Genomic DNA, 72,089 nt, shown 5'->3' with positions numbered 1-72,089 from the left:
CTCAGGAGCATTTAAACAGACTCAACACTCTACACGCTAGTAACTGTTCATAATTGTGTTTTGTCCTTTGAAGAGGAAATCCCGCAAGAGGATGTGTATTCTGGCTCTTGTTCTGTCGCTTGTGGTGACCATCTTTGCTTTAATTATCTGGCAAGCAATCAGATAAGATGAAGAAAGAAGAATCTGACTGATGTACTGGATATTCAGTGTTAAGTGAACAATGACAGATTGCGTGCGTGTGTGTGTGTGTGTGTGTGTGTGTGTGTGTGTATATGTGTGTGTGTGTGTGTGTGTGTGTGTGTGTTTACACATGTAGCTATGAAAAAAATGACTTCTGCATGAATGGCTCCTAAAATATTATTTCAATTTGATACTGATGTCAGAAAAAAATATAGTCTTACAAGAGAAAACACACCATTTTACATTGTTGCTTACCTCCTCATACTGAGATGGATGGACCTACCTTGTGTCTTTACACTACTGTAATTAACTGTTGGTTCACCCCAATTCTGAAAATATTTTCTAATAGAAATTTTGATTCCGTTTTCAGTTAAAGTAGTAGCTCAAACAAAGAATATTAAGTACTTGGCCATTGACGCACACTCCCAATGAAATTCAATGATATGATCTTAAGTAGATCATCCCAAACATATGCACAAACTGGAACAGTCTAAAATAGCTCCTATATTCAGCTACAAACCAAGTGTTTGATTAACAAATTGCTTATAAAGCATGTTATTAAATATATGGGTCAGATTCACTTAACAGTTAAAAATTTCAAAAACCTATGTCTTATTTACTGTCCACCCACAATCTATTTTAGCAGGCGATATCAGTGCTGAAATTGCGCCGCATTTAGTATTTAAATTAAGTCAACAGCCACTTTCGCACATACAGCCTTTTCCTACACACTCTCACGGTGAAATCATCAGGATTCAGATGACTTTTCAAAATGTAACTAATTCGGATGTTATCCTGTGAGGGCACAGCTGGACATCGGTTCCATCTATTACGTGACAGTTACTTGCTTCAGTCTCACACAACAGCTTCCTGTCATGTTTACACACTCTACTGATTGGATACGTTTAGATAAGGGGTTTGGGTAAGAGCATAATATTAATAAGCATGTCCTTAATGACTCGTGCGCGAAACTCACACTTCATTATACATCCGGGAATTTGGACATTAATTCATGTGAAATCATACGAAATAGCCAACCCCTAAAATATGTAAGGATTTTTATGAGACTAGGTTGCCTTTTTAAATTAAAATTTTGCTCTGGCAATTTCACTTAATGTTAAGCTGTATAATTACCTATAAATGTCCATATTGATGGTATGTTTGAACAACAGATTTGCCAGTAAATGCAACACAATGATGTTCCTGTAATTTTCCTGGTTGCATGTGTGAATGGAGCTATTGTCATTCCTGTCTGCACAAACATGCCTCCTTTCTGTGCTAATTAGGCTTATTAAGTTGGCTTGTGAGAGCCAACTTACTGAAATCCTATTTAAACTTATTATTATTAAGTTGGCTTGTGAAAGCCAACTTACTGAAATCCTATCTAAACTTATTAAGTTGGCTTGTGAGAGCCAACTTACTGAAATCCTACTTAAACTTATTATTATACCGATTCTTCTTATTCTTCTTAGCGGTGAAATTTCGGTATCTAACTCCTCCTAGAGCTTTTAAGCTACAGGCACCAAACTCGGCACAGACCTTCAGACTAATAGTGTCTGAAGGTCTGGGTTGACCTGGGTTGACCTGAATAGTGTGCTATATCTTTTCTAACTGATCGGACTTACGGTTTTCCTAAAAATGACGATCAAACTCGGAAAAAACTCCCATTGACTTAATATTGCGGAATGTTCAGAAATTCAAATTCCAACTGACATTTTCACACACACAGACAAAAAGGGCCTGTCAGCCCTGCATCTCTCCCTCTCTCTCTCCCTCAGAGGATTTCTTTTATCAAGCAGCCAAAAAGTAATGACCTAAAATCTTCCTAGCCACACGCTAAAACATGCTAAAAACGTGCTAGCATCTATCTGAGGGTCAATATCTATCTATCTATCTATCTATCTATCTATCTATCTGAGGGTAAATATCTATCTCTCTCTCTCTATCTATCTATCTATCTATCTGAGGATAAATATCTATCTATCTATATCTATCTCTCTATATATCTAAGGGTAAATATCTATCTATCTATCTATCTATCTATCTATCTATCTAGCAACTAAGTTAAACTTTTTTTAACACTACACTGTAGAACCGGCTCATTAGAGTCATTCATTTGGGAATCAGACTACACTGGTCACACTGTATGTTTCACACTGTAGATTCAAAAGAACTGGCTCATTAGAGTCATTCATTTGGGAATCAGACTACACTGGTCACACTGTATGTTTCACATTGTAGATTCAAAAGAACTGGCTCATTACAGTCATTCATTTGGGAATCAGACTACACTGGTCACACTGTATGTTTCACACTGTAGATTCAAAAGAACCAGCTCATTAGAGTCATTAATTTGGGAATCAGACTACACTGGTCACACTGTATGTTTCACATTTTAGATTCAAAAGAACCGGCTCATTAGAGTCATTAATTTGGGAATCAGATTACACTGGTCACACTGTATGTTTCACACTGTAGATTCAAAAGAACCGGCTCATTAGAGTCATTAATTTGGGAATCAGACTACACTGGTCACACTGTATGTTTCACACTGTAGATTCAAAAGAACCGGCTCATTAGAGTCATTAATTTGGGAATCAGACTACACTGGTCACACTGTATGTTTCACACTGTAGATTCAAAAGAACCGGCTCATTAGAGTCATTAATTTGGGAATCAGACTACACTGGTCACACTGTATGTTTCACATTTTAGATTCAAAAGAACTGGCTCATTAGAGTCATTAATTTGGGAATCAGACTACACTGGTCACACTGTATGTTTCACACTGTAGATTCAAAAGAACCGGCTCATTAGAGTCATTAATGTTGTAATCAGATTACACTGGTCACACTGTATGTTTCACACTGTAGATTCAAAAGAACCGGCTCATTAGAGTCATTAATTTGGGAATCAGACTACACTGGTCACACTGTATGTTTCACACTGTAGATTCAAAAGAACCGGCTCATTAGAGTCATTCATTTGGGAATCAGACTACACTGGTCACACTGTATGTTTCACACTGTAGATTCAAAAGAACCGGCTCATTAGAGTCATTAATTTGGGAATCAGACTACACTGGTCACACTGTATGTTTCACACTGTAGATTCAAAAGAACCGGCTCATTAGAGTCATTAATTTGGGAATCAGACTACACTGGTCACACTGTATGTTTCACATTGTAGATTCAAAAGAACCGGCTCATTAGAGTCATTCATTTGGGAATCAGACTACACTGGTCACACTGTATGTTTCACATTTTAGATTCAAAAGAACCGGCTCATTAGAGTCATTAATTTGGGAATCAGACTACACTGGTCACACTGTATGTTTCACATTGTAGATTCAAAAGAACCGGCTCATTAGAGTCATTAATTTGGGAATCAGACTAAACTGGTCACACTGTATGTTTCACATTTTAGATTCAAAAGAACCGGCTCATTAGAGTCATTAATTTGGGAATCAGACTACACTGGTCACACTGTATGTTTCACACTGTGGATTCAAAAGAACCGGCTCATTAGAGTCATTAATGTTGTAATCAGATTACACTGGTCACACTGTATGTTTCACACTGTAGATTCAAAAGAACTGGCTGATTAGAGTCATTTGTTTGGGAATCAGTCTACACTGGTAACACATGCTAGCATCGCCTAGCGAAGTGCTAAAACATGCTAAAAAAGTGCTAGCATCATGCTAACACATGCTAGCATCGCCTAGCGAAGTGCTAAAACATGCTAAAAACGTGCTAGCATCATGCTAACACATGCTAGCATCGCCTAGCGAAGTGCTAAAACATGCTAAAAACGTGCTAGCATCATGCTAACACATGTTAGCATCGCCTAGCGAAGTGCTAAAACATGCTAAAAACGTGCTAGCATCATGCTAACACATGTTAGCATCGCCTAGCGAAGTGTTAAAACATGCTAAAAACGTGTTAGCATCATGCTAACACATGCTAGCATCGCCTAGCGAAGTGCTAAAAATGCTAAAAACGTGCTAGCATCATGCTAACACATGCTAGCATCGCCTAGCGAAGTGCTAAAAAATGCTAAAAACGTGCTAGCATCATGCTAACACATGCTAGCATCGCCTAGCGAAGTGCTAAAACATGCTAAAAAGTGCTAGCATCATGCTAACACATGCTAGCATCGCCTAGCGAAGTGCTAAAAAATGCTAAAAACGTCTATCTATCTATATCTATCTATCTATCTATCTGAGGGTAAATATCTATCTATCTATCTCTCTATCTAACTATCTATCTGAGTGTCTATCTATCTATCTATCTAGCAACTAAGTTAAACTACTTTAAATTACAAACTACTTTAAACTTTAAACTAATTTAAACTACAAACTAATTTAATCTTTAAACTCGTTTAAACTATAAACTACTTTAAACTTCAAACTACTTTAAACTATAAACGACTTTAAACTAATTTAAACTAATTTAAACTAATTTAAACTTCAAACTACTTTAAACTTCTTCAAACTTTCTGGTCCAATCTTTCACAAGCCAACTTAAAGTTTGTCTCGACGAACTTTTTCTAGTTAAGTTGGCTTGTAAGAGCCAACATACTAATATCCTATTTAAACTTATCATTATTATTCTGTCAAAAATTTACAACTCGAACTCCTCCTAGAGCTTTAACTCCACATACTCCAATCTCGGCTCAGACACTCAAACTGTTCTGACTCGGTATGCAATATCTTTTCTAACTGATCGGACTTATGGTTTTCCTAAAAATGACGATCAAACCGGAAAAAACTCCCATTGACTTAACATTGCGGAATGTTCAGATTTTCAAACTCCTCAACTGCCAAAAATTCAAATCTAAATCCCTTGAAACCAGAGACTAAATCAAACTGCCATTCTATATACTATATGAGCCATTGAGACTCATTTAAACTAATAAACTCATCTATCTATGACATCTATCTATCTATCTATCTATCTATCTATCTATCTATCTACTTTAAACTAAATTCAAACTTCAAACTAATTTAAACTTCAAACTAATTTTGTTAAAATCCTCTTGTTTCTAAACTCAAACTTGTACACTAATAAACTCATAAATTCATACACTTATGAACTCTTAAACTCAAATGAACAAACTTATAAACTAAACTCACACACTGAGTGTGTAAGTTAGTGTGTGTGTGTGTGAGCGTGTGTGAGTGAGTTAGTGAGCATGTATGTGTGTGTGAGTGTGTGAGCGAGTGTGTGAGCTAGTTAGTGTGTGTGTGTGTGTGTGTGTGAGCGAGTGTGTGAGCTAGTTAGTGTGTGTGTGTGTGTGTGTGTGTGTGTGTGACAGTTAGTGAGCATGTATGTGTGTGTGAGTGTGTAAGTGTGTGAGCGAGTTAGTGTGTGTGTGTGTGTTTATGTGCATTAGTGTGTGTGTGTGTGTGTGTGTAGTGTGCATGTGTGTGTGTGTGACAGTTAGTGAGCATGTATGTGTGTGTGAGTGTGTAGGTGTAGTGTGTGTGTGTGTGTGTGTGTGTGTGTGTGTGTGTGTGCACATAGCAACCACTCAGAACACCCTAGCAACTGACAAACAACCACCCAGAACACCCTAGCAACCACCCAAAATACCTTAGAACATCCTAGCAACACCATAGCAACCACCCAAAATACTCATCTATGACACTTAAACTATTAAACTCATAATAATTTATTTTTAAATTAAAATTAAAGTAAAATAAAATTTACTTTACACTTCAAACTAATTTAAACTAATTTAAACTTTAAACTAATTTTAACTTCAAACTACTAAATGTACTTCATTTAAACATAAACTTTCATTAAACTCATGAATTGATACACTTACAAACTCTTAAATTAATAAACTCTGAACTTTTAGACTTATATTTAAACTTATAAACTCAAACTTATAAACTTGTATACTTATAAACTCATGAATTCATACACTTATAAACTCTAAACTCAAAAACTCTGTGTGAGTGTACGTGCGTGAGTGTGTGTGTGTGTGTGTGTGTGTGTGGATCAAGAAAGACAAAGTCAAGTAATTATGCTTAAATTATTTTATTTAGTTAATACCCATTTGGATCGCACTTAGTCTGGAACCTCACCCTTAAGCAAACTGGAGTAAAAAACTCTAGAATGATTCACTCTTGGGATCACTGGAACACAAGCCTTTCCACCACGTCAAGGTGGCGATCCTTGGAAAGGACATTCACTCTCCATTCATTCCTTATCTAACACATTCACACACACACACACACACACACACACACACACACACACACACACACACACACACACACACACACACACACACACACACTATATCAAACACATTCTCACACACATACACACAAAGTAGACAACATGGGAACAGTTTAGTGGTATACATTTATTTGTATTAACATTATTTTTTCTTTAAATAAAGATGTTATCTTACAGCAGTGTTGAATGTGTGATGCAGATTTTTATATATTTGATGCATCTATTCTAAAACACAATACACCGGATCATGATAGCTGTAATACGTCTGTAGAACTCCTGCTCTGACGTTTGAGTATGCGCCGCTTATGAACACAGGATCTAGAAGAGTGTTTTTTTCTGTTGTCCCGGTGCTGATTAGCTGTGTGTATCCTTTATCTTCAAACAAATTGAGAATAGGTTTGTTGCACTGAGAAAGCTGATCTTCATTGAAGTCGCCACAAACGATTAGAGGCCTCAAATCGATGATCTCCAGAGATGTCAAGAGTGCGTTCAGATGTGCCAAAAACTCTGCCAAATTATAACTTGGTGGTCTGTAGATAACTGCAAGAAGTGCTTGTTTGGGGGCTTCTATCTTCAAAACCAAATATTCCAAGTCAGTAACATTCTGTATATACATCAGAGGACAAACTTGAAAGCTTGTTCTTCACATAAATGGCCACTCCACCACCATTCTTGTTTGCCAAATGTGCATAGTTTGTGTAGGATGCATGCCTGTTGCGTTTGTACATGGTGTATCCATCCAGATGTAGATGTGCAGGAATATCTGAGCCTGACAGGTGTGTTTCAGTGAGGCACAAAACATCAGCCAAGAGAAGCTCATGGTGGCATTTGAAATCATCCATATGGCACTCCAGTCCCTCTGTGTTATGGTGAATGATTTTAAGAGCTGAATTCCGGTTGGAATCCTGTACAATATGTAGGATGGGCTGGATACTGTGAAAATCTGCTTTTGGCATGTTCTCCAAGGAGGCACTTATTTCTGGATCACAGAAGATTTTCTTTTCTTCGAAGTCATTAATGTGCAGGCCACTGAGTGATGTTGTTCTACTGAGTGCAACGTATGCCATGCCTGATTCGAATATGTGCTTCAGAGATACAACAGTGCGATCAGTCGTCATTCCTTGCACTTTATGGATGGTACATGCGAAAGCAAGCTTCATGGGAAATTGTCTCCGAATTGTTCCTTTTCTTTTCAGTGGTTCCTCTGACCTCTCAATATAGACAATGTTGTCATCTCCATCAGGTGCTTTGTTGCGATGTTTTTATCCAGCAGTCACATTATCTAAATGAAGACCAATTAATTGAACCAATCCATCTCGGGTATGAGTTATTTTTGCCACCTTGCCAAAAGTGCCATTAACCAGTCCATCTTCCACATCAATATTTCTGGTTAGCATCACTCGTGCACCAATAGCAATCTGCAGTGTGTCAATAAGGTCACGATTGTCTCCTTTAAATGGTGCCGCTTGTCTTTTCATTTCTCCTGTTCGGGGATCTTTTTTGTAATCATGTGCATTTATGGTACTGATATTTGAAAAGCGGGAGGATATGGCTTCAGTGTTGTGATTGTCTACCTCTTTATTGGTTGCATAGATGTGTAACGCATCAGTGGGACACTCTTCAGGGGAGGATCTTGTGACAGCTCCTAACATGCACCTGTCTGCATCAGTCAGCTTCTCGTGCTTCTTTTTTACTCCCAGTCTGTTGAGCAGCTCAGCATACGCAAGATCATCTCTCTGTCTCATGATCTGTGTCATAGTTATCATTTGAAAATGATCGGTCCAGAAGTCCAGCACATGGTCCTCATACACACAGAGTGGTTTTGCTCTTCCCACAGGTGGTAATTGATAATAATCTCCTACAGCTAATAAAGATAAGCCACCAAAAGGTTTCTGGTTTCCTTTAATCTGTTGCAGTCTCCAGTTCACATAGGCAAACAACTGTTTTGACACCATTGATATTTCGTCGATAATTAAAATGTGTGCATTAGATAGGTCTGCCCTGATTTCATCCAAGCTGTTTCCCAGGCCTTGGTATGGAGGCTTCAAGCTTCTTGGGAGTTTCAGAAGACAGTGCAGTGTTTTTCCATTGATTCCAAAGGCTGCAGTTCCCGTGAATGCGGATAAAAGAACGGTTGGCTTGGAAATGTCAGTATGCTCTTGTATGCATGGAAGTCTGCGCAAAATCTTGGTTGCTTCTGCATAAATAGATTTGATAACGTGTGATTTACCAACTCCTGCTCCTCCATTCAAAAAATACAGAAATTGTTGTGGGTTTTCACCAGAGACACATCTTTTGCACCAGTCTCGGACTGCATAAAATATGGAAGCTTGTGTTTGATTCAAGCTCTGGTACATTTTGCGAATCTGTGCATGATTTTGTTGGGCAGCTTCCACGAGTGGCATAGCTGTGTTACTGACAGAGGTAGATGCTGTGTATTCAGGAACATCATCCTGCTCGTTCACATCATTAGGATCAGTGGGTTCACGTTCTGATATGCTCTCCAAACGGATCAGTTCATTTGCTGGAGCCAATGTAGACCATGCATCTTCAACTGGACCATTCTGTTCAAAATCCTCAATTGCCTTTTCTATATTTTTCAATATTCAATTGCCTCGTTATGTTTTTCATATTTCTCACGGTTTTCATTTACAATATTGTACACACGCTGCAGTTCATCAGTTCCTGGTAGTTTTACTGAAGCAAATGCAAAAAATTATTCATATGTCGGAAATCTTGTGGACTTCAGCTGCTCATCTGAGCGATATGGCAAGTAAAGCTTTAGAAAAGTTCCATAGAATTTTTCTGGGTTTTTCTGCTGTGAGAAACGGGCAAATCTGATGACAGCAGGTGTATGTGTCCCATATTATTTTGGAGTGGCAAAACATTTTTACCTTTTTTCTTACCTGCATAAACAATGCGGTATTCACTTGCAAATTCAGCCATGCACATGTTCTCAAATTCAGGTCTGTTTGGTCTGGCCTTGTACTTGTCTGGCAATCCAGTCATCCACACAGTCTCTATGTCATCATCCATGGTCTGCAGGCAGCTCATTGGTAAACTCATCTTTACAGCATTGTCATCAGTAGGTATGAATATGACAGCACGTGATGATGATTTTAATTTCAGACTGCATGTGTGTGCGACTGCCTCCTGAGCACTGACTTCTCTGTTCTTTGAGTAGGCATTCATGACCTGCTTCATGCACTCACGTTCAGACAGGTTATCATGGCTTGAGTCTTTTATCACTTTTTTAAGGTAATCGCTCATCTCATGTTCAGCTTTTGAAATGTACGAGACAATATACATGATACAGCTGTAGGGGTTCAGAATGAACTGTATGTCCATGTTTGCATCCCAGGCTCTTAACAGAATTGGATTATAGCCGTTCACCCAGCAGTCCTGTGGTCGTCTCTCCATGTATATTGAACTTGATGTAGAAATAGTATTAATATGTTTCTCGTACTCTTCATAAGTCATGTTTACTTTATCAAGTAGCTGTGTAATGCTATCAAAACTCTGAGTTGAGTCATTCAGTAGATCCCACACATTCTGTAGCTGTTCTTTTGCAAAACTGGCGTAATCTCTTTCCTCTGATTCATTCCCTTCATCAGACTGATCTGCAGGAGGAGGCCTGGGCCGGGATATCATGGTTCTGCTAATGGGTGGTTTAGGAAATCCAAACCGGCAGTGCTTCTTGTTCTTTCTACAGGATTTTGAGTGGTTACGACTATGCATCTGCACTTCACTTACAATTTTATGTAGTTCTGGGTCTTTGTTTGGGTCTGGTAATTTGCATGATATGTATTTATCAATGAAATCACACACATCCTGATCTTGATCTTTTTCAAACTCTGGAGCATCTTTCACCCAAAATAAGCAGTGAATGTGCGGAGAGCCACGTAGCTGGAATTCCACTCTGTAGAAAAAGTCAATTACCTCACCGATAGGTCGAGCAGGGGAATTGATCAAATCTCTCATCAAGGCTTCAACTCGTTTTTCAAACATCCGCATGGCTGTGACGGGGTTGCTTCTGAGGATTTCACATTTTTCAGACCAGTCTAACTCAGCAAAGTTCACAGTTTCACCTTGTTGTGCTTTAATAGCAGTAATCACATCAGGCCATCTCATCTCAGCAGCACTAAATGTACAGAAAAATGTGGGAGTGCCCAGCTGTCTCAGCATAGCAAACAGATCACGGAGAGATTTCTCCCAGTAAGCTGGAGTCCCTCTTAATGGTTGCATGAATCGTGTAGCTTCCTTATTTATAACAAGCTTTTCTAACTCATGCTTGTCCTGCAGCAGTGAACAGTTTATTCTGCGTCCATCACGGGTCATGGGTTTTGCTTTCCTCATCTGGATAGACATACTAGATGTGGCCATGTTCATTTCAGTCACAAACTGCGCAAAGAAGATATAGTTGGTATCCTTCGCACAACGATTGTCAATGGAGAACAGTCTAGAGTTAAAGTATCTGCTGGGGGAAACATGTTTTGCTCTACCAGGCTCATCAAAGGTGTTCTTGCCATCGGCAAACTGCACTGGAAATGCCATCGACTCAAGTTTAGGAATTTTGAAAGTGTTTACAGGAGTGTTTCTCTCTGCTGGGGCAATGCAAAATATTCCATCATCATATGACAATAGCTGATGGCCGAGATCTGGGGCCGGAAGACATGTGTCCAAGGCAAGGCCTCTCGATTGCTCTTCTGCATTAGTGTCATTGTTTGCATCATTGTGTTCATTCTCATTGCTCTGTTCTTCAGTGTTCTCAATTTGTCTGCTTGCAATATCCATTTCCTCATCAGGAGCACTGATGTCATTTGCACACTGTTCATGCTCATTAAACATTTCTTCTTCAGAGAGTTCTGCATTAATGAAGATATCTTTATATTCTGAATGGACATCTTTTAGCTTTCTTAAAGCAGACAAAACCTTTTGCATGTTCAAAGTCTGAAACTGATAGTGACCTTGACAGACGTCTCTTCAGTTTCACTGTAAGCAGTTGTGATTCACTTCTTGGTCTGGGTAAACAGTTCACTGTTGTTTCTACTTCAGATGCAACAGAAATCACGGCACCTTTTATAGCTCTTTGCTGGCCTTTCGGTAGTGTAACAATCTTAGCAAAAGGAATGTACTTTGCAATAACGTGTCTTTCAAGAACATTCAAATCACACAGTTCTGGAGGGATGGGAGCGAACTGAAGTTGATTGGCTAAAGCAATGTCTGGCATCAGACCTGTCAATAGTGTATTATGGCAGCAGTGACAGATCCACTCTGTTTTCCTGTGATCCAGGGCACATTGATCAGGGCAGTCGGTGCAGACGTGAACATAGTTTCCAGTCAAGCAAACTGAAGCAACTGTCGGATTCTTCTGATAGCGCTCACGATCACATGATTTGACTTGATTTGAGAAGAGTGCTCTGGCACAGCGTGCAGACATAAGTTGGCCCCTGTTTTATAACATCTCTGAAAATATTTAAGGCTCTTAAAACAGTTGGATCTTGTACTGCGTCAGGTTGGTTATTTTGCAACGTGTCTCTTTGCTGGCGCATCAGATTCATTTTTTTGTATTTGTGCTGTATGTCTTGTGCACAGCGTACTGTGTGAAGTACCTTGAGTGCAGATATTTTGTTTTTAGATTTGAATAAATTATATTCTTTCTGACGACCCCTAAAATGTACATCACAGCGATAACGTTGTTTAAAAATGTTCTTCCTTTTTTTCATAGAAGTTAGGATCATTTTTGCATCAGTTTGTATAATGGTCTATTTGCCTTTGCCTAAAAATTGGATCCTTTAAATATCGATCAACAAGGTATTGCCTATGCTGTTCCTTATATTTAACATTGTTCCTGTAATTTCTCAATATGTAGTCCCTTTGTTTCTCCCTGAAATGTTTATCATTCCTGTATTTTTGAATTATATAATTCTTTTGTTTCTCCCTGAATTGTTCATTATTTCTGTACTTGCTAATTACATAAGCCTTTTTTCTCTCTCTGTATTCATTACTATTCCAATACTTGTTCTTCATGGCTTGTTTAAGTCTTTCCCTGGATTCACTACTTGTTTTAGAATCATAGAATTTACGTACAGTCTGTTTGTCGTCATAAACACCTTGCTTCTGAACCATTTCTTTGTGCCATTTTTTATAATAAGCCTTTCGCTTTTGAGTCTTCTTCAGTTTTTCTGTCTGCTGTCTGATTGGCGATTGTGAATATTGGTGATTTGGAGCCGACAATGGCAATTGATCCTGTGACAGCATGCCATGAGAAAATTCACTAAATGTCACATTTTTATTAATGTCTTCATTCTGAGTGACGGTTAGAATGTTAGAACGTCCATTTTAGTCAAATGGGCTTGATCATTAGTAGATGTGGCTCCATTAACGGTAGTCTCAGATGGTTGTTGAACTGGATCTTGGACACACTGTTGTGAGACATCAGCAGACCTGCATTGTTCATTGTTTGACAGAGCTTTGTTCTCAAAAGAGGTGGATGGTTGTACATCACGTTCAAGCTCACAGCAGTTCAGAGAGACTTCAGGACGTACACGGCTTTCATTTATCTGGTTAATGAACGATACAGGCAGCAGATCAAATTGTTGCTGGTCTCTCAAATCGAAACACCATTGAAACAATAGCATTAGCCTCTCGATCAGGGCTTCTAAATGGAAGAAGGTCAACATCACGGCCGTACCAGTGCTTTCATTTTCATCAGGCATTCCATATGCTGTTCTGCAGTGAGGATCAAAATAACCAAACCTCCCTGAGTGATCTCTGAATACAGCGATACACGTGCATCCACACAGCAGCAACGCGTCACTCACATCATCTCTGAGACATTGCAGAGTATCCTCAAGGTTTTCATACTCGCCTAGCGCAGGTGAATCTTTTAGAAATCCAACTCTCCGAGGATGTTTCAGGATGTTGTAGCAGTTTGAGTTGGTCTTAATTGTGCTTGGCAGCTCATCAAAGTTGAACAAATTAGCCACAAATTGTCCTTTGCTCTGCAGTGTTCGTTTGACACTAGTGTAAACTGCATCGCCTTTCTGTAAAATGCGGTCTAAATCGAAACCGAGAAGCTCATTACGTTCATTATGGAAAGCTAGGAACATTAAGGCATTGCAAGTACACTGATGGCCTCTGGAGTAAATGTTGTACCTAGAATCGCCTTGACAGTGGGATGCTGTAACAGACAGAACATACGGGTTTGCATCGATCATAATTGATACAGAGTTGGTACTTGTGAAAGCCAACTTACTGAAATCCTATTTAAACTTATTATTATTATTAAGTTGGCTTGTGAGAGCCAACTTACTGAAATCCTATTTAAACTTATTAAGTTGGCTTGTGAGAGCCAACTTACTGAAATCCTATTTAAACGTATTATTATTAAGTTGGCTTGTGAAAGCCAACTTACTGAAATCCTACTTAAACTTATTATTATTAGTGGTGCTTGCAAAGCATCACTATTGTAATCTCACATACTTATTATTTTTTATTTTTATTTTTATTTTTATTAGTGGTGCTTGCAAAGCATCACTATTGTAATCTCACATACTTATTTTTATTTTTCTTCTTTTTATTATTATTCTATCTCCGTACAAAACTTCGGCACCTAACTCGTCCCGCACCGTTTGGCGTAGACCCACGAATGAGGTGTCAAATCGAACGGCCTATTGAGGACACGTGTGCTATGACTTTTATAAGCTGATCGGGGTACGGTAATTGCCCCAGGGGCAAAAAAGCGCCGAAAAATCCCATAGACTTAACATTGCGACAAACTTTGACGCGTCACAGCTCCGAGCGAGGATTTCGCAGAAACGTGTGATTTGCCACATTTGAAGAGGCTGGCAGGCTCTGTAAGAGCATACCTCAAAATGGGGTAAAAGTTGCACCCTGGGGGCAGGAGCTGCCCAAAAATGCCCCAATTGACTTACAATGGTGTAGGACGGCCCATGAAATGAAATGGCATTGGGATTTGTATTCAACATAGCTCTGGATCACAGTGTCATAGAGACAATGGGGCGGGCTCATTTTACTCAGACGACCAATCAGTATCTCAGGATCATTTTGAATCTATCAAGCCACGCCCTAGCAACAATTTAGAGCACCTTAGCAACAAGTCCCATAGACTTCTAATGAAAGACATCAAAGGGATATCTCCGGATAGAAGTGTCATAGAAACACAAGGGTGGTCTCGTTTCACTCGGGGCAGCAAACAGCCAATCATGAATCACCTCAACACTTCCTAGCCCCTCCCTAGCAACCATTGTCGAGCACCTTAGCAACCAAAATCCATAGAGGATATCTTCCATTCTGAATGTCACAGAGGCATGGGAGTTGGTTTATATCATTCATACTGACAAGCAGCCTTTGGAGATTAATGATTGGCAGCTGCCAAGCCACTCCCTAGCAACTAAACAGAGTACCCTAGCAACCCTTTAGCAGTAACTATATCTCTGCACCAGAAAATCAGAGAAACTTCTGGGTTGATTTATTTCAATCAGGATGGCAAGGACACTTCATTAGTATCACTAAGGTAACTGCCTAGCAACCAGATGGGGTTACCCTAGCAACCGCAGTAACAAATCACATATCTCTGCATCAGAAAAACGTAGAGACTTCCGGGTTGACTTATTTCAATCAGGATGGCAAGGACACTTGATTACTATCACTATGATTACTGCCTAGCAACCAGATGGGGTTACCCTAGCAACCGAAGTAACAAATCACATATCTCTGCACCAGAAAATAGTACTGACTTCGGGTTGATTTATTTCACTCAGGATGGCAAGGACACTTCATTACTATCACTATGGTAACTGCCTAGCAACCAGATGGGGTTACCCTAGCAACCGAAAGTAACAAATCACATATCTCTGCATCAGAAAAACGTACAGACTTCTGGGTTGACTTATTTCAATCAGGATGGCAAGGACACTTGATTACTATCACTATGGTAACTGCCTAGCAACCAGATGGGGTTACCCTAGCAACCGAGTAACAAATCACATATCTCTGCACCAGAAAATAGTACTGACTTCCGGGTTGATTTATTTCACTCAGGATCGCAAGGACACTTGATTACTATCACTATGGTAACTGCCTAGCAACCAGATGGGGTTACCCTAGCAACCGAGAAACAAATCACATATCTCGGCACCAGAAAAGAGTACAGACTTCCGGGTTGATTTATTTCAACCAGGATGGCAAGGACACTTCATTAGTATCAATATGGTAACTGCCTAGCAACCAGATGGGGTTACCCTAGCAACCGAGTAACAAATCACATATCTCTGCATCAGAAAAACGTAGAGACTTCTGGGTTGATTTATTTCACTCAGGATGGCAAGGACACTTGATTAGTATCACTATGGTAACTGCCTAGCAACCAGATGGGGTTACCCTAGCAACCAAATAACAAATCACATATCTCTGCATCAGAAAAACGTAGAGACTTCCGGGTTGACTTATTTCAATCAGGATGGCAAGGAGACTTGATTAGTATCACTATGGTAACTGCCTAGCAACCAGATGGGGTTACCCTAGCAACCGAGTAACAAATCACATATCTCTGCACCAGAAAATAGTACAGACTTCGGGTTGACTTATTTCAATCAGGATGGCAAGGAGACTTGATTACTATCACTATGGTAACTGCCTAGCAACCAGATGGGTTTACCCTAGCAACCGAGTAACAAATCACATATCTCTGCACCAGAAAAGCGTACAGACTTCTGGGTTGATTTATTTATGACCATAATTTTTGTTCTTTTCAGTTAAGCATGCTATTTCACCAGTTTTGCCACGGCAAGCACCACTCACATTTTCTTCAGGAAATGTACCTATCTAGTTCTTATTATTATATCTCTTAACAAAACTTCGGCACCTAACTCGTCCAGCACCGTTTGGCATAGACCCACGAATGAGGTGTCAAATCGAACAGCCTATTGAGGACACGTGTGCTATGACTTTTATAAGCGATCGAGTACGGTGTTTGCCCCAGGGGCAAAAAAGCGCCGAAAAATCCCATAGACTTAACATTGAGACAAACTTTGACGCGTCACAGCTCCAGCGAGGATTTCGAGAAACGTGTGATTTGCCACATTTGAAGAGGCTGGCAGGCTTGACATACTCAATATGGTAGTGCACTGGCACTAGTGCCCATGACACATGATGAGGATTGCCCATGAAATGGGATTTTTAATTGAACATAGCTCTGGATCACAGTGTCATAGAGACAAGGGGCTGGCTCATTTTACTCAGACGACCAATCAGTCTCTCGGATCATTGTGAAGCTATCAAGCCACGCCCTAGCAACCATTTAGAGCACCTTAGCAACAAGTCCCATAGACTTCTAATGAAAGACATCAAAGGGATATCTCCGGATAGAAGTGTCATAGATACACAAGGGTGGTCTCGTTTGACTCGGGGCAGCAAACAGCCAATCATGAATCACCTCAACACTTCCTAGCCCCTCCCTAGCAACCATTGTCGAGCACCTTAGCAACCAAAATCCATAGAGGGATATCTTCCATTCTGAATGTCACAGAGGCATGGGAGTTGGTTTATGTCATTCATACTGACAAGCAGCCTTTGAGATTTCATGATTGGCAGCTGCCAAGCCACTCCCTAGCAACTAAACAGAGTACCCTAGCAACCGAATAACAAATCACATATCTCTGCACCAGAAAATCAGTACAGACTTCTGGGTTGATTTATTTCAACTCAGGATGGCAAGGAGACTTGATTAGTATCACTATGGTAACTGCCTAGCAACCAGATGGGGTTACCCTAGCAACCGAGTAACAAATCACATATCTCTGCACCAGAAAACAGTACAGACTTCCGGGTTGACTTATTTCACTCAGGATGGAAAGGAGCCATGTCATTGCTATTACCTATGGTAACTGCATAGCAACCACATGGGCTTACCCTAGCAACCGAGTAACAAATCACATATTTCTGCACCAGAAAATCGTACAGACTTCTGGGTTGATTTATTTATGACCATAATTTTTGTTCTTTTCAAGTTACAACATGCTGTTTGATCGAGTTTTGCCACGGCAAGCACCACTCACATTTTCTTCAGGAAATGTACCTATCTAGTATTATACTTATTTTTATTCTTCTTTTTATTATTATTCTATCTCCGTACAAAACTTCAGCACCTAACTCGTCCCACGACCGCTTGGCGTAGACCCACGAATGAGGTGTCAAATCGAACGCCTATTGAGGACACGTGTGCTATGACTTTTATAGTTTATCGGGTACGGTAATTGCCCCAGGGGCAAAAAAGCGCCGAAAAATCCCATAGACTTAACATTGCGACAAACTTTGACGCGTCACAGCTCCGAGCGAGGATTTCGCAGAAACGTGTGATTTGCCATATTTGAAGAGGCTGGCAGGCTCTGTAAGAGCATACCTCAAAATGGGGTAAAAGTTGCACCCCTGGGGGCAGGAGCTGCCCAAAAATGCCCCAATTGACTTACAATGGTGTAGGACGGCCCATGAAATGAAATGGCATTGGGATTTGTATTCAACATAGCTCTGGATCACAGTGTCATAGAGACAATGGGGCGGGCTCATTTTACTCAGACGACCAATCAGTATCTCAGGATCATTTTGAATCTATCAAGCCACGCCCTAGCAACAATTTAGAGCACCTTAGCAACAAGTCCCATAGACTTCTAATGAAAGACATCAAAGGGATATCTCTGGATAGAAGTGTCATAGAAACACAAGGGTGGTCTCTGCTTTCACTCGGGCAGCAAACAGCCAATCATGAATCACCTCAACACTTCCTAGCCCCTCCCTAGCAACCATTGTCGAGCACCTTAGCAACCAAAATCCATAGAGGATATCTTCCATTCTGAATGTCACAGAGGCATGGGAGTTGGTTTATATCATTCATACTGACAAGCAGCCTTTGGAGATTAATGATTGGCAGCTGCCAAGCCACTCCCTAGCAACTAAACAGAGTACCCTAGCAACCCTTTAGCAGTAACTATATCTCTGCACCACAAAATCAGAGAAACTTCTGGGTTGATTTATTTCAATCAGGATGGCAAGGAGACTTCATTAGTATCACTAAGGTAACTGCCTAGCAACCAGATGGGGTTACCCTAGCAACCCAGTAACAAATCACATATCTCTGCACCAGAAAATCAGAGAAACTTCTGGGTTGATTTATTTCAATCAGGATGGCAAGGAGACTTCATTAGTATCACTAAGGTAACTGCCTAGCAACCAGATGGGGTTACCCTAGCAACCGAGTAACAAATCACATATCTCTGCATCAGAAAAACGTAGAGACTTCCGGGTTGACTTATTTCAATCAGGATGGCAAGGACACTTGATTACTATCACTATGATTACTGCCTAGCAACCAGATGGGGTTACCCTAGCAACCGAGTAACAAATCACATATCTCTGCACCAGAAAATAGTACTGACTTCCGGGTTGATTTATTTCACTCAGGATGGCAAGGACACTTCATTACTATCACTATCGTAACTGCCTAGCAACCAGATGGGGTTACCCTAGCAACCGAGAAACAAATCACATATCTCGGCACCAGAAAAGAGTACAGACTTCCAGGTTGATTTATTTCAACCAGGATGGCAAGGACACTTCATTAGTATCAATATGGTAACTGCCTAGCAACCACATGGGGTTACCCTAGCAACCGAGTAACAAATCACATATCTCTGCATCAGAAAACGTAGATACTTCTGGGTTGACTTATTTCAATCAGGATGGCAAGGACACTTGATTACTATCACTATGGTAACTGCCTAGCAACCAGATGGGGTTACCCTAGCAACCGAGTAACAAATCACATATCTCTGCACCAGAAAATAGTACTGACTTCCGGGTTGATTTATTTCACTCAGGATCGCAAGGACACTTGATTACTATCACTATGGTAACTGCCTAGCAACCAGATGGGGTTACCCTAGCAACCGAGAAACAAATCACATATCTCGGCACCAGAAAAGAGTACAGACTTCCGGGTTGATTTATTTCAACCAGGATGGCAAGGACACTTGATTACTATCACTATGGTAACTGCCTAGCAACCAGATGGGGTTACCCTAGCAACCGAGTAACAAATCACATATCTCTGCACCAGAAAATAGTACTGACTTCCGGTTGATTTATTTCACTCAGGATCGCAAGGACACTTGATTACTATCACTATGGTAACTGCCTAGCAACCAGATGGGGTTACCCTAGCAACCGAGAAACAAATCACATATCTCTGCACCAGAAAAGAGTACAGACTTCCGGTTGATTTATTTCAACCAGGATGGCAAGGACACTTCATTAGTATCACTATGGTAACTGCCTAGCAACCAGATGGGGTTACCCTAGCAACCGAGTAACAAATCACATATCTCTGCACCAGAAAACAGTAGTAACTTCTGGGTTGACTTATTTCACTCAGGATGGCAAGGAGACTTCATTAGTATCACTATGGTAACTGCCTAGCAACCATATGGGGTTACCCTAGCAACCAAGTAACAAATCACATATCTCTGCATCACAAAAACATAGAGACTTCCGGGTTGATTTATTTTAATCAGGATGGCCAGGAGACTTGATTAGTATCACTATGGTAACTGCCTAGCAACCAGATGGAGTTACCCTAGCAACCGAGTAACAAATCACATATCTCTGCACCAGAAAACACTACAGACTTCCGGGTTGACTTATTTCACTCAGGATGGAAAGGAGCCATGTATTGTATTACCTTGGTAACTGCATAGCAACCACATGGGCTTACCCTAGCAACCGAAGTAACAAATCACATATTTCTGCACCAGAAAATCGTACAGACTTCTGGGTTGATTTATTTATGACCATAATTTTTGTTCTTTTCCAGTTACAACATGCTGTTTGACCAGTTTTGCCACGGCAAGCACCACTCACATTTTCTTCAGGAAATGTACCTATCTAGTTTTTATTTTTATATCTCTTAACAAAACTTCGCACCTAACTCGTCCCAAGCACCGCTTGGCATAGACCCACGTAATGAGGTGTCAAATCGAACGCCTATTGAGGACACGTGTGCTATGACTTTTATAAGCTTATCGGGTACGGTATTTGCCCCAGGGGCAAAAAAGCGCCTAAAAATCCCATTGACTTAACATTGAGACAAACTTTGACGCCACAGCTCCGAGCTGAGGATTTCGCAGAAACGCAGTGATTTGCCACATTTGAAGAGGCTGGCAGGCTCTGTAAGAGCATACCTCAATATGGGGTAAAAGTTGCACCCCTGGGGGCAGGAGCTGCCCAAAGTTGCCCCCATTGACTTACAATGGTGTAGGACGGCCCATGAAATAGGGATTTTTAATTAAACATAGCTCTGGATCACAGTGTCATAGAGACAAGGGGCCTGCCTCATTTTACTAAGATCGACCAATCAGTCTCTCAGGATCATTGCAAAGCTATCAAGCCACGCCCTAGCAACCATTTAGAGGACCTTAGCAACAAGTCCCATAGACTTCTAATGAAAGAGATCAAAGGGATATCTCCGCTAGAAGTGTCATACCAACACAAGGGTGGTCTCGCTTGACTCGGGCAGCAAACAGCCAATCATGAATCACCTCAACACTTCCTAGCCCCTCCCTAGCAACTATTGTCGAGCACCTTAGCAACCAAAATCCATAGAGGGATATCTTCCATTCTGAATGTCACAGAGGCATGGGAGTTGATTTATGTCATTCATACTGACAAGCAGCCTTTGAATTTCATGATTGGCAGCTGCCAAACCACTCCCTAGCAACTACACATAGTACCCTAGCAACCGAGTAACAAATCACATATCTCTACACCAGAAAATAGTACAGACTTCTGGGTTGATTTATTTCACTCAGGATGGCAAGGAAACTTGATTACTATCACTATGGAAACTGCCTAGCAACCAGATGGGGTTACCCTAGCAACCGAGTAACAAATCACATATCTCTGCACCAGAAAATAGTACAGACTTCCGGGTTGACTTATTTCAATAAGGATGGCAAGGAGACTTCATTACTATCACTATGGTAACTGCCTAGCAACCAGATGGGTTTACCCTAGCAACCGAGTAACAAATCACATATCTCTGCATCAGAAAAACGTAGAGACTTCTGGGTTGATTTATTTATGACCATAATTTTTGTTCTTTTCAAGCATGCTATTTGACGAGTTTTGCCACGGCAAGCACCACTCACATTTTCTTCAGGAAATGTACCTATCTAGTTATTAGTGGTGCTTGCAAAGCATCACTATTGTAATCTCACATACTTATTATTTTTATTTTTATTAGTGGTGCTTGCAAAGCATCACTATTGTAATCTCACATACTTATTTTTATTTTTATACTTTTTATTATTCTATCTCCGTACAAAACTTCGCACCTAACTCGTCCCAAGCACCGCTTGGCATGAGACCCACCTAATGAGGTGTCAAATCGAACGGCCTATTGAGGACACGTGTGCTATGACTTTTATAGTTTATCGGGTACGGTAATTGCCCCAGGGGCAAAAAAGCGCCTAAAAATCCCATAGACTTAACATTGCGACAAACTTTGACGCGCCACAGCTCCGAGCGAGGATTTCGCGAGAAACGCAGTGATTTGCCACATTTGAAGAGGCTGGCAGGCTCTGTAAGAGCATACCTCAAAATGGGGTAAAAGTTGCACCTCTGGGGGCAGGAGCTGCCCAAAAATGCCCCAATTGACTTACAATGGTGTAGGACGGCCCATGAAATGAAATGGCATTGGGATTTGTATTCAACATAGCTCTGGATCACAGTGTCATAGAGACAATGGGGCGGGCTCATTTTACTCAGACGACCAATCAGTATCTCAGGATCATTTTGAATCTATCAAGCCACGCCCTAGCAACAATTTAGAGCACCTTAGCAACAAGTCCCATACACTTCTAATGAAAGACATCAAAGGGATATCTCCGGATAGAAGTTTCATAGAAACACAAGGGTGGTCTCTGCTTTCACTCGGGCAGCAAACAGCCAATCATGAATCACCTCAACACTTCCTAGCCCCTCCCTAGCAACCATTGTCGAGCACCTTAGCAACCAAAATCCATAGAGGATATCTTCCATTCTGAATGTCACAGAGGCATGGGAGTTGGTTTATATCATTCATACTGACAAGCAGCCGTTGGAGATTAATGATTGGCAGCTGCCAAGCCACTCCCTAGCAACTAAACAGAGTACCCTAGCAACCCTTTAGCAGTAACTATATCTCTGCACCAGAAAATCAGAGAAACTTCTGGGTTGATTTATTTCAATCAGGATGGCAAGGACACTTCATTAGTATCACTAAGGTAACTGCCTAGCAACCAGATGGGGTTACCCTAGCAACCGAGTAACAAATCACATATCTCTGCATCAGAAAACGTAGAGACTTCCGGGTTGACTTATTTCAATCAGGATGGCAAGGACACTTGATTACTATCACTATGATTACTGCCTAGCAACCAGATGGGGTTACCCTAGCAACCGAAGTAACAAATCACATATCTCTGCACCAGAAAATAGTACTGACTTCCGGGTTGATTTATTTCACTCAGGATGGCAAGGACACTTCATTACTATCACTATGGTAACTGCCTAGCAACCAGATGGGGTTACCCTAGCAACCGAGTAACAAATCACATATCTCTGCATCAGAAAAACGTAGAGACTTCCGGGTTGACTTATTTCAATCAGGATGGCAAGGACACTTGATTACTATCACTATGATTACTGCCTAGCAACCACATGGGGTTACCCTAGCAACCGAGTAACAAATCACATATCTCTGCACCAGAAAATAGTACTGACTTCCGGGTTGATTTATTTCACTCAGGATGGCAAGGACACTTGATTACTATCACTATGGTAACTGCCTAGCAACCAGATGGGGTTACCCTAGCAACCGAGAAACACATCACATATCTCGGCACCAGAAAAGAGTACAGACTTCCAGGTTGATTTATTTCAACCAGGATGGCAAGGACACTTCATTAGTATCAATATGGTAACTGCCTAGCAACCACATGGGGTTACCCTAGCAACCGAGTAACAAATCACATATCTCTGCATCAGAAAAACGTAGATACTTCTGGGTTGACTTATTTCAATCAGGATGGCAAGGACACTTGATTACTATCACTATGGTAACTGCCTAGCAACCAGATGGGGTTACCCTAGCAACCAAATAACAAATCACATATCTCTGCATCAGAAAAACGTAGAGACTTCCGGGTTGACTTATTTCAATCAGGATGGCAAGGACACTTGATTACTATCACTATGATTACTGCCTAGCAACCAGATGGGGTTACCCTAGCAACCGAGTAACAAATCACATATCTCTGCACCACAAAATAGTACTGACTTCCGGGTTGATTTATTTCACTCAGGATGGCAAGGACACTTGATTACTATCACTATGGTAACTGCCTAGCAACCAGATGGGGTTACCCTAGCAACCGAGAAACACATCACATATCTCGGCACCAGAAAAGAGTACAGACTTCCAGGTTGATTTATTTCAACCAGGATGGCAAGGACACTTCATTAGTATCAATATGGTAACTGCCTAGCAACCACATGGGGTTACCCTAGCAACCGAAGTAACAAATCACATATCTCTGCATCAGAAAACGTACATACTTCTGGGTTGACTTATTTCAATCAGGATGGCAAGGACACTTGATTACTATCACTATGGTAACTGCCTAGCAACCAGATGGGGTTACCCTAGCAACCGAGTAACAAATCACATATCTCTGCACCAGAAAATAGTACTGACTTCCGGGTTGATTTATTTCACTCAGGATCGCAAGGACACTTGATTACTATCACTATGGTAACTGCCTAGCAACCAGATGGGGTTACCCTAGCAACCGAGAAACAAATCACAGATCTCGGCACCAGAAAAGAGTACAGACTTCCGGGTTGATTTATTTCAACCAGGATGGCAAGGACACTTCATTAGTATCAATATGGTAACTGCCTAGCAACCAGATGGGGTTACCCTAGCAACCAATTAACAAATCACATATCTCTGCATCAGAAAAACGTAGAGACTTCTGGGTTGGTTTATTTCACTCAGGATGGCAAGGACACTTCATAAGTATCACTATGGTAACTTCCTAGCAACAAGGACGGGTTACCCTAGCAACCAAATAACAAATCACATATCTCTGGATCAGAACATCGTAGAGACTTCCTGGTTGACTGATTTTACTCTGGATAGCAAGGAGACTTGATAAGTATCACTATGGTAACTGCCTAGCAACCACATGGGGTTACCCTAGCAACCGAGTAACAAATCACATATCTCTGCACCAGAAAATAGTACAGACTTCCGGGTTGACTTATTTCAATAAGGATGGCAAGGAGACTTCATTACTATCACTATGGTAACTGCCTAGCAACCAGATGGGTTTACCCTAGCAACCGAGTAACAAATCACATATCTCTGCATCAGAAAAACGTAGAGACTTCTGGGTTGATTTATTTATGACCATAATTTTTGTTCTTTTCAAGCATGCTATTTCACCGAGTTTTGCCACGGCAAGCACCACTCACATTTTCTTCAGGAAATGTACCTATCTAGTTAGTGGTGCTTGCAAAGCATCACTATTGTAATCTCACATACTTATTTTATTTTTATTTTTATTATTCTATCTCCGTACAAAACTTCGGCACCTAACTCGTCCCAAGCACCGCTTGGCGTAGACCCACTAATGAGGTGTCAAATCGAACGGCCTATTGAGGACACGTGTGCTATGACTTTTATAAGTTTATCGGGTACGGTAATTGCCCCAGGGGCAAAAAAGCGGCCTAAAAATCCCATAGACTTAACATTGCGACAAACTTTGACGCGTCACAGCTCCGAGCGAGGATTTCGCAGAAACGTGTGATTTGCCATATTTGAAGAGGCTGGCAGGCTCTGTAAGAGCATACCTCAAAATGGGGTAAAAGTTGCACCCCTGGGGGCAGGAGCTGCCCAAAAATGCCCCAATTGACTTACAATGGTGTAGGACGGCCCATGAAATGAAATGGCATTGGGATTTGTATTCAACATAGCTCTGGATCACAGTGTCATAGAGACAATGGGGCGGGCTCATTTTACTCAGACGACCAATCAGTATCTCAGGATCATTTTGAATCTATCAAGCCACGCCCTAGCAACAATTTAGAGCACCTTAGCAACAAGTCCCATAGACTTCTAATGAAAGACATCAAAGGGATATCTCTGGATAGAAGTGTCATAGAAACACAAGGGTGGTCTCGCTTTCACTCGGGCAGCAAACAGCCAATCATGAATCACCTCAACACTTCCTAGCCCCTCCCTAGCAACCATTGTCGAGCACCTTAGCAACCAAAATCCATAGAGGATATCTTCCATTCTGAATGTCACAGAGGCATGGGAGTTGGTTTATATCATTCATACTGACAAGCAGCCTTTGGAGATTAATGATTGGCAGCTGCCAAGCCACTCCCTAGCAACTAAACAGAGTACCCTAGCAACCCTTTAGCAGTAACTATATCTCTGCACCACAAAATCAGAGAAACTTCTGGGTTGATTTATTTCAATCAGGATGGCAAGGAGACTTCATTAGTATCACTAAGGTAACTGCCTAGCAACCAGATGGGGTTACCCTAGCAACCCAGTAACAAATCACATATCTCTGCACCAGAAAATCAGAGAAACTTCTGGGTTGATTTATTTCAATCAGGATGGCAAGGAGACTTCATTAGTATCACTAAGGTAACTGCCTAGCAACCAGATGGGGTTACCCTAGCAACCGAGTAACAAATCACATATCTCTGCATCAGAAAAACGTAGAGACTTCCGGGTTGACTTATTTCAATCAGGATGGCAAGGACACTTGATTACTATCACTATGATTACTGCCTAGCAACCAGATGGGGTTACCCTAGCAACCGAGTAACAAATCACATATCTCTGCACCAGAAAATAGTACTGACTTCCGGGTTGATTTATTTCACTCAGGATGGCAAGGACACTTCATTACTATCACTATCGTAACTGCCTAGCAACCAGATGGGGTTACCCTAGCAACCGAGAAACAAATCACATATCTCGGCACCAGAAAAGAGTACAGACTTCCAGGTTGATTTATTTCAACCAGGATGGCAAGGACACTTCATTAGTATCAATATGGTAACTGCCTAGCAACCACATGGGGTTACCCTAGCAACCGAGTAACAAATCACATATCTCTGCATCAGAAAAACGTAGATACTTCTGGGTTGACTTATTTCAATCAGGATGGCAAGGACACTTGATTACTATCACTATGGTAACTGCCTAGCAACCAGATGGGGTTACCCTAGCAACCGAGTAACAAATCACATATCTCTGCACCAGAAAATAGTACTGACTTCCGGGTTGATTTATTTCACTCAGGATCGCAAGGACACTTGATTACTATCACTATGGTAACTGCCTAGCAACCAGAAGAGAAGACTTCACCAGAGTGAATACAGAGGGTTCACCACAAGATGTAAACCATTGGTGAGCCTCAAAAACAGGAAGGCCAGATTAGAGTTTGCCAAACAACATCTAAAAAGCCTTCACAGTTCTGGAACAACATCCTATGGACAGATGAGACAAAAAGAAAGTCTTATATAAAGTCTTTAGAAAGTCTTATATAAAAATTGCCCTACACACAATTCTATTTCAGTTTGTCCAGTAACTTTGAGGTCCAAACAAAGAGTTTACTCCGGATTATCCGCATCTTTTGCCATGTGTTCTGTCTCGGACCTTCCTCTCCAAACAATGGGAATGAAATGGGCTACAATGGCAATAAGACGCCCCGCAACCAGGTGTTTAAGGTCCGTGGAGATTTCTAACAATTCATGTAATCTGTTTCTAGTGGACACGAAGACTGTTTTTGGGTTTTGTTCACCCAAAATTTTTAATTATCCTCTTTCGTCTGCAGAACACAAACAAAGATTTTTTGAAGAATGTTTAATGTCTGTAGGTCCATACAATGCAAGGGAACGGTGAACATAAAGCACATAAAGGCAGCATAAAAGTAATCAATACAACTCCAGTGGGTTAATCCATGTGTTCAGAAGCGACATAACTATAGATTCTTCACCCTGCCTAGTAGGTGGCGATATGCACGAAGATAGCAAATCGAACAAAAGAAAAAGAATGTGAAAGTGGATATTTATAGTAAAAAAGGACTTAAATATCTATCTGTTTCTCACCTATCATATCACTTCTGAACACATGGATTACACCAATGGAGTCTTATGGATTACTTTTATGCTGCCTTTGTGCTTTTTGTAGCTTCAAAATTTAGGTCACCATTCACTTGTATTGTGAGGACCTACAGAACTGAAATATTCTTATAAAATGTTTTATTTTTGTTCAGCAGATGAATGAAAGTCAAACACATTTGGTATGGCATGAGGGTGAGTAAATGATGAGATATTTTGTTTTTATTTTTGAGTGAACTATTCCTTTAACACTAAAAGACTTGTGCAGCTTCATTCATTATGATGGGAGCAATCTATAAGGTCACTTTTAGATTACATAACAAAATACTGGAACTTAACTAGCCAGCTAAACTCTCTCTAAAGCATGTCTTTACTAGGGGTGTAATGATTTTCACACACAAAACAAAAGATGTAGATGGACACACTCCGCCTGTGTTTCATGGGGGTCAACTCTCTAAAGAGAGAAGCTGTCCGATTAACTGTAAGTAGGTTAAATCAGTTGAAGACATCACAGTTCTTTCTGCACACATTAGTGTGTAGTTGAAAATGGCAAGTGGAGAAAACAAGCTGCAAGATAGAAGCCCCCTGCGTCATTCAAGTCTCCTGTCTGGGAACTTTTTCTTTTTGCTGTCAATCATATGGAGATGGAAAAAAACATTTACAAAATGGGCACTGTTTGCAGACATCGCTCGACACGAGTGCTGTACTGGTAATATGTCGATGTTTGATTAGTTATTTACGCTGACATCACCTGGGAATATATAGCATGCGATGTGCACAGAGCCGCAGGTGAGCCCGAGTCTGTACACAGACACAATCCTTATCGTCTTTAAACAGGCACTCGATGCTAGTTCAGACAGACATGAAACAAGAACTAAAGCACTTGGGGTGTTCATTGCCAAAGTTATGTTGCCCTTACTTACTAGTTATGTTGATGAAGATGTGGGATTTCCTCGTATGATTAAATCACTCATGTTGCATTACGCCATCCATTTTAACAGCAAGGATATTCCTTCTATATTGATTTACAACTTCTGAATACTGAATATGTGTCGAGTTGAGTGTGAAATGCACATTATGTTGATGCATATAGCATAAAGTCCTTATCCCGATAAGGCAAGTTTGACAGTTCAGTTAGCTAGCCTAAAACGCTCTCACACTGACCCGGTGTAACTGCCAGTAGACCATCCTTATTGTTGAACCCAGAAAATCATATAGAATATATTATAAATATTAAATATAATCGCCCTGTCATAGTGGTAAGTACTATACAGTATACAACATTAACTGGAATCCAGAGCTTTAGGTTGATGTGTTGATTTTGATGTTGTTCAGCCTCTAGAGATGTTATGGCACTCGCTGGAGGAGTGGCTGGTGCTTATCTCCACTGAACTGGATAAAGAGTGCAGAGGCTTGCGTGTCGTCCTCAGGAAATGACATCGCCTCACTTCTCCTGAAGAAGCAGGAGTCTGACCCCTCTGTGTCCAGTGAAACCCCTCAACTGCTGCTGAACACCAAAGCCGTGATAGCGACACCAGAGGGATACTTCAATCGCCTGAGTGCTGTGATACAGGCCTTCTACATGTGCTGCTCCTGTCAGATGCCACATGGGTAAGACTGGTCTTGTGTAGGAAAACCAGGACAGGTGTTTATGGTCATCTGCTCTTTCAAATCATAAACATCTCCACATGAAAGCTGCTGCAGTGTGAGCTCAAAATGTCTCACAAGCTGCTGCTGTTGTTCTCTAATGAAAATGTAATTGGATCATTAAATTACCTCTTAATTTAAGTGTTATTTATATACTCTCATCTGCAAACCTAATGCACTGCATACTCATGTTTTTTCTCTGTTATCTAGCATGACATCCCCTCGATTCATTGAGTTTGTCTGTAAACATTAGGACATTACAACGTGAACGCCTGGGAATGCACTCAACTAACGCCTGGATTAGGAAGAAGTGCGGCCTGATCCGAACTGGAAAGTTATTTTAAGCTATCTTGCTCTTTTGTAGTGTATTTACATAACTTCGACTTGGACACGAAGACTTGAGAGTTTTGGGTTGACTTGTGAGAGACCTCTAAATGCTCACGATGGGACCAAAGAAAAACCAGCAGACTGATGAATTCGATGAGATCAATAAGCGCTCGACTTCCTAACAGAGGAAATTTCTGCCGTTAGGCTGCAGCAGAAAAGTATCCTGGATCTGGTCGAGGAGGTGAAGGCTTTGCGGACTCAGAATGCCGAGAAAGAAAAGAGAATCACATACCTTGAGAGCAGAGTGGCGGACTTGGAACAGTATTCCAGAATGAATGATGTGATTGTCACCGGGCTCCACTTAAAACCCCGGTCATACGCTGTGACCGCTGACAGCGGGGAGAACCCGGTGAGATGGAAGCTAATTCCACGGAACAACAGGTGGCTGCCTTCTTAAAGGCCAAAGGGATTCAGTTTGACTGTAACTCCATTGAGGCTTGCCACCCTCTAACAAGGAAAAACGCAAGTGATAAATCAGCGGTCATTATGAGGTTTGTTAACCGAAAAGATAAGATCGCATTGTTAAAACAGGGTAGAAAACTTAAATGCTCAAATGTCTTCATCAATGAGAACCTCACAAAATACAACGCCGACATAGCCAGAAAAGCACGCTATTTAAAGAAACAGAGGAAAATTCAAAATACTTGGACTACAAACTGCAAAATATTCATTAAACTAAATGGAATACCCGAGGAAGCCAAAGTACTTGTCATAAGGAGCATGGAGGAACTGGATAAGTATCAGTGATGAACAAGATCTGGACGTAAGGTAACAAAGAGCTACACACAATTATATGACACAAGCTGAAAGAACATATTCTTTTACATCTGAAGATGATAACCTAAGAACTGTGGTGAACAATGATCAAGACCAGCAGGAACTGAAAACATTTGAATACACTGACTACAACTTACAAAATTTGGAAAAAGATTTAGATCCTGACAATAATTTCTTCTACACCATCAACAATAACTGCAGCTACTACACTGATGATCAGTACAACAAAATGATTAAATCAAATGGCAAATTATCAATTATCCACTTCAATAGCAGAAGCCTGTATGCCAACTTTAATAACATTAAGGATTATTTACATAGATTTTCACAACCATTTAAAATTATAGCTATATCTGAAACATGGATTAACTCGGAAAAACGGATGGACTTTGAGATGGATGGTTATGAATTTACATATATCAATAGACAAAATAAGATTGGAGGAGGAGTAGCAATATATGTGGATAAGACTCTGAACTTTAAGGTGCTGGAAATATGACAGCTGTGGTTGATAATTTATTAGAATGTATTACAATAGAATTATATATGGAAAAATCAAAAAATGTCATCATAAGTTGTGTATACAGATCACCGGGTTCAAATATAGAACAATTTAAGGACTGGATGGAGTGTATGTTTACAAAAATAAGCTATAAAAACATTTTTATATGTGGGGATTTCAACATTGACCTGTTGAATCCTAATAAACATAAAATTACTGATGAATTTATTAATACAATGCATAGCATGAGTCTATTTCCGATAATAACCAGACCAAGTAGAATTACATCTTATTGTGCCACCCTAATTGACAATATTTTTACTAATAATATCGAGAACAACACAGTGAATGGTTTATTAATTATTGATATTAGTGACCATCTACCAGTTTTTACTGTATATGATTGCGAATATAGGATTAAAAAGCCCGATAAGCAAACAGAATTTAGAAGGGTGCGGTCAGAGGAATCTATTAACAATCTGAAAAAAGATCTGCTGGCACAGAACTGGGATATAATATATCAGGAAAAAGATATTAACAATGCATATGACATATTCTTAGAACTTTTTAAGAATGCATATGACAACAATTGTCCAATAAAAGAATATAGCAGAAAATTAAGGTATACTAATTGCCCACGGATCACTAAGGATACAGAACGCATGTAAAAAGAAAAATACACTGTATAGAGAATTCATAAGACGGGGAACCATAGAGACAGAAAACAAGTATAAAAAATATATAAATAAGTTAACACAAATTATAAGGGCCTGCAAGAAGGAGTATTATAAGAACAAAATAAATAATAATATAAACAATATTAAAGGAATATGGGATACATTGAATAGTATTATAAGAAATAGTCCTAGACAGATAGGTTATCCTAAGTACTTTATTGACAAGGATAAGGAAAATTATGATATGGAGAATGTGGCCAATAGTTTCAATCAGTTCTTTGTAAATGTGGGACCTGATCTAGCCGCAAAAATCCCTGATCCTGGGTCATCGGAAGGTCATTGTAATAAATTAATAGAGAGAAATCAAAGCTCAATGTTTCTCAGGCCAGTGGATGAGAATGAAATATTGGAAATTGTGAGCAATTGTAAGAACAAAAAGTCTACTGATTACAATGACATTGACATGACTATAGTGAGAAAAGTCATTGAGGAGATCTCAAAACCATCGACATATATTTGTAACTTATCATTTCAAACAGGTTCATTTCCAAACAAAATGAAAACAGCCAAAGTCATACCTCTGTATAAAAATGGGAGCAAATACCACTTCACAAACTATAGACCTGTCTCCTTCCACAATTTTCCAAAATTCTTGAAAAAATCTTTAACAACAGATTAGATACATTCTTGGATAAACATCAATTACTCACTGACGGTCAGTATGGATTTAGACTAAATAGATCTACATCAATGGCAATAATAGAATCAATGGAGGAAATCACAAGTGCCCTGGATCATAAAAATTATGTAATGGGGGTATTTGTTGACATTAAAAAAGCTTTTGATACAATCGACCATGACATACTAATAAAAAAACTGGAAAGGTATGGTATCAGGGGGATAGTATTAGACTGGGTGAGGAGTTATCTAAGTAAGAGACAGCAGTTTGTGAAGTTGGGAAGCTCCAGGTCAGTATGTTTGGACATTGCTTGTGGTATCCCCCAGGGGTCAGTGTTGGGACCAAAATTATTTATTTTGTATATTAATGACATATGTTCTGTATCTAAGTTGTTGAAGATGGTTTTATTTGCAGATCGATACCAATATATTTTGTTCAGGTGAAAACTTACAGCAACTGGTGAAGGATGTCACTAAAGAAATGAATAAATTAAAAATATGGTTTGATAGTAATAAATTATCATTAAATTTAAACAAAACTAAAATAATGTTATTTGGGAATTGTAATATGAATATTCAGGTGAACATACAAATAGACAGGGTTATAATTGATAGAGTTCATGAAAATAAGTTTCTTGGGGTAATTATAGATGACATAATCAGTTGGAAATCACACATTAATCATGTACAATCTAAACTATCAAGATCAATTGCAGTAATAAAATATAGCTGCAAGCAGCGATGGCGGGCCCAAGCCGGTGGCACCGCCACCCCCGTGCCTTTAGGGTTTCTGTGCACGATGGGCAATAACGTAACCTCGCTTTGACTGTCGAGAAGATGTGTGCTGTAGAGCTCCAACGAACATTCGCAACGACAGCTCTCGACCTAGTTAGAAGCATTTCTTGTTTGCATGACATGTGGACTTAATAAATCCTTATCTTGAGCCAAATAAACAAGCTGACATTCAGTACAACCTGTGTCTTTTGGTTAGAACACATACAAATGTTATTTATGTTTTTTAGTTTGTCAAGAGATTTAAAGCACCGCTTTTGAAGACTGCGCATGTGCTTAACGTGCTCTACTATGTAAGAACGAGCCGATTATTGAATCTGGAAATGGGTGGGGCCTGTAACACCTTTAGGAACCAAACGTGCAACACTCATAATTACCGGTTGTAAATCACATTCCCTCACTCGTCTTTGAGATGGCTTCACGTGTTTGGATCGTCGGCAGTTCCATCATCCGCACACTGCATACTCGCTTCTGTGAGCAGCGCCTGGACGGAAACCTCGGTCTTCAGTGTGAGATCACCTGGGACGGCAGAGGAGGCAGACTCTGGGAGCAGCTGTTTCCAGCTCTGCGCTCTCTCAGGGCCAAAGCTACAGCTCCAGATATTCTCATTATTCACCTGGGAGGGAACAGTTTGTGTCGGGTGGGCCGCAACCGCCTCAATTTTCTTCGGGAACTAAAGAGTGACCTGACCGAAGTCTTACAAATGTTTCCCAGAACCAGGATGGTGTTTTCTGGCATTTTACCCCATCTAAATTGGAGAGGACAGACTGGCAGGACTGGCTATGGCACTGAACGACGCCGGATCAACGGCGCCATGTCTGGCTTCTTGGCAAAGAGGCAGATGCGCTGCATTCACCACAGAAACATCGGCTTGTTCCATCTGTGCAGAGACGGAGTCCACCTGAGACCAGAGGGAAACCAGCTTCTGTCGAGCAACCTCTGAGAAGCTCTGCAGGTGGAACTCAGAAGATGAAGCAACAAATGTCCTTTTAAGGGCAGCAACAATGGCTCTTTTAAGAGCCACGTTCACTCATTCAAATAAAAAGCATTTTCCAAGTGTGTGAAATTCGTTGTTCCTCACCTTACTTGATGTCAGGTTTCAGATGACTTGTTTTTAAATAAAAATGTCGATCCCTCTTATCCATTCCTTTGTAAGCATTTCAATATAACTTTCAAACCATTCAAGAATCGTGCGCTGTTTTCTGTGCTGACCACAATCCAAAACGTGCCATAAAGCAGCGGTTCTCAAACTTTTTGGTTTTGGTTTATTTATATAAAGACACAGAGAATATTACTTGCCTTACCTGATTAGAACAATGAAAAAACAAAAAAAAAAAAATAACTAGGGAATCACTAAAACGAGAGAATTATTCTTATTTGATGGTACTCTCAAAACATTCCACAACAAAGCCTTGAAATTGAATGATATTCAGAACAGAACACAAATAAAAAAAACTCTCTCTTTAGAATCAAAATGTTTTTACATTTGCGATGTATTTGGATGCTAAACTATTCTTTATTATAGGCTTTGTACTTTACTCACGCTCCAATACCGACGTAGAAAATCATCCTCTTTACATGCGCAAAAATATGCTTGGAAACATCACAGTGGAGCGGTGCTTACTGTGAATGATACGAATTGTACTACTGACTATTTAAACTAGGGCTGGGCGATATGGCAAAATATATTATCACGATATTTTTTTCCATATTGATCGATATCGATATTTGTTACGATATATAATTTAATAATGCTGCCCGCTTGAAAAGTATATTGATAATGATGCCTGAAGAAACCAGAAGGTTCAATAGTTGAACTATATAGTTTATTAACATAAATAAATAACAATGCAAACATTTAACTGTGCAAACATGGATTGGTTGAGAATATATTTTGTTATAAAAGAATATTGATAAACTTTAAATCTAAATGTTAACATTTTACTTTTAGCAAACATGCTTTATCTGCCTTGACAAAACAATGCAAGTTAGCTTGCCTTGTAACTTATTATAAAATATAAAACTAAAAGCCGTGACTACAGTACTATCACATCAAATTTCTTTAGCAGGGCAGCAAACATTTCAAAATGTTTGCAGAGGTACAACCAAGACAACAAATGTAAACAAGTGAACCACAAAGTCCCTGGCAGATTTAAGTACTTAACTGTCAGATAAATAAAATATTAATTGTGTACTGGTTTTATATATCTCAAATGTTTTAGAGGTAGCAATCTGAGTAAAAAGTGCAAAATGTAAACATTGTAAACCTGTCACTATGCTACACCTTTTAGGTAGTGCTCATGTAACCCTAATTACCCTATTATAGGTTTTTTGCCAGAAAGACTAGTCTGCAAAACTTTTGGACGGAGTAACATTAACATGGGCCTGCATTTTCATACTCTCGGTGTGGTCGCTGGGATGGTACCTTTTCAGGTGACCGAAAAGTTTTTATTTGTTGTGTTTCCCGTCTTCACCGACCGACGGCATATTTCGCAGACCGTCTTTATTTGTGCGTCGTCGCTTTTCAGATATCCAAACCACTTCCATATAATTGACGTCTTGTTACCTTTTTTGTTAACAATTTCCTCAGCTTTGGAAAATAGTTCGAGTGCGTCGTTTCCACTCATTTTTTCTTTACATTCACTTTCTTCACTGCCGGTAGCTCAAACAGTGCTCTGCTAGCAAATGGGCGTGTACTTAGACGCACAAGCCAAAATCTGCATTCTGACTGGCTGTTGTCCGTTTATTTCTGCTTTGTAATAGGCTGTTAGGTCTATCCATATCGAGTAAACATGTCAAAAGTTTATCATCGTAGTCTAAATAAATATTATCGCGATGCCATATCGAGATCGTTTTATCGCCCAGCCCTAATTTAACCAGAGTAATTTATATATGTTAGGTTTACTATTTTATTATTATATATTATTGCGGCTATAATGAACAGGCTGCGATGTCAAGATTGCAATGATGGAGTGTGTGTGTGTGTGTGTGTGTTTGTGTATTTGTAACCTTAAGTAATCATGGTTTATTTATACATTTATTTATTCATTTGTTCATTTATTTATTATTTAACATGCATGTGTGCATTATTAAAAGTACCATTGAAGCAACGAGAACGGGTCTGAGCCAAATTATGTTAAAGATGTGTTCTGGTGACTGGCGTGTTTTTAAATCAATCAGATAAGTGTAAATCGAGAGTTAGCGATTAGCTCATCTGATTGGCTACATGAAGAAGGTGGACCCGCCCTCCACTTCTCGCTCCCGTTGGAACTACGTCATTTCAACAACAAAAGGTAGTTTTATCAGAAAACTAATCAGAAAGAAAAACAATCGCAAAGATCGCAAAACAATAATTATAAAAGCGGCTGTTTGCTGCCATTTTTGTTGTTTTCTTAAAAATGTAAAACACAAGCATCGATGTTTTATCACAGGTTTACAATAAAAATAAGAGTGTGATTTCAAAGCATTTTGAAATTTGATCATCATTCTCGGAAGTTTTGATACGTTCGGATCGATCAGCCCATCCCTACTTTCTTTAGACATATGTTTCATGTGTTGGTTTTAATAAAGACTCGGAGTACTCATAAAACTCACAGAACGAAATATGCGTCACACTTTACTGCGTTCTCAACAACATGTAAGTCTTCTTCATACGTTAAAACAACGAGAATACAGAAAATAAGCTTAGAACTCCACCTAGTGGTTATATTATAGAATTAAAGGAGAAATTACATATGAGACAGCTTTATAACTGAAATGGCTTTAACTGAAATAGACTAAAGTTTAATATAACTATTCTGATAAGTGTATATTTCCAACATCATGTTTGTGTTATCCGTTTCTGTAAGTTTTTGTGACGTGTTTCAGAAAGATAATCGCTTAGACAGAGCGATAGTTTATTTTCATCTTAACCGGACATCACAGTTGATCACTGCAATAATTCATAATTCAGTATATTGATACCCGATTTCTTTATCAACTGTTTGTTCAATTGAGACATAAGGGGGTGATTTCAAAGCATTTTGAAAGTGACACACTTCCTTCTGCCAGTTGGAGGCGCTATAACTTTGACTCACAGTAGTCACATCCATGTGACACACTGCTGAAGTTTCATCGAGATCAGTTAATGTATGCAAAAGTTATAACACACTTCCTTGCTTTTATGCTTCCTTTGTGTGCTTTTTGGAACTTCAAAGTTCATTTGCAATGTGTTCCACATTCAAACCAAAATATCTGACTTTCTTTTGGTCTGAGCTAATGACTGTAAATTAGAAAGTTGTCCGGCTCGATGAGAACAATATAATTCCTGAGTTTTGTGACTCTAGGTCGAAGTATAAAACCAATACCCCACTTTTGTCAACAGGTGGCGCTACTGAGCCCCTGCACCACGCATCAAAAAAGAATATTCAACTTTGAAGCGCTGCCACGACAACACTATTTAAGATATCAATAATCCTTTCACACGTCTACATCTGCCGTGCGTTTACATTATACACATAAAGTTTTAAGTAAATCGGGTAAAAATAAGAGTGTGATTTCAAAGCATTTTGAAAGTGACACACTTCCTTCTGCCAGTTGGTGGCGCTATAACTTTGACTCACAATAGTCACATCAATGCGATCGGCCTCTTCCAGCAAACACACAGCTGCGGTTTCATCGAGATCAATTAATGTATGCAGAAGTTATAACACATTTCCTGTTTCACGTTTCACGCCATAATTTCGTTTCCTCGCCACAGCCAAACCGTTCGAGATATCAAAAATCCGCTGTCAATTTTTCATCCTCAATGTCTTGACTTCATGCTGACCGAGTTTCGTGGCGATTGGTGGAATTCTCTAGGAGGAGTATTTCACATTCCATTGCATGTGTTTTCCAAAGAACCCTAAATAGATGATTTCCTGTTGGCCTGAGGTAAAAAGTAAAAGTATGAAGGATATATGAAACGATGAGATCTATATTTGTACCGAGTTTCATATTATTACATGCAAGCGTGTTTGATTTATGGACCAAGTTTTCGGACCCTGTTTCAGGGGGCGCTGTCGAGCCCCCCTGCCACGCCCGGGTACCAGCTTCAGCCCGGCCCTAATGGCCACGGGTTCTGACCCGTGTGCAAAGTTTCAAGAGTTTTTGAGCACATTAAGAGCCCCGAAAGTGCCCCAATAGTCGTAAAAAAAATAATAATAGATATAGCTGCGAGCAGCGATGGCGGGCCCAAGCCGGTGGCACCGCCACCCCCGTGACTTTAGGGTTGCTGTGCACGATGGGCAATAACGTAACCTCGCTTTGACCGTCGAGAAGATGTGTGCTGTAGAGCTCGCATCAGTGTGTGCTCTGCAAAAGTGCGCATCGAGGGCACATATCAACCACAAAGTATGCGTGAGCACCCTTCCGATACCTAAAATGAAAAATGAGACACCCTACGGTCTCATGGAGTTAATGGACACATGAAATAAGTACACAAGACTGAAAATTCATATGAAGTGTGCCATTTAGGACAGGGCCTATGACCGTGAACCACAATAGTCACATCTATGAGATAATTCAAATGTAGAATAATTTTTGATGTCATAGGATGTCATAGGTCAATATCTTTTGCAGCACTTAAATGTGTTAATCCAGAAGGCCAGTATTTATCTGGAGGTCTTTGTACAGGTTTATCAATGTAATTATAATTTACGCTTATGTGTTCCTATGATATGCAATGGAAGTACATTTTTATGTTTAACATGGGTGTATTCACAATACATAGCATACTGATATAATATCTTAAGATTATTTATCATTATGTTAAGTACATCACACAAATGTGACTGTATTCACCTGTAATGTCTCCAATAAGTACAGTATATTGGCCTGTATGGCCATGATATATTGCCTTAGCTAGACTTTAGCTAACCTATTACATTAGCTAGTAGCTCATGAGTCATGAATGTTAGCAAGACACAAGTTAACTATATTTGGTTTTGGCTAATTAGCTGTATAGTCGAGGCACTGTACACGATGCGGAGGGAGGGAGAGAGGGAGGGCGGGCATCGACAAAATCTCATCTACCGACCTGATGTTTTGATTTTTTATTTAATAAATATATTTGTTTGACAGGGAAGCTGTGCGCAAACAGGAATATATATATTAATTTATTTATTAAAAAAATAAAAATAAACACCCCAGAAAAAAGGGCACTTTCTCTCGAGGAAGAAAAAGGGCAGGTGCTCAAGCCCCCTTTGATGTCTATGTGTGCACGTGCACACGTGAGACATAACAGACTCCTCAATATATCATGTATTTTTACACTTTGTTGTATGAAATTGTCCGTTCAGACGCAAGCAGCAGCGAAAGTTAAATCTCATCGGCGTTCGAGCGAGCGTTAGACACGACGCGGCTCGATCGCTGTGTCACTCAATCTGCTCGCAAACATGTATTTGAGTTGTTTTCACATTTGTTGAGTTGAATAGTGTAAAATCGCTTGAACGTTCAAACAGGCAAACATTGTATACAACCGACAAACCTTCGTGAAGATGCGAGCAAAAATAATCTGTCAGACATAGAGCTGTCACGATAACTACTTTTTGTTGTGCGATATATTGCACATAAATTAATTGCGATAAACGATATTATTGTAATTTTCAGACCATTTTAGGCCACTGATTACATAATGACAATATAATAGCATAATAATGCAAATACACTGTATTCTTATTCTATTCAATATTTAGACATTGTGAAATGTGAAAAAATATATCCCAAATAAATAAAACAAGTAAATAAATACACTTTTGTTAACAAAAAAGTGCAAGGTATCAAGAACTAGATCAAAACAAAGTAGGCTAATATGTCAATTTAAACTTTTAAAGTGTCTCACACAAAGGCACAGATGCATCAACAGGACATTTCTGCTGCCAGATTAGTTTTTTAATTGTTAGGCAGATTCCGAGAAAGGAACACCAACATGTTTACCTTGTGGGGCTTATGGCAGGATCTTACTGGGGTAACAATGTTACCAGCTGTGCTAAACAGTCTTTCTTATAGCGAGTTACGCTATCCGTGAGTGTGCGCCATTTCGCGCTGTCACGTTTATATTTGCACTGTCGGGAAAAGGCATCTGCAACAGATAACTGTCTGGAAGAAGGCCCCTCTCCAACTCCAGCTGCAGTTGTTGTTCCCAGGTTGAAAAACTGCGTGGGATGGTTATGTTTTAGGTGCGATTTTAAGTTTGTTGTGTTGCCTCTTTTCGTTGCTACTGTTTTAAAACACAGTCGACATACTGGCTCGTTCACGTTAATTAGCTCTCCTCTCTCGTTCGGCTTAAAGCCAAAATGTTCCCACACCGGAGCTGAAGATTGCGGCTTTGAAATCAATTCCATGTTGGACTCGTTCTTCCTAACTGGCTCGCTGGAGATGTCACGAAACAGAACACTTTAAAATGCAGTTGGTTCACGCCTTCTCTTCACCTGACGGTGTCCGCTCTCTCTCTCTGTGTGTGTGTGTGTGTGTGTGTGTGTGTGTGTGGACACGCTGCCTGAGCCCCGCCTCCGACACAGAGTGCAGACAAGATGACAGAGGCAGCGCGATCAACTAAAATGTTGGTGACATTCATTTTAATGTAAAAATGAATCTGGTTATTATTTTTAATAATAAAACAAATTATCAGTTGCAATATATCGCGGCACCAAAAATGATCGCGCTCATTTCCATATATCGTGCGATAAGTCGATATATTGACTATCGCGGCAGCTCTAGTCAGACAAACCTAAAACAACATCATACTCGGAAGTTTTGATACGTTAGGATCGATAAGCCATCCCTACTTTCTTTAGACATATGTTTCATGTGTTGGTTTTAATAAAGACTCGGAGTACTCATAAAACTCACAGAACGAAATATGCGACACACTTTACTGCGTTCTCAACAACATGTAAGTCTTCTTCATACGTTAAAACAACGAGAATACAGAAAATAGGCTTAGAACTCCACCTAGTGGTTATATTATAGAATTAAAGGAGAAATTACATGAGACAGCTTTATAACTTAAATGGCTTTAACTGAAATAGACTAAAGTTTAATATAACTATTCTGATAAGTGTATATTTCCAACATCATGTTTGTGTTATCCGTTTCTGTAAGTTTTTGTGACGTGTTTCAGAAAGATAATCGCTTAGACAGAGCGATAGTTTATTTTCATCTTAACCGGACATCACAGTTGATCACTGCAATAATTCATAATTCAATATATTGATACCCGATTTCTTTATCAACTGTTTGTTCAATTGAGACATAAGGGGGTGATTTCAAAGCATTTTGAAAGTGACACACTTCCTTCTGCCAGTTGGAGGCGCTATAACTTTGACTCACAGTAGTCACATCCATGTGACACACTGCTGAAGTTTCATCGAGATCAGTTAATGTATGCAAAAGTTATAACACACTTCCTTGCTTTTATGCTGCCTTTATGTGCTTTTTGGAGCTTCAAAGTTCATTTGCAATGTGTTCCACATTCAAACCAAAATATCTGACTTTCTGTTGGTCTGTTTGTTCACTTGAGACATAAGAGGGTGATTTCAAAGCATTTTGAAAGTGACACACTTCCTTCTGCCAGTTGGTGGCGCTATAACTTTGTCTCACAATAGTCACATCCATGTGACACACTGCTGAAGTTTCATCGAGATCAGTTAATGTATGCAGAAGTTATATCACACTTCCTTGTGTGCTACCTTTATGTGCTTTTGGAGCTTCAAAGTTCATTTGCTATGTGTTCCACATTCAAACCACAATATCTGACTTTCTGTTGGTCGGAGCTAATGACTGTAAATTAGAAAGTTGTTCGGCTTGACGAGAACAATATACACGCCGAGTTTTGTAACTGTAGATAGAACTAACTAAGTTATAACACACTTCATGTGTCCTTTTTTAGTCATAAATCAATTTCCTCGCCACGGCCAAAACGTTCGAGATATTAAAAATCCGTCCGCAATGTAGCATCCTCAATGACTTAACTTCATGCTGACCGAGTTTGGTGGTGATTGGATTCATTCTCTAGGAGGAATATATATAATTCCAGAGCATGTGTTTCCAAACAACCCATAATAGCTGACTTCCTGTTGGGCTGGCGTAAAACTTAGAGCACGAAAGTTGTTCGGCCCGATGAGATATAGAAGTGTACCGAGTTTCATATTATTACATGCAAGCATGTTGATATATGGACAAGTGTTCAGACCCCGTTCAAGGGGGCGCTGTCGAGCCCCCCTGCCACGCCCGGGTACCAGATTCAGCCCGGCCCTGATGGCCGCAGGTTCTGACCTGTGTGCATAGTTTCAAGAGTTTTTGAGTACGTTAAGGGCCCCAAAAGTCCCGGAAACCTTGAAAAACAATATCTTAATGCAAATCTCACCCAACAGAGAAATCCCCTCTCCCTCCCCCTCTCCTCCACTCCCCACACACAGAGAATTGGCAGGGGGCACGTTGTCAGAGAGAGAGAAAAACATAGAATGGGAGCAGTCACTCTGTCAGTCAGAGAGAGAAAAATTCCAAGAAATCCACATTCAAACCACAATATCTGACTTTCTGTTGGTCGGAGCTAATGACTGTAAATTAGAAAGATGTTCGGCTTGACGAGCACAATATACACGCCGAGTTTTGTAACTGTAGATAGAACTAACTAAGTTATAACACACTTCATGTGTCCTTTTTTAGTCATAAATCAATTTCCTCGCCACGGCCAAACCGTTCGAGATATCAAAAATCCGTCCGGTATGTAGCATCCTCAATGTCTTGACTTCATGCCGACCGAGTTTGGTGGCGATTGGATTCATTCTCTAGGAGGAATATATATAATTCCAGAGCACGTGTTTCCAAACAACCCATAATAGCCGACTTCCTGTTGGGCTGGCGTAAAACTTAGAGCACGAAAGTTGTTCGGCCCGATGAGATCTACAAGTGTACCGAGTTTCATATTATTACATGCAAGCATGTTTGATATATGGACAAGTGTTCGAATCCCATTCCAGGGGCGCTGTCGAGCCCCCCTGCCACGCCCAGGTACCATCTTCGGCCCGGCCCTGATGGCCGCGGGTTCCGAGCCGTGTGCAAAGTTTCAAGAGTTTTCGAGCACGTTAAGGGCCCCAAAACCTTGAAAAACAAAAATAAAAGCATTCTCATTCAACAGCCAAATCACCCCCCTCCCCCCAGACACAGAGAGACGTAGGGTCAGTGAGAGAGGCAGAGAAAATTCTCCAAAACATCCACATTCAAACCAAAATATCTGACTTTCTGTTGGTCTGAGCTAATGACTGTAAATTAGAAAGTTGTCCGGCTCGATGAGAACAATATAATTACTGAGTTTTGTGACTGTGGGTCAAAGTGTAAAGCAACCCCCCCACTTTTGTCAAAAGGTGGCGCTACTGAGCCCCTGCACCACGCCCGTTTCTGAAACTTTGCACATGTCTACTGGCTAATAAATGTGATGTGTCTGTCGAGTTTCATGCAATTTCAAGTATGCTAAGAGTCTCAAAAGCATCAAAAAAGAATATTCCAGTTTGAAGCATTGCCGCGGCAACAGTATCCAAGATATCAATAATCCTTTCCCATGTCTACATCTGCCGTGTGTTTACATTACACACCAAAAGTTTAAGTAAATCGGGTAAAAATAAGAGGGTGATTTCAAAGCATTTTGAAAGTGACACACGTCCTTCTGCCAGTTGGTGGCGCTATAACTTTGACTCACAATAGTCACATCCATGCGATCGGCCTGTTACAGCGAACACACTGCTGAAGTTTCATCGAGATCAATTAATGTATGCAGAAGTTATAACACACTTCCTGTTTCTCTTTTCACACCATCATTTCGTTTCCTCGCCACGGCCAAACCGTTCGACATATCAAAATTCCGCCGGCAATTTTTCATCCTCAATGTCTTGACTTCATGCTGACCGAGTTTCGTGGCGATTGGTGGAATTCTCCAGGAGGAGTATTTCAAATTCCATTGCATGCGTTTTCCAAAAAACCCTAAATAGACAATTTCCTGTTGGGCTGAGGTAAAAAGTAAAAGTATGAAGGATATATGAAACGATGAGATCTATATGTGTACCGAGTTTCATATTATTACATGCAAGCGTGTTTGATTTATGGACCAAGTTTTCGGACCCCGTTCCAGGGGGCGCCGTCGAGCCCCCCTGCCACGCCCCGGTACCAGCTTCAGCCCGGCCCTAATGGCCATGGGTTCTGACCCGTGTGCAAAGTTTCAAGAGTTTTCAAGCACGTTAAGAGCCCCAAAAGTGCCCCAATAGTCGTAAAAAAAATAATAATCATAGTCATCCTAACGAAAACAATAGGGCCTTGCCTTTTCAAGGCTTGGGCCCTAATAATAATAATCCTAACGAAAACAATAGGGCCTTGCCTTTTCAAGGCTTGGGCCCTAATAATAATAATTCTAACGAAAACAATAGGGCCTTGCCTTTTCAAGGCTTGGGCCCTAATAATAATCCTAACGAAAACAATAGGGCCTTGCCTTTTCAAGGCTTGGGCCCTAATAATAATAATAATAATAATAATAATAATCCTAACGAAAACAATAGGGTCCTACGCACTTTGTGCTTGGGCCCTAATTATTCACAATGCTGAGTATAGGGAACACACTCATGCATTATTCATACAGTCAAAATTATTAAAATTCACAGATCTTGTGAAGTATCAATCAGCCCAAATAATGTTTAAAGCTAAAAATAATATATTGCCAAGAAATATTCAAATATTATTCAGGGTAAGAGAGGGAGGTTATAAATTTAGGGGGACACATAACTTCAAAGTTAACAGAATTCGGACAACTAGAAAAAGTTTTTGTATCTCCAGCTCTGGAGTAAAGCTATGGAATAGTCTCAATGATGAACTAAAGCAATGTCCAAACATAAATCAGTTTAAAATTAGGTATAAAGATATTGTCTTCAAGAGATACAGGGATGAAGAATGGGGTGAATAATCAATGAGTGTTTTGGGGCTAGTAATTATTTTTCGTTTCTTTGTGTTATTATTATTATGTCATTTCTTTTTCTGAGCTACTGATATTTCTAAGTTATTCTTCTATATTGTTTATTTAATTATTATTTTCCTTGTTTAAATAATTGATAATTTATTTAATATTATTATAATTTTTTTTTTTTTCTTGAATTATTTTTCTTTGCTTTGGGGTATAATAAAGTAGATTTATGATGGAACGTGGGTCGACTTAGAATTATGGATAGGGGGTGGGATTAAATAAGTTTTTTTTTCTTCTTCCCACTCCTTTTCGAATATGTAATGGACATAGACAAGAGTAAGAAAAAAAAAAAAAAAAAAAAGTCTTTGACTGTAACCATTGTAATTAATTTGTTTTATTGTGTTATTGGAATTATTTAGATTTGTTTGCTTGATTTTATTTTCTTGTCAGATGTTCTTTTGCATAAATTTGAAATAAAAAAAACAAAAAAAAAAAACATGATGAGGTGCTCAAATGTTTTGTCACAAGGTAAGTTAAGGGCATTTATTAGGTTATTAAGCTTTGTGCTTTTAAAACCACTCCTTACATCAGTCTCCCAATTGCTTGTCTTTTGTTCCCAGGAATCCAAAAATCATCTTCAATCACTTCCACTTCCTGCTGGAGTGCCCTGAGCTCATGTCTCGATTCATGCATATCATCAAAGGCCAGGTAAGCATGATGCATGAGAGATTCAAGGAGGTTTTGTAATACACTTGTCCCAGAATGGATTTGGACAATTAAGTCACAATTAAAATGGCCTATTGTTAATGTTATTGCATTAGATTACAGAATTATTAAACTAGGTAACACCTTATTTTTCAGGAGTGAAATTGTTGCATCCTTCTGATTTCGGACTTTTCTGTGTCAGTTAGATCTCTTATTGGCCCATTTGACCTGTAGTAAGAAAACTGCCTAATAATTCTGCTCATCTGAATACAGTGTGCATGTCGATTTATGCCACACTCTCCATCAAAAATTAAATAGCACTTGAAAATTATTTTACTTAGTAACTAGGGCTAGGCAAAACTGCTACAAAAATTTAATTTTTATATTTTTCAGCCTATTGACGATATTCGATAGGTATCTCAATAATTATGTATTTTCTCCAAAATGGCTCAAAAGCTATTTATTTATTTATTATTCAGAAGAACCTACATTTCTTCTAAACAGCATTTTTTTAGCCAAGTAGATTTAATATTTTAAAGACATTGAATAAAAATATATTTATAAATATTAAAGGCATGTTTTCCCACGACTTTACATTAGTGAACACAAAGGAAAATCAGATCTAATCATTTTCATTGAAATGCATTTTTTATAGTAATATTTTATATATATTGATGCATAGTATCTTAATAAAAAGCATTAATTACCTTATTATATTTAAAAAAATTATAATTGTGAATGAACAAGGCCTTGAAATGAACTTCATCACCTGGGGCTTTTATTTTGACTCTGTTATACTGGGCAGTGTTTGTAGATTTGTAGAATAACTTGTAGTAGTTATTAATGTTTGTAATTGCGCAAATGCTTGAATCTGCAGTACTTATCCTTCTTGAGTTCACACAACAGCCATCGCCAGTTTATTCTGAAGTGCACAAAGACATGTTTATCTGCTTAAATAGCAGCCTTGTGAAGTTTAATAATCACATATGACCACATTATCATTTTGATGTTTTTTTTGTATTAATTCGGCAGCCCTGAAGGATCGTGAAATTAGTGAACTGATGCAGTCTATTAGAAGCCTGATGTCCAAAATTAAAGTGCATTAAAATCATATGTAGCATATTCACAATATTCATCGTGACTATAACATGAATATTCTATATATTGCCCAGCCTTAATAGTAACTATTGAGGTTGATATTAATTGGAATTGGAAACATATGCTTGGAAATGTGATAAGAATGTTGATTAGCCTAATAATTATGCATGCATCATCTGTTCCCACAGGTGTCCTAGCAGAGTAACTCAAAACTCAAAAGAAAAAACTGTGTGTGTGTTGTGTGTTAAAGATACAATTATATATAAAACACATTTTCATAAAAGCTGCATGCATAAAAGTTATAAAATAATTATAAAAGAATAACAGCAAAATGCTGTTTATATATATATATATATTTTTATTATTATAATTTTAATTTTTTTTGGGTGCTCCCCATGGTTTGTGGGGTGCTCCCAGTCAGCATTAGTGAGTACCTACCGACAGTAGTCTGAGGAGGGACAATCCAGCGTCAAGGAGTTGGGAGCCTAAGCCTCATCGATGCACGAGGGCAATGAAAGCTATCCCATCAGGTCCGAACTGACAGAATGTCTAGTATGTTACAAGTCACAGAAAAGTTTAATGATGGTTACAGTAGGAATGCGTCACAACACACAGTGCATCGCACCCTGCTGCGTATGGGGCTGCAAAGCTGCAGACTGGTCAGAGTGCCCAGAATGACTCCTGTCCACCGTTAAAACACCTACAATTGTCATACGAGCATCAAAACTGGATTAGTGGAAGAAGGTCGCATGGTAAAATAAGTCCTGTTTTCTTTTACATCATGTGGACGGCTGTGTACGTGTACGCGGTTTACCTGGGGAATTGATGGCACAAGGATGCACTGTGGGAGGACGACAAGCCAGTGGAGGGAGTGTGATGCTCAGGCCAATGTTCTGCTGGGAAATATATATACAGGTCCTTCTCAAAAAATTAGCATATTGTGATAAAGTTCATTATTTTCCATAATGTAATGATAAAAATTAAACTTTCATATATTTTAGATTCATTGCACACCAACTGAAATATTTCAGGTCTTTTATTGTTTTAATAATGATGATTTTGGCATACAGCTCATGAAAACCCAAAATTCCTATCTCAAAAAATTAGCATATTTCATCCGACCAATAAAAGAAGTGTTTTTAATACAAAAAAGTCAACCTTCAAATAATTATGTTCAGTTATGCACTCAATACTTGGTCGGGAATCCTTTTGCAGAAATGACTGCTTCAATGCGGCGTGGCATGGAGGCAATCAGCCTGTGGCACTGCTGAGGTGTTATGGAGGCCCAGGATGCTTCGATAGCGGCCTTAAGCTCATCCAGAGTGTTGGGTCTTGCGTCTCTCAACTTTTTCTTCACAATATCCCACAGATTCTCTATGGGGTTCAGGTCAGGAGAGTTGGCAGGCCAATTGAGCACAGTAATACCATGGTCAGTAAAACAGTGGTTTTGGCACTGTGAGCAGGTGCCAGGTCGTGCTGAAAAATGAAATCTTCATCTCCATAAAGCTTTTCAGCAGATGGAAGCATGAAGTGCTCCAAAATCTCCTGATAGCTAGCTGCATTGACCCTGCCCTTGATAAAACACAGTGGACCAACACCAGCAGCTGACATGGCACCCCAGACCATCATTCCTTCTCCCCAGTCTTCCTCCAGACTCTGGCACCTTGATTTCCGAATGACATGCAAAATTTGCTTTCATCCGAAAAAAGTACTTTGGACCACTGAGCAACAGTCCAGTGCTGCTTCTCTGTAGCCCAGGTCAGGCGCTTCTGCCGCTGTTCCTGGTTCAAAAGTGGCTTGACCTGGGGAATGCGGCACCTGTAGCCCATTTCCTGCACACGCCTGTGCATGGTGGCTCTGGATGTTTCTACCCAAGACTCAGTCCACTACTTCCGCAGGTCCCCCAAGGTCTGGAATCGGTCCTTCTCCACAATCTTCCTCAGGGTCCGGTCACCTCTTCTCGTTGTGCAGCATTTTTTGCCACACTTTTTCCTTCCCACAGACTTCCCACTGAGGTGCCTTGATACAGCACTCTGGGAACAGCCTATTTGTTCAGAAATTTCTTTCTGTGTCTTACCCTCTTGCTTGAGGGTGTCAATGATGGCCTTCTGGACAGCAGTCAGGTCGGCAGTCTTACCCATGATTGCGGTTTTGAGTAATGAAACAGGCTGGGAGTTTTTACAAGCCTCAGGAATCTTTTGCAGGTGTTTAGAGTTAATTAGTTGATTCAGATGATTAGGTTAATAGCTCGTTTAGAGACCCTTTTCATGATATGCTAATTTTTTGAGATAGGAATTTTGGGTTTTCATGAGCTGTATGCCAAAATCATCAGTATTAAAACAATAAAAGACCTGAAATATTTCAGTTGGTGTGCAATGAATCTAAAATATATGAAAGTTTAATTTTTATCATTACATTATGGAAAATAATGAACTTTATCACAATATGCTAATTTTTTGAGAAGGACCTGTATATATATATATATATATTTTTTAACTACTCCTCAGCTTTCATTTGAGCAAACTATAGTTTTGGCAAATCTACTTTGTGCATGACAAGAGTATTATTTCCAACAATTGTTTACAGACAGATATTTTCACTTTTAATTGACTCTTATCACAATTCCAGTGGGTCAGAGGTTTACATACACTAATTAACTGTGCCTTTAAGCAGCTTGGAAAATTCTATTAAATTATGTAAAGACATTTGTCAATTAGCCAATTAGCTTCTGATAGGCTAATTGGCTAATTGGATTAAATTGGCGTTGTACCTGTTGATGTATTTTAAGGCCTACTTTCAATGCCTTTTTGCTTGACATCATTAGAAAATCAAAAGAAATCAGCCAAGACCTCAGAAAAATAATATTGTGCACCTCCACAAGTCTGGTTCATTCTTGGGAGCAATTTCCAAACACCTGAAGATACCACGTTCATCTGTACAAACAGTAGTTTGCAAGTATAAAAACCATGGTACCATGCAGCCATCATATCGCTCAGGAAGGAGACACATTCTGTCTACTAGAGATGAACGTAGTTTGTTGTGAAAAGTGCAAATCAATCCCAGAACAACAGCAAAAGACCTTGTGATGATGCTGGATGAAGCAGTTTGACAAGTATCTATATCTACAGTAAAACAAGCCCCTATATTGATATAACCCGAAAGGCTGCTCAGCAAGGAAGAAGCCACTGCTCCAAAACCGCCATAAAAAATCCAGACTAGAGTTTGCAAGTGCACTTGGGGACAAAGAGCCTACTTTTTGTAGAAAAAAGTCTGATGAAACAAAATGACCATAATGACCATCGTTATGTTTGGAGGAAAAAGGGGGGCTTGTAAACTGAAGAACACCATCTCAACCTTGAAGCATTTGTTCCTACAGAAGAAGAATTTAATGTGATTGTGAGGAAGTCACAGAGTGCACATGCAGAGAATGAAATCACAATCTGCAGGTTTAATTCTGTAACTAACAAAACGCTGCATGCATTTCCTAAACTGATAGTTGGGTGTAACACTTTCTTAAAGAAAGATAGCACAAGCACACTTTTCAAGCCAAACATTTAACTTAAATTTTATTCTGACACAATTCTGTATTGTGACACACTGTGGTTGTCAAACGTTAGTGGCACCTGTCCACAGCAAGTGAATGTGCTGAACTACACCTGTGGAGGTAATATGTTAGTTAGTAAGTTCACTTACATGATTTTATAAGATAGGGTGCAATGCTAAAAGACCTACTGAATATAATTTTCTCCTAAAACATAAGATCACAGAAATATCTATTATGGTGCCTCCCTTAACCCCGTTACACTGCAACAAAACATTTGACATTAGTGGGAGTGAATGGATTTGTTGCAATGGTGGATTTGTTAACAACGTGGGCCCATTTTAACTGCTGGAAAAGGCAATACAGATTAATTTATGAAATAGTCATGTACAAAAATTATAACTCCAAACTGTATACTGTTGGTTTATTAAAAGCAGAATAAATAAAACATTATTGTGATATAGTTCAGCTATTATAAAATGGCAAAAAGTGATTGAAATATATGTAAATTAAAGCATCCTTGGACCCTTGGACATTATAATTCAGAATGTAGCATTTTCCCCCCAATCATTATACACTGTGTCCACAACAAAACAGATTATTTTTAATGGGGGTCTTTAGTAGCGTTGTACTCTAATCAAGAATTTATACATTTTGAATGATTTTCAATGAGGGTCAAAAATTACCCAAACGATAAAAGGAAGGTGCAGTTTCTTGTTTCAGATTCAAATTTTTATTTGAATAAATGCTCTTCAAGCATGACACATAACAAAACAATAATTTACAGAGTCAAACATTATCCCCCTTAAACGCCATTATTTTCTTCCCCAATCCACCCCCCACAAACATCCCTGTGGCCAAACCGGAGTACACGCTGAGATAAAAAAAAATTATATATATAAAATGAATAAAAAATAAATCATAATAAGCACACACATTTAAAATTCTAAGTCTCTCTCCAATGCCCTTCCTGAGAGCCCTCCAAAAATGCCAAATAGCTGCCCCACGTTTTTCAAACAAGTCCTAGCCTTCTATACGACACCACCTCAAATGCTGCCGCCCTGCCCATCTCTGTGCACCACTCCTGAAATGAGGTGCTCCAGCCGACTTCCATCCCATAAGGATGAACTGTCTGCCGATCATAACTCTGACTAGGACCCAATTTTTTATGTACTAATATTAATGATCGCCCCATCACCTAAAATACAGAGTCTGGGGCGAAGTGAAATTTTAGTGCCCAATACGTCACACATAAAACTCTGAACCCTCAACTAAAATTCTTGGATCTTAACCCTCTTCCAAAAAACATGGGTTGTGTCTCTTCTGATTGGAATTGCAAACAGGTGGGTGTGTCTATACAATCTAGAGGGGGTCCAATAGAATCAATGTAAAATCTTAAATTGTACAAGGTCCACCCTTGCATCTATAGATGTAGACTTGATGTTTTTTAGAATCCTAGCCCACACTCCCTCCTCCAATACCAAGTTTAAATCTTTCTCCCATAATCTCTTAAGAGAAGTTGAAGCACCATCCCCAGACTCTGAATTAACAGGGAGTAATACACTGATGCCTCGCGATCCTTTCCAAAAGCAGTATCTGCCACTTTAGGGGGTGTATGCTACTCCCAAAAATAGTACAAAGCAGGTGTTGTAGCTCTAAATACCTAAAGAATTGAGACCTATGGATCCCAAAATGTTTAACCATATTTTCAAAGGATCTCAACACTCCACTCTCTATAGGTCATCTAGCGTATTAACCTCCCTTACAATTCACTCTGTCCAACAGAAAGGAGACTTATTAATAAATAACTTTGTATATATATATATATATATATATATATATATATATATATATAAAAATAATACCGGTTTATATCATTAAAAGTGTTCTTCATTCATATAAACATTAACCTAAAATCTTGGATGTTGTAAAAACAAGTCCATGGATATGTAATGCATCAACGGCCCAGTTGTTAGAATTTGTCTAAGATGCAAGAACCGAATCGAACTCTGTCATGTGCAGTTGGTCCTTGTTTCCCTCTCCTCAGCCATTTTAAGACCGGTGTGAGTGGTTTTATGAACATCTTCTGACCGGACAGCCAGACTCTGATATGGTGCACCGGCCGGTTAATGAAAATGACATTCTACTGGTTCACAGAGGTAAGCAATGTCTACGTTATCTACAGTATGTAAACATTTCTGGGGGGGTTCTCTCTATCATTCATCTATCTTTTGGATCATCTTCTTTCAGACTCAATTTTCCGCAGCAGCTGTGAGGTTGTGTCCAAATCCTCCAATGAGAAACTCAAACAAGGCATCGCCGTGTGGTTCCACGGTGAAGAGGGCATGGTGAGCTTGAACAAATCTCAAACCATGTGCCACTTTCAGACGCATTGCCCTGACTTTTATCTATTATCTAATCGGATTAAGAGATTGTTTTTATTGGGGTGTAGCTGCAAGGCATTAGGTCCAAGTCGAATGCCATGAATAACTTTATTCTCTGTGTTTTTTCCTTAGGGTCAGGGTGTGTGGTCAGAGAGCGGTTTGACATTCTGTCCAATGAAATCATCAACCCAGACTACGCACTGTTTACGCAATCTGCAGATGGTATATGACACGCTGTTAAATCCTGTATGATTAAAAATGGCGAATGTTTTTCCCGCTTGTTTGGCTGCATGTTAGAGGTTCTGAGTTTCTGTGTTTGTCCACAATAGAAAAATTGTGAAGTAAGTCAAAATCCCTCTGTGATCAAGGAGAAATTTTGCACAGAAAGAAAACATCTCTTAATTGCTTGTACGTTTACAGTATGTTTTTGTTTTTTTCTGGGTACATTCATTTATTGTACAGGTACCACATTTCAACCCAACAGTAACTCCTCTGTCAACCCAAATCATCTGAACTACTTTAGATTTGCTGGTCAAATCTTAGGTCTGGCGCTCTACCATCGCCAGCTGGTCAACATCTACTTCACACGCTGTTTTACAAGCACATACTGGGTAACCCCACACACTTGACAGGGTTTTTATCAAAGTCAGCCCAGAATCAGTTTAAGATGTTTTTGTTTTTTTTAAAGGATCTTTTAAAATCTGTTGTAGGTTTTTAGTTGCAGAAAATCAATAAAGTCACGGAATGTTTTTTTTTCAAGAATAGACTCATTGACTGGAGTGTTTGTAGCATATATGACATGTAAAAGTATTTTTTTATATATGAAATCAGGTATCCCTGTGAGCTACCAGGATGTGTCCTCCACTGACCCAGAGTATGCCAAGAACCTTCAGTGGATTCTGGACAATGACATCAGTGATCTTGGCCTAGAGTTGACCTTCTCTGTAGAGACAGATGTGTTTGGAACCATGGAGGAGGTGCCTCTCAAACAAGGAGAAATTACTATACCGGTCACCCAAGACAATAAGGTGAAAACATGTTCTGTCATAATGTTTTGAATGAGAGGAACTTTTAAGAGACTCTGTTTTTTTAAATGCAAGTATTCCCCCTGTTTGTACTCCCCCTTAGAAGGCAACTGACTAGGTAGACAGTGGGCAGTGAGACAGCAAACTGGGTTTTGGAACAGATCCATTGGTATGCCTGGAAAGACAAAGTGTAGTTAAAGGAATATTCTGCATTCAATACAAGTTAAGTTCAATTGATAGCATTTGTGGCATAATGCTGCAAATGTACCACAAAAATGTGTTTCGATTCATCCCTCAATTTCCTTAAAAAAAAAAAAAAAAAAACTTAGCTTCAAATCTGTCAGAAATGCTGTCGATTGAACTTAACTTGCATTGGACCCAGAATATTTATTTGATCAAAAATAGAAAAACGTTTCATGGTCAAGTTTCCACATCTCAGATCTATTGAAAATACTGTATAATCTTTAGCAACATTTTCAGAAGGGTCAGAAGAATATACCTGTTTATTTCATTTACACATTTTCCAGCTATAATGTAGTTCTGTGACAGCTATAAACTGCAAAAGACTTTTGCTGGAAAATAACGGCACGCACAGCAATACATATTTTCAGCCCATTCTTGCTGATGCGTGTGAGACTTTAGAAATTCTGAGAAAGAAATGTTACACAACCAGCTGTGCCAGCCAGCTAGATATCTTTATTTTTGAGACATATCATGAATCAACAGAATTCAAAAAAACATTTATCACAGAAAACCAAAGGCTTCTTTCAAAATTAAGTTCTAACCAAAATAGGGTCTCTTAGACCAGGGGTTTTCAAACTTTTTCATACCAAGGACTCCCAAATATAATGATCACTTATCAAGGAACCCCCTTTCCAATTATGTTAACTTTATTTGTGAAAAGTGTGAAATATAAGCAGTACATTAAATATAATACAGACAGCATGTTTTCTGCAAAATTAAATAATAAACCTTAATATTGTAATAAAGCCAAAATAAATTATTAAAATGTTATCTAGAAAATATTTACTTTGTATTAAGTCATCTATATAGTTATATATATATATATATATATATATAAGCAATATCACACACACACACACCCTTGTTTATCCAATAACTTGGTAGAAACAGCACAAGCCGTGATATTATTTCTAAAGTGACATTTTTAATTACTAATGGAGGCTTGAATGCATCATTTGTTTTGAACCAGCAATGGCAGTTTCTGATCCAACACGTAAGAAAATAGTTCCTTGCACAAAAAAAGTTTTTATGACCGTGAATTTTTAAAAATGTACTTGTTCATTGAACCTTTGTATTTAAGCAATAACACATGAGCAAGAGTGCTATATGGCCCTACATCAGCACTGCTGTGATTTGGCCACAGGCACGAGTGCTGTTGGTAATTCCCTATAGAATCCACAATCTTCTCTGCCAATTTGAATAATACTTTCTCTCCAATGTGGAAACTCCGGTAAGAGGTAAGCTACTTGAGTTTGTGTAATTAATCAGTCTGTTGTGTCTCTCAGCTGTGATGAGCCTTATTTCTGAAGTTGTTTGTTTAAAGTGGCTTAAAGCTATTTTCTAGCTTTAGGAGTGTAGTAGTAATACAAGCAATCATGAAGTGATGTTGTATGTGAACACTGGCTGACGTAGATCTGATCTTTTGCCACCACCTGCTGGCTAACATATGTAATGTAAAAAAAAACAATACATGTAAGACACACACACACACATCCAGTAGCTTTTAACACATATGCACTGCTCTTACACTTTAGTTTAGAACAGCACGAACACAAGTGGAGTGTTACACACAGTGAAGCATCCGAGTGCTGATGCTGTACTCATGGAACGTCTCTCGTCCAATCAGATTCGAGGACCGAAACTAACTGTTGTGTGTGTAATATATATATATATATATATATAGTCAGAAGTTTACATACACATATTAATGTTGAAGTCATTAAAACTCATTTTTGATGTTATTAAAACTCATTTTTTTAACCACTCCACAGATTTCCTATTAGCAAACTATAGTTTTTTGTAAGTCGTTTAGGACATCTATGTTGTGCATGACACAAGTAATTTTTTCAAGAATTGTTTACAGACAGATTGTTTCTCTTTTAATTGACTATATCACAATTCCAGTGGGTCAGAGGTTTACATACACTAAGTTAACTGTGCCATTAAACCGCTTTGGAAATTCCAAAACATGTCAATTCTTTAGACAGTTAGCCAATTAGCTTCTGATTGGGGGTCTACTGAATTGGAGGTTTACCTGTAGACTTATTTTGAGGCCTACCTTTAAACTCAGTGCCTCTTTGCTTGTCATCATGGCAAAATCTAAAGAACAACAGCAAAGGACCTTGTGACGAGGCTGGAGGAAACAGGTAGACAAGTATCTATATCCACAGTAAAACGAGTCCTATATTGATATAACCTGAAAAGCTGCTCAGCAAGGAAGAAGCCACTGCTCCAAAACTGCCATTAAAAAGCCAGACTACAGTTTGCAAGTGCAAATGGGGACACAGATCTTACTTTTTGGAGAAATGTTCTCTGGTCTGATGAAACAAAAACAGTGTGACATAACAATGTGGAGGAAGTAGAGAACGAGCCGTTTTGGCAGCTTGATTTCATCAATTGCTCTTTTTGCAGTGAGGAGAAAATTTTCAGTTCTGAAATTACAATTTGTTTTTACTGTGCAATGAACTCCTACATGACAAAAGATCAAGGAAAATATCATTCATGTCATGACCCCTTTAGAAAAAATTTTGCTCCTTTGTCTCTGTCTGTCTGTCTGTCTGTTTCTCGCTCAAGCCCAGATCAATGTAGCAGTGGGTTGTTACTGTGCTGCTCTCAATATTTGCACATTTGCTTGGACAAACAGTCATAACAGTTCTTCTATTAAAAAGCTGTAGACAGCATGCTTCACGCTTTCCTTTATTCTCACAGTTGTCTGTTGTGTTGCTGTGCTTTTCCTAACATGCTGAAAGAAATTAAAACTCTTAACATTTTTAAAATTAAATTTTTTGACTCACCCATATGTCTTTTGAACCCAAAAAAGCTTTAGCAAAACCAGCTTTGTCCTAGCATGTAGTGACCCCATATGCCAAGTTCCAAGTGTGAGTTGTCCAGACTATTTGTGGTGGGTTTTTTTGGAGCTTCAAGTGCAGATTCACTGTAATTGTATTTAAAAGACCCAGACAGATTATAGATGTGATGGGCTACTGGTATGTGTGCTTGATAGTGTGTGTGTATGTGCGTGCGTGTGTGCGTGCGTGCGTGCGTGTGTGTGTGTGTGTGTGTGTGTAGGAGCTGCTGTTGTCTGGAATGCCAGAGATTGATGTGATGGACTGGAAGAGAAACACAGAGTACACAAGTGGCTATGACCTACAGGAGTCTGTTATACAGGTATCACATACACTCACCACACTGATGCTGCTACTATTGTTTCAGCCTTATCAAAATATCATCAGCAATATTTTGTTGTTAATGTATAACAAAACAGTCACTAACAATAACTTGTGGTTCGCTGCTGCCGAGATAAGAGATAAACAGCGGCAGCGTTGTTACACCGTATTCTGCTATACAAGTTCAGGGGAAACTTTCAACATTGAAAAACCAGACTTTTAAATATTATATTTAGAAATGCAATGACTGAAATTGTTTGGTTGAAGGGGGTACCAAACTGTGACTCCTGAACAAAACAGTTTGGTGAATACATGTTTACACATTAGCTTCCACTCAGCTAACAAGCAATGAAAGTAGCTATGTGGTTAACTACTTAGCTATAAGCTCTGTGTCATGGAGAGTAAAATGTAGATGTTGTTTATTTACTTTCCAGCATTGCGTCTCATCAACTATGTAATGACGTAGCATGAAATAAATACTCAACAGACACAATCCACCATCGCACTGTTGTCTGCTGAGCTGCAAAAAGATGCTCTGATGTTTACCTTTTAATCTGCTATATTACTGCATGCACTGACAAACTATAGCTGGCTAACAGATGTGATAAACAGGAGTGACATGGTTGTCAGGGACAGGGTTAACGTTATATTTATATTGAAAAGGGAAAATTATGGGGTCATTGTTTATTAACTTTCCAGAATGTATTTCACAAACTAGATAGCAACTTACCATGAAAACACCGCTTAACTCCGCACCGCTTAAATCAGCACCGCTTAACACCGCACCGCTTTCACTTGCATTGTATGGACCTACAGAGCTGAAATATTAAAAAAAAATTGTGTTCTGCTGAAGAAAGAAAGCCATACACATCTGGGATATCATGAGTGAGAAAATTATGAGAGAATTTTTCATGTATCTTTTAATTGCCAAGTAAAAAGCACAATACAATCACTGAGATATTTGTGATGTATTCATGATGGCAGCAAAATCCTTGAATATGTATATCTTGAATATTTGCTATCTCACATAATCTCTTTATGATTATAGTTGCACATGTGTTTGTGTAACAGTGGTTCTGGGAAGTGGTTGAAAGTCTCACTCGAGGAGAGAGTCCTTCTCTTACAGTTTGTTACAGGAAGGTACATCTTGTTATTTCCGCATGCTGTATTCATGTCTATTAATGTTATTAATATGTTATAAAACACAAATACATTTCAAACAAGTATGATGCTTAATATTGTCTGAAAACAACCACTGACCGTTTATAAAGATAATAAATAATATGTATATCTGTTTGTCAGAAATATCTTGTGGTTTTCACCTTGTTTTCTTCTCTCTATCAGTTCACGAGTCCCTCATGGAGGATTTGCGTTTCTAATTGGCGGCAGTGGTCTGCAGAAATTCACTATCGCTGCTGTGCCATACACATCCAACCTACTGCCTACCTCTAGTACATGGTGAGAAATGCACGTGTGTGATGTTTTTCAGATAGAAACACTAGAGGGCAATGTGACCCTTCTGATGTTCCTGTGATATAAACACAGCTTAACATGATCACAATGAAGCGAGAGATGGTCACAAAGACTAACAAATGCATGTAATGAAAAAAGCATCACTTACCTGTCTGTCTCTGCCCTCGCAGTATTAACATGCTGAAACTCCCAGAGTACCCCAGTAAGGACATCCTGCGAGATCGCCTGCTAGTCGCACTTCATTGTGGGAGTTATGGCTACACCATGGCCCGACGCAGGCTTGTGTTTGCTTGGACTCAATGGACATACAACACGCACATGACTCACTTGAGGGATTCTTCAACACTACTCTGATTCAGAAGCCTTTTGTTAACTTTTAATATGTTTTGCATAAGCACATCTATGTCACATTTCATCATAAGTAAAAAAATGTGCGATATCATTTGCATAATAATAAATAAAGCCTTTTTTAATTTTTTTTATAATGGGACATATTTTATTTTATTTATTTATTTATTTTTGACACATTTTGCAGCTAAATTGCAAGGAAATTTCTATTTTTGTAATGTTCATTATTCTCAGTGGTGATTCTTCTACTGTGATGTATAAATGTTTTTCCCCCCAGCATTAATGTATGCAGTAATGACAGTACAATTTTAAGACTCGAATTTATAAAGTGAAAATGAGCTTAACTGTCATGAGAATAATGTCACTATGCCAGAATCGTAATGTCTTAAACAGTGTCAGAAATGTATGTTGTTCACTGTCCTTTTCTGCATATCGCGGCATCGTTCTGTGGTCCGTTCTGCGGCTCATTTTAGCTTATTGCGTCCCATTTGGCACATTTCGCGGTCAACCCACCGGCCCGCTTGGTTCTCCCGATGGCCAGTCCGCCCCTGATCAGCCCCAAAGTGCTTCAGCCCACCGGGAAAATGCCCAGTATGCCAGATTACCAGTCCAGCCCTGCCCCCAAGTTACTTTTATTTAGCCTATGTATGAATTGTGCTGTTAAGTTGTTCTATAAATGGATCTAATACCGTTTTGGTTGTGCCAAATATTCTCACAAACAAATGAACTATGACAAGTTTCTTCTTGTAAAAGAAGGATGTGGCAATGCTGGAAACTATTGATTTTGAAAAGAGAAGTAATATCATTTTAGGAATGTAAAATATCATCTTTAGCATTGGTGATGGTTAAGTGATATCTCTGTGATAATATGAAAATGTAGATATTAATTTATTCTGATTCATCATGATTTGGGACTTATTTATTTATTCGTTTTGTAATAACAGTGTATACCACACAATCCATTGGATATATTCAGGTGTGCATCACAGTCATTAAAGTATACATTTTATTATACATGAGCCTATCTGTTATTTGTTAGCATTTAAAGATTTCTACCAGAAGAGTGTTTGTTTGCTTTGTGTGCTGCAGGGTTGTTACTGTCAACTTTCTGTAATTATACCTGAACCGGTGTAGTCCTACATGCAAAATGAAACAAGGCTTTTACATTTATTGAAGAAAAATGGGTGGTTATGTTAGCATGTGCAAAACTTTCCTTTGGTTGCTTACTGGCCCAAGTTAAAATAGCCCACTAATAATTCTTGATGGCTCAAGTCCATATCCTATTAAAATAAGACAAAACTCATGAGCAATAGTAGTAGTGATGCTTGCCTTTGCAAACCCCACTGGCAATAAGTAGCTTCTTGTAAATCCACTTTACAGGCACACTACCAAACTAACTCAGAGCAAAGTCTTTCTAGCAAGTCAGTCCACTGTCGGCCATCTTTGGAATGCTGTCTGGAGACTATTTCCAGTCATGCATCATTTACTTGAATGGGGGAACACTTAAATAATAATAATAAAAATAGATTGGTCAAGATTACTATCAAAGAACATATTTCAAATCACCAATAAAATCTGTTAATACTGGAATCATAAATTGTACTTCTTCACCTCATTTTACGCTAAAGGTGATTGGCTCTTTTACCTGTAAGGTGGGACTTTCTTTCTACATCCGTTGACCATAGGGAGCCAGTGAGAGCTTCTTAGATGTGCATTCTAGTTTCTCCCATTCATTTTAATACAAGTGACCCGCCTCTGCTAAATAGTCTCTGCTCAGATCCTAGCAATCATTTTATTCAGTCGAGCTGTGCATCCTAAACAATCTGATGCTTTAGCAGGACCAAGCCCCTTACAATTTTTCATGCATCAATTTCTTTTAGCATTGTGTGCATGAGGCACTTGGCAGCTGGCAAAAGTGCTGTTTTGATATTACCTGCTCACTATGGCAAAGCTATTGTAAATGCAAGCTGCTCTCCATGGCAACACAGCATCCAGAGCGACTCAGCATGGGGCCTGCGAACTAAACATATGTCACCATGACAGCCAAGCAAAAACAAGATTGGGTATTAGAGATAGGGAAACTATAATAAACTACACAAAATAGATACTATATATGTGTGTTTGAGTGGGCAGATTCAGATTGTACTTTTCATGCCATTGTGCTTTTCCACAACATTTTGCCTTTGTCCACACCCTCTCATGTGAATTTAAATCTTGCAACCCATTCCATTGCAATATGTTCCAGTTCAACTGAAGTTCCAGTCCATTCATTATAAAGATGGGAGAAGGTTTCACTCCAAACTCAGATGCCTTCTTCCACCCAGCTCTTGTCAAACTCTGCTTTTCATACATTTATACAATAATAGTTTCATGTTTCAAGTTTTATGTGTCCCATATTTAACCATAAACACTACATGTAGAAATACTTGATACTGACTTTACTCCACACAGTTTACAATAAAGATTTTATATATATATATATATATATATATATATATATATATATATATATACTGTATATAGAGCATCCGTTGATATTATTAATATTTATATTATTATTTATAATTATTATATAATAATTTATATAATTAGTTGATATTATATTTATATAATAATTACAAATACAATATAAATATAATACTTCAGATAATAAAAATGCATTACATTATTGTGGCAGAGGAGTAAAGCATTGATTAGACAAAAGGAGTCTTTAGAAGGAAATGTAAGCGCAGCGTAGTTCTAGCGGGAAGACTAGCAGCTGTTCATCATCACACCATTAGCTGGGTAATTCCTAGCCAGTCGCATGTAAGCCATTGCTTTATAAGTCTGCTCACAATCTATCATGTATGCTCTCAATATTTGCACATTTGCTTGGACAAACACAGTCATAACTGTTCTTCTATTAAAAAGCTGTAGACAGCATGCTTCACATTTTCCTTTATTCTCACAGTTGTCTGTTGTGTTGCTGTGCTTTTCCTAACATGCTGAAAGAAATTAAAACTCTTAAAATTTTTAAAATTAAATTTTTTTACTCACCCATATGTCTTTTGAACCCAAAAAAGCTTTAGCAAAACCAGCTTTGTCCTAGCATGTAGTGACCCCATATGCCAAGTTCCAAGTGTGAGTTGTCCAGACTATTTGTGGTGGGTTTTTTTGGAGCTTCAAGTGCAGATTCACTGTAATTGTATTTAAAAGACCCAGACAGATTATAGATGTGATGGGCTACTGGTATGTGTGCTTGATAGTGTGTGTGTATGTGCATGTGTGCGTGCGTGTATGTGTGTGTGTGTGTGTAGGAGCTGCTGTTGTCTGGAATGCCAGAGATTGATGTGATGGACTGGAAGAGAAACACAGGGTACACAAGTGGCTATGACCTACAGGAGTCTGTTATACAGGTATCACATACACTCACCACACTGATGCTGCTACTATTGTTTCAGCCTTATCAAAATATCATCAGCAATATTTTGTTGTTAATGTATAACAAAACAGTCACTAACAATAACTCGTGGTTCGCTGCTGCCGAGATAAGAGATAAACAGCGGCAGCGTTGTTACACCGTATTCTGCTATACAAGTTCAGGGGAAACTTTCAACATTGAAAAACCAGACTTTTAAATATTATATTTAGAAATGCAACGACTGAAATTGTTTGGTTGAAGGGGGTACCAAACTGTGACTCCTGAACAAAACAGTTTGGTGAATACATGTTTACACATTAGCTTCCACTCAGCTAACAAGCAATGAAAGTAGCTATGTGGTTAACTACTTAGCTATAAGCTCTGTGTCATGGAGAGTAAAATGTAGATGTTGTTTATTTACTTTCCAGCATTGCGTCTCATCAACTATGTAATGACGTAGCATGAAATAAATACTCAACAGACACAATCCACCATCGCACTGTTGTCTGCTGAGCTGCAAAAAGATGCTCTGATGTTTACCTTTTAATCTGCTATATTACTGCATGCACTGACAAACTATAGCTGGCTAACAGATGTGATAAACAGGAGTGACATGGTTGTCAGGGACAGGGTTAACGTTATATTTATATTGAAAAGGGAAAATTATGGGGTCATTGTTTATTAACTTTCCAGAATGTATTTCACAAACTAGTTAGCAACTTACCATGAAAACACCGCTTAACTCCGCACCGCTTAAATCCGCACCGCTTAACACCGCACTGCTTTCACTTGCATTGTATGGACCTACAGAGCTGAAATATTAAAAAAAAATTGTGTTCTGCTGAAGAAAGAAAGCCATACACATCTGGGATATCATGAGTGAGAAAATTATGAGAGAATTTTTCATGTATCTTTTAATTGCCAAGTAAAAAGCACAATACAATCACTGAGATATTTGTGATGTATTCATGATGGCAGCAAAATCCTTGAATATGTATATCTTGAATATTTGCTATCTCACATAATCTCTAATCTCACCTGCTCACTATGGCAAAGCTATTGTAAATGCAAGCTGCTCTCCATGGCAACACAGCATCCAGAGCGACTCAGCATGGGGCCTGCGAACTAAACATATGTCACCATGACAGCCAAGCAAAAACAAGATTGGGTATTAGAGATAGGGAAACTATAATAAACTACACAAAATAGATACTATATATGTGTGTTTGAGTGGGCAGATTCAGATTGTACTTTTCATGCCATTGTGCTTTTCCACAACATTTTGCCTTTGTCCACACCCTCTCATGTGAATTTAAATCTTGCAACCCATTCCATTGCAATATGTTCCAGTTCAACTGAAGTTCCAGTCCATTCATTATAAAGATGGGAGAAGGTTTCACTCCAAACTCAGATGCCTTCTTCCATCCAGCTCTTATCAAACTCTGCTTTTCATACATTTATACAATAATAGTTTCATGTTTCAAGTTTTATGTGTCCCATATTTAACCATAAACACTACATGTAGAAATACTTGATACGACTTTCCTCCACACAGTTTACAATAAAGATTATATATATATATATATATATATATATATATATATATACTGTATATAGAGCATCCGTTGATATTATTAATATTTATATTATTATTTATAATTATTATATAATAATTTATATAATTAGTTGATATTATATTTATATAATAATTACAAATACAATATAAATATAATACTTCAGATAATAAAAATGCATTACATTATTGTGGCAGAGGAGTAAAGCATTGATTAGACAAAAGGAGTCTTTAGAAGGAAATGTAAGCGCAGCGTAGTTCTAGCAGGAATACTAGCAGCTGTTCATCATCACACCATTAGCTGGGTAATTCCTAGCCAGTCGCATGTAAGCCATTGCTTTATAAGTCTGCTCACAATCTATCACTTTGCTGTTTCAGTGTGCTAACATGGCAAATAGACACGTTTCAACCTCTCCGGGCCATAGGAGAACCAGTGCACAGAACATCTCTGGAAGCCCGCCTTCCATTTCCAACGACCTCATCACTTCATCTCAACTTCTGCCAACAACAAACCCATGGGGAGTAAACAACCAGCAAACCCGGATCTTCACCCATATCTCATTCATTTAGAAGATCTCTCTCAATCGGATTGCACTACCTGGCGCGGAAGGAGCGCGCTCCACGCCAAGTCCGTCAAAATCATCGGCTCAGGCAGCAGCTGGTTTCCATCAGAAATGAGTTAAGTCATTATCATATCCATCAAATGCTTTCAGATTTAGTCATTATAAAGTTGCAATGCTGTCTGTTCATCATAACGCATCCACATCAATATCAAAAGCCAGTATTTAACCCTCTGGGGTCTGAGGGTGTTTTGAGCCCTGCAGAAGTTTTGACATGCCTTGACATTTGTGCTTTTTTCAGTTGCTTAAAAACATATTAATGTCTAAAATCTGATAATACTGTATTCAGCACAAACTGGGCTAAAATAATATGTGAGCAACATGTGTGAACATGTTTGTATTTTTGAGAAAATAACATTTATGCATCGTTTTTGAAAAAAATAAAATTTTAAGTCATTGAAATAAGGCCATATAACACATAATAAATATTTGTTCACAAGACTTTTGAGAACTGGATCTTGTAGCCTAGAGTTTTTGCTACAAAATTATATGAAAACCATCCTGATCACTCATTCATACAAAACAATATAGTAATTTAACTTTTGTAAGACAATTTTAGTGTTAAATGGTCATTTGCGAGGAGGCGTGAACTATCATGAATATGAATTTGTGATTCACACCTGAAGAGACAAAAGACGCCTCCCCTGGGCCAATCAATGAGGAATGTGACAGAAAGAGAATGAATTTGAGGAGACTTAATGATCAAAATCAAGTTTTAAGTTAAAATAAGTAATCTGACTATACATATTCTTTTCATAAAGACTTTACTTCATTTTAGACCTACACTACCATTTAAAAGAAGTCTCTTCTGCTCACCAAGATTGTACTTCATTTTAGACCTACACTACCATTTAAAAGAAGTCTCTTCTGCTCACCAAGACTGTATTTATTTGATCCAAAATACAGTAAAAACAGAGATATTTTGAACTATTTTTACAATTTAAAAGAACAGTTATCTATTTGAATATACTGTAAAATGCAATTTGTGATCAAAGCTGAATTTTCAGCATCATTACTGCAGTCACATGATCCTTCAGAAATCATTATAAGATGCTGATTTTCTAATATGGGCATATTTAAAGTGCATTTTACTCATTTAACCTGAACACATATTTGCAAGCACAATCATTGATGATAATGAGGCAGCATAAACACTAGATAAAATATATTCTAAACATCATATAATTTTATATCATATTACATATCATATTTATATCATACAGCATACAGTTTAAATACCTGCTTTAGCAGAAACAACATTTACATGTAACTTTAAAACTTGCTTATTAGGACATATTTCAAATGTCAATACTCTGAATCCTGGTTGACAAGTCTGGAAACAGTCACACTAGTAAAATATGTACATGTTTATATAAAATAGCATGTCAGCTAATGAAAACTAAATGAATTACTCAATAAATTGTATCCTCGGCTGGATCAAGTCTCTCTTCAAAATACAAACGTTCATTGGAGTCCCGCTCTTCTTCTGAGGAAAATGTTAACTCTTCCTTAATATCCAGGAGTTTCATCGCCTGTGTATCGTTACAAACATGCAGAAAAGTTGAGTTGTGTTGTGTTTACATTAAATCTCACCGTCGGGGGCGTGCACCATTTGCCTTGATCGTCTAAGCACATTAGCATATGAATGGCACGCTCTGCTGGTGGGTGGGATCACATGAGCTTTAATGAGTTGAGCCAGAAGAAACTGTACATCGCTTTGTTTCATACAGATTACATTGCAGGAAAATATTTGTTTTCAATTTTAATTTTAAAAGTAGACATTTTAAGCTTTATTTAGTCATATGTTTCATGTTTGTGTGATATGTATTCGTGGAGTTTCAGTTCATTTTTGTGACGTCTTTCAGAAATATGCTTGTGAACACAGAGATGTCTGATAGCTCACCCTTTTTATTTTCTTTATTTTACAAAAGCACAAGGTTTTGTTGTTATTGTGAGTGTACACAAATAAAAGTAGACCCTTTATAGTTTCTAATGATGTCTTACACTTATCTGTATACCCAAAAAAGTATTTTTAAAATATTTTAAGTTGTTTCCGCTGTAATGATGAAAATATCCAGCAGGACACGCCAGAGGGTTAATGTCAACCCAGAGGGTTAATGTCAACAGCGCGTTCACTCTCATAGTAATGGCAGGCAATCGCATGAGTGCAACTCGGTCGAGGTTCATTCACATGTCATTCACCATGCTGCATGCCCGAGTGTTTAGATAATTAAGATAATTATTCAGGCATATCATCATGTACAGTCAGTGCTTATTATACAGAGTCTATATATATATATATATACATTTTGTGTTCCTGGTCAAAAATGACCAGTAAAGGCTAAAGGCCAAAGTATACTTTGGGTGTTTGTGTTGTGGATTGCTCCGTGCACAGTATGTTTGACGCAATTTGTGTCATCAGCACAGCCACGCGGCTTGACCACACAGCGTCTATATTTTCTTGACTTGCGCACGCAGTCCTCGGCTGTGTGCCTCATCTGCGCATGCGCTGGCCATCGACTGTATTAAAAGAGTCACAAAGCAGTTGTAGTGTGCATGTGTTGAACATGTTCCTTTTCATTCACTGTCAGAAAGGTATACTTAGAAAGGCAACGCGGTCATCCAGGGGCAAAACGATCCGGAACCCGCAAAAACAAAGTAAACCTGTGCCTTAAGATTATTTATAAATCTCTCATATTGCATATATTATATATATTAGATATTAGATATATATATTATCATATTGCATATACATTAAGAGGGATGTCACAATGTGAATATTTGATGGTACGATTATTGTATACGATTTTTAAGATTATCTGCAAATTTGCCTATTATGCAACAATAAAAACCTCCACAAACATATCTCAACTTTTTTATTGCTTTATAAAGTTATTTTTGATAAAAGATTTATTGCAGCATTCATTAGGACATGCAGTTAACATATATATTCCTACTTTTAACTGAAAACAAGTTGAAAACAAGTAGTTCCCCGTCTGTCGCTCACTTCGACGTTGTCTAGGGGTCTCTTGAGAGCCGAATATGCCTCTGATCTATGAAAAAATGCCAATGAGAAGTTGGCAGACAGTATTTGCATACCCTGCCCCCGGACAAACGGGTATAAAAGGTGAGGAAATGTGTAGAGTCCATTCAGAAATTTTCTTCGGAGCTGATGGTAGTGCATGCAGTCTGCTGCGAGTAACACCTGTTCCTGCTTTATTCCTCTGACGCTCTGCATGCTGTTGGATCGACGGCGCATTACAGCGGCTATTCTCCTTCCTTGCACGGCAGTGCAGTTTGGCCCTGGGCGCTTCGACAGCACAGAGAAACTCTAAAAGAGTTGTTTGAAAGAGTGATTTTCTTTGATTAAAAGAGTATATTTTACTAAAAGAGCTATACACAGCGGCGTTGAACATCCTTTTAATGATGCGTCTTTTTAAAGATGCCCTTCTACCACTGTGTTGTTCCTGGATGAGTGCTTTCCACTTCAGACGGCCACAGGCGTTGTCTCGTATGTCTGGGCAGCAATCACACTGAGGCTGCGTTTGTGGATGGCTCATGCTCTCACTGCGAGGGCATGACCATGGCAACGTTGCGATCGTGGCTTGCTTTCAACAGAAAGCAAGCCCGCTTAGTCACGACTGATGCCTCCAGATTGGGTTGGGGCGCCGTGTGCAACGGGCACGCAGCCGCGGGCCATTGGAGAGGGGCCCCGCTGCACTGGCATATCAATTGCCTAGAGTTGCTGACTATTTTCTTTGCCCTGCGGAAGTTCCTCCCATTAGTTCGGGATAAACATGTCCTGGTCAGGTCAGACAGCACCACCGTGGTAGCATACATAAATCGCCAAGGCGTCGTACGCTCCCGCCACATGTCAAGACTCGCCCGTCGTCTCCTCCTTTGGAGCCAGAAGCGACTCAGGTCGCTGCGTGCCACTCACATCCCCGGCAACCTCAATGTGGTAGCGGACGTGCTGTCACGACAACGCTTGCCCAGCGGAGAGTGGAGGTTTCACCCCCAGTCGATCCAGCTGATTTGGGAATGGTTCGGCAAGGCCCAGGTAGACCTGTTTGCTTTGTTACCTCCCACTGCTGTTTTCCTTGTTACCTCTCACTGCCCGCTCTGGTATGCCCGAACAGAGGCTCCCCTCAGGGCAGACGCACTGGCACACAGCTGGCCTGCGGGGCTGCGCAAGTATGCATTTCCCCCAGTGAGCCTTCTTGCACAGGTGCTGTGCAAGGTCAGGGAGGACGAGGAACAAGTAACCCTAGTGGGCCCACCCGGGCCTGGTTCTCGGACCTCGTACTCCTCGCGACAGCCCCTCCCTGGCAAATTCCCCTGAGGAAAGACCTTCTTTCTCAGGGACGGGGCACGATCTGGCATTCGCACCCAGACCTTTGGAACCTCCACGTCTGGTCCCTGGACGTGGAAGATCTAGCTGGTCTACCACCTACCATCGTAGACACGGTCAACCAGAGCCAGAGCCCCTTCTACCAGGCATCTTTACGCCCTGAAGTGGTGCTTGTTCGTAAATTGGTGTTCTTCCCGGGCCGAAGACACACAGAGGTGCAAAGTTATTTCAAAACTCTTATTTCTGCAAGAAAGGCTGGAGGGGAGGCTGTCCCCTTCCACCCTAAAGGTGTATGTTGCTGCTATCGCGACCTACCATGACGCAGTAGACGGCAAGTCTTTGGGTAAGCACGACTTAATCATCAGGTTCCTAAGAGGCGCCCAGAGGTTAAATCCCTCCTGACCAAGCCTGTACCCCTCCTGGGATCTCTCTGTGGTCATCGCGGGCCTCCAGAGACCTCCCTTCGAGCCGCTAGAATCAGTTGGACTCCGGGACCTGCAAGCATTCTCTGTTAGAGTCACTTGCCTGGAGTTCGGTCTGGCAGACACATATGTGACCCTAAGACCGCAACCGGGCTACGTGCCCAAGGTTCCTACCAGCCCCTTCGTTGCTGTGTCCGGTACATGCTTTGCGTACCTATTTGGATTGCACGCCGAGCTTTAGATGTTCTGAGCAGCTCTTTGTCTGCTTTTGGAAAGGGAACGCTGTCTCCAAACAGAGTCTTTCCCACTGTGTCGTGGACACCATTTCATTGGCCTATCACACCCAGGCAGTGGCCCCCCCTTTGTGGGTCCGAGCCCACTCAACAAGGAGTGTCGCGTCCTCTTGGGCACTGGCCAGGGGCACCTCCCTGGCAGACATATGTAGAGTAGCAGGTTGGGCAACACCTAATACCTTTGCGAGATTCTACAATCTCTGGGTTGAGTCAGTTTTGTCCCGTGTTTTCTCAGGTCCGAGCCAGTAGAACTCGGTAACACGCTGACGGACTGACCGGGTGGATCGCTTGTGCCTAAGCGCCCTTTCCCTCGTCCGAGGTAAAATTGTGCGCCTTTTCTCCCAGGAGATCCCACTCCTCGGATCCCTCGATGATTCCTCCCTAGCCCTTGTGGGTCCGCAGTTCAGCGGAGGAAATCGTCGACCCAATCCACTTAATCTACCCTGTACTGGAATAGGTGCTCCACAGGGCAGGACTCCTACATGGACTCCCCCTGTGTGTATTGTCCGCGGTACGGTCCCCTTACGAGTGGACCCGCATCTCCCTTAGGCAGTCCCAGCTGCCCTCCAGCCGGCGTGTTGTAGCAACTCCCCGTCCTAGTGAGGCTGGATCTACCACTGCATCATTTCCACATGCCGCCTAAAAGAATTTGATGTATTCACCACTCTTACCTCCCCTTAGGGCAGGGGTGGTCTCCGCAGGGTCTTTTCCCCCTGAAAAACAGGAAACCGAGTAAGACCGCCTTCCCACGATCTGTGTAAAGGCCTCAGCCGTTTGGCTCTATGCGAGAAACATAGAGAGAAAAGAGGCCCGGCTAGGTTCGGCCCGTTCGGCCCGACTTTTTTGGGACATTGGGGAAGGGTACGTGCAGTCTGATACAGCTGGTCACTTTTGCACATCAAGTACCTGCCAGCTCCTGTGTCAGCAGTACACGTACACGGCTCAGTGCATGGCGTGATTTAAACTGGACCCCTATTGTCGCTTCTTCGACACAACGTTGAAGTGAGTGACAGACGAGGAACGTCTAGGTTACATATGTTCCCTCCCGGCCACAATGGGACGTTGTGTCCTCCCGGCCACGTCGCTGAGCCAAGTCACTGTTGTGGCCGAACCATTTCCTGCTCCTCAGAAAAATCCTGAATGAACTAGACGATTTCCCTGCCTTTATACCCATATGTCCGGGGGCGGGGTATGCAAATACTGTCTGCCAACTTCTCATTGGCCTCAAGAGAGACCCCTAGTGTCGCTTCTTCGACACAACGTCTTGTTCCCTCCATCAGGGAACGGAGGTTACATACGTAACTAGACGTTATTTCTGGAAAAAATGACATGACAGTTGGCGTTCATTGGACAGGCAGCTAGCCTCTATTTTTAAGCAAATGTCTGTGAAACTTGCTAAATAAACATTAGCTAGCAATACTATTTAAATTTTTTGCTAAAAATCAATAACTGTTTTGGCCAATTTTGATACATGTGGAAGATAAAACTTTTTTTTACAAAGCATTTATTTGTAGTAGCGCTAGCTATTTTTTTTCCGGAAACAAATCGTGAACGTCATCGGCAAGCCTCTTCTTTTTATATAAAGGTTTTTTGGGCAATTTCAGTGTAACTTGCTATATAACATTAGCTAGCAATACTAAGTATATTTTTAACTAAATATCAATAACTTTTTTTGGCAATTTTGTTGTTTGTTAAAATCCGCCTGAGGCAGAGAGCAGACACTGTTCTGACCTTTTATTTTTTGACGCTAGATAAATTATCTAGATTTTGATTTTCCCATGTAATAAAAAAAATCTATAATTTAGCAGATAGCCTTACCACTCCATCACACAGACATGATTTTAGATTGTGTGTAGCTTCCTGTTCACAAGGAATGTGTGAAAGGGCTGTCTGCAGTTGGACATTCTGGTTAGTCTGCAAGCCTTTAGTTTATGTTGAATACAGTGTTATCAGACTTTAGCCATTAATATGTTTTTAAGCAACTGAAAAAAGCACAAATGTCAAGGCATGTCAAAACTTCTCCAGGGCCCAAAACACCCTTAGACCCAGAGGGTTAATTCTCTTATTGGAGTAATATTATACTCATGGTTTATTGACAATAATATTACTCATGAAGGTATAGCTTTGAAGCAAAATCTTTTAGAAACCGGTATGAGATTATTTATCAAAATATACCACAGTCAAAAATATCATTAAAAGGGAAAAATGAATAATTAATCTAAACTCGTTATAATTAATTATGAACATTTGGATCAGTTAATAGAATCAACTTGAGGTAGCTGAATTAACATTACAATCAATTTATCTGTTCGTCCAGCGAACACTCAGTATT

The 72,089-nt window shown here is 39.5% G+C and overlaps 1 protein-coding gene and 1 pseudogene across 1 annotated transcript in view; both read left to right on the top strand.

Moving 5' to 3' along the window:
• The window catches only part of LOC127657772 (syntaxin-12-like), a 4,710-nt gene extending 4,544 nt beyond the window's left edge, over window positions 1–166 (top strand). Inside the window, exon 10 of the mRNA XM_052146670.1 lies at window positions 74–166. Coding sequence (XP_052002630.1) covers window positions 74–166 — 93 coding nt within the window. The remainder of the gene's footprint in view (window positions 1–73) is intronic.
• A 13,442-nt stretch (window positions 167–13,608) lies between these two features.
• LOC127658290 (E3 ubiquitin-protein ligase HACE1-like) lies at window positions 13,609–60,081 on the top strand (annotated as a pseudogene).
• The last annotated feature ends 12,008 nt before the right edge of the window (window positions 60,082–72,089 follow it).

Source organism: Xyrauchen texanus, chromosome 17 (genome assembly GCF_025860055.1).
Source record: "Xyrauchen texanus isolate HMW12.3.18 chromosome 17, RBS_HiC_50CHRs, whole genome shotgun sequence".
Taxonomy (NCBI): Eukaryota; Metazoa; Chordata; class Actinopteri; order Cypriniformes; family Catostomidae; genus Xyrauchen; species Xyrauchen texanus.
Note: the sequence above shows the minus strand (reverse complement) of the source record. Positions and strands in the feature narration are given on the sequence as shown.